Source organism: Haemaphysalis longicornis, unplaced genomic scaffold (genome assembly GCF_048455015.1).
Source record: "Haemaphysalis longicornis isolate Haplotype H1 unplaced genomic scaffold, Haemaphysalis longicornis Haplotype H1 scaffold_1, whole genome shotgun sequence".
NCBI lineage: Eukaryota > Metazoa > Arthropoda > Arachnida > Ixodida > Ixodidae > Haemaphysalis > Haemaphysalis longicornis.
Window position 1 is genome coordinate 238702349 of NW_027526203.1, and position 72089 is coordinate 238774437.

The window sequence follows — 72089 nt, forward strand, 5'->3', positions numbered from 1 at the left end:
GAAGTCTCGGATGAGAAACTCATGCGAAGCCATTTCTGGGTTCCCATGAGTAAAATGTGAAACCTTTCGCAATGTGACACAGTAACACGCTCTTATGCTTTCGGTTTCCCCATCAAGAGCAACAAATTTTGTTCACTCAGAAACCTAGCTTACGTAGGTAACAGCGGAGCAAACTCAGTCGGAAGAACCCCGGAAGACCTGCTGTGCAGCTCGTGTCGCATTGCTAAACTTTGAAGGACTGACCTTTCGCTTGTTGCGGATGATGTTGGTGTCGCGCACGGTCTCGGCGTTTCCGGGTGTGCGCGAGTTGCGCAGCGCGCCGCCGATGCGCCCGTAGGTGTAGCAGATGACGCACAGGGGCAGAAAGTACTGCAGCCCGACCAGCACGTGATTGTACACCTTCCAGGCGAATGGCGGCAGCACCTCGTTGATGCAGAAGGGCCGCGACACCTCGCCCGACACCGAGTCGTAGACGAGGATGACGCGCAGGGCGAGCGCGTAGGGTAACGCGGCGGCCGTCGAAACAGCCCACACTATGCCGATGAGCACCTTGGCGTTGAACTTGGAGCAGCACCGTGCGCGCAGAGGTGCTGTCACGGCGCGGTAGCGGTCCAGCGCGATGGCCGTCAGCGTGAAGATGGACACGTTGACCGAGAGCACCTGGACGAAGGGACAGAAGGCGCACATGAACTCTGGCAGAACCCAGCGCTGCAGAAGTGCCGCCTGGAACTGGAAGGGGATGGAGAAGAGGCCGATGATGATGTCGGCCACGGCCAGGTTGGCGATGAAAAAGTTCGTCACCGTCTGCATGCGCCGAGACGTGGCCACGATCCAGAGCACCATGGAGTTGCCGACCACGGTGACTAGCGAGATGAGTCCGTAGCAGAAGGACAGCAGCACAATGATCTCGACCGGCACCTGGTACAGCTCGTCGTCGTCAGCCGTGCCGTTCAGCGGGGGCGCCCGCAGGCTGCCGTTGCCGGCCGTCCGGTTGGCGGGCTCCTGGTCCATGCCGTCCGCGGTCACAGTCGGAGAGCGTGCGCGCGCGCCCGTACGTGGCGAAGGCACAGCCGCGTGTGGCTCCGAGGTCGATTGCGGAGCCCGCGGCGCGCGCCCCGCACGGTGCGCCGCCGCTCGTGACGTCGTCACCAACTCTGCTCCTCCCCCGTCCTTCTCCCCTCCCCTCCAGTGAGTACGCTGGTACGCTGTACGCGCACAGATACAACTCATGTCATCTTTTTAGCTCAAGGAGGTTTCGTTCACTCGAGGAATCTGTGGTATGGGCGGAGCATTCGTGTTAATGCCTCCGTTCAAAGCCGGCTGGAATAAATGTGTGTAATTACTTCTGAAAACTAGGTTTTTTCGTCGAGGTGTGGTGATTATTGCTTGTTGAAACTAAAATAAATTAGAAACTGCGAGGTGTACCACTGCAGTAACCATGCTGGTATTTTATTACACCTAATCTCAATAACATATCAACAGGTGGGGCACACCCAAACTTCAACGTTCAAATTAATTTAAATTAATCTAACTGTGCAAGTGCTATAGAGACTAACAAAATGTAGCTTTCTGGTCACTTATGAAGCGCGTGGTCACTTAATAATTCGCTAAGCATGTCATTTAAGCGGTTAATGCTAGTCTGCTCTTCTCCGGTGACTTGGGTAGCATTCTAGCCAACCGTGCAAATTCAACTTTACCTTGTTTTACTAAATGGACCAGAAACAATAATTTAAAGGTTAATGTTGCCAAGACAAAAGCAATTTATAATAACTTTTAAGATAATAATTTTATAATAAAGCAATAAGGTGTTTGACCCACCATCTATTTTACCTGACAACACAAAAATAGAAATTCTTCCACCCCAAAAAGCACTTGGTGCTTACTTTTCCCGACTCATGAGTTGGGAAGATCATATTAGTTGCCTTGCCTCCAAACTATCACCCGTAAGTGGACTTGTGCGTCTTCACCGTACAGTTTTACGCAATTTTGTTTATTTCTTAATCTACAATTCATTATTCTCTTCATTAATGAATTATAGCGCCCTTCTTTGGGCCCCAACCACTCAAGAAAATATCTGAAAACTTTTGGTACTGAATAAAGAGCATTACGCATAGCATGCAATCTTCCGTAACTTTCTCACACCAGAGAACTATTTATGAACGACAGTGTTATAAGGATCGATAATTTATATCGGTATACGCTTCCCCGTTCTTTTAAAGTAGACCCGCCGCGGTGGCTCAGTGGCGAAGGCGTTGTTTTGCTGAGCACGAGGACGCGGGTTCGGTTCCCGGCCGCGGCGGCCGCTTTTCTGGTAGAGGCGAAAGGCAAAAACGCCTCTGTGTACGAGATTTCGGCGCATGTTAAAGATCCCCAGGTGGTCAAAATTAACCTGGAGCTCTCCACTACGGCGCGCCTCTTCGCCTGCGTTGCGTCCGCGCGCTAAACCGTCAATCAATCAATCAATCAATCAATCAATCAATCAATCAATCAATCAATCAATCAATCAATCAATCAATCAATCAATCAATCAATCAATCAATCAATCAATCAATCAATCAATCAATCAATCAATTAATCTTTTAAAGTAGAGCTAAACAGAAAGGATGAGCCCATAAAAAAGCTAGCGAATTTAACAAAAACCACCCACTCTTATGATAGCCGCCACCCTGAATTATGAAAGGTCTCCAGGTGTCGTACAAACTATGGAAAACAAATGCTTAAGTACTGTCTCCGTTCAATGATAAATGATTAGTGTAATGCTAACAGTGACCTAACCAAGATTTCGTTCAGAAATGTGCGCGGAATTTTTGTGGAGATCAAAATGTCGCCATTTTGTTGTATCTTTCATATCGTTTCCCATTTTCCATTTCTGGTGTTTACTGTCAACATGCCTGCTACCCTGTCTGCCAAAACTAGCCAAGGGTAATCAGGGCCCGTCAAGCTGTTTCCAGCTTTTTTCCTGATTACCTTGTGTAATGTTTATTACGCAAAATAAAGTAAAACTGAAGAGCATGGCACATAAGTTTGTTTTGAGTGAAGCACACCTTGGGGAACCAGGAGAGGTTATTTGTAGTCGCTATTTTAAGGCCCATACTTGAGGCGAGCCCATACTTTCAGGGAACAACTGTGGAGAACTCTGCGTTTGATGAATGTGTATCTATAGGCCTACCAAGCTCTGCTGCTGATATCGGCGGACAAGTTGGTGCAAATAGGCGTTTTTAAATGGCGAAGAAAGCTTTGCTCCAAATTTGAAGCAAGCGACGAACTTTTGTTTTCAACTGTTTTTTGACACAGCGCTGCGAAAGTTTTATTTATTTAGTTGTGGTACCTTACATACCATGAAGGGTTTGGGATAAGGCAGTAAGCGCAAATGACGAAAAACAGGAGAGGGGAGCTACTAGTGTTAGCCAAATACCAGAACAGTGGTAGGTAAAGGGACACCTGAGAAGACGCAGAACGGAATACAAATTTGAAAAAAAAAAAATTACTCCCACCTCCCCTCGCGGAAACCCCTGTGTAGATGCGACGCATAGGGGGTTCCGTTGTTGTTTCCGTTAGGTTGATTCTCCCATCGCGTGAAACGTGCCGTGAACCCCCTGCCGCGGCTATGACGCAACGTGGCGCGGCTATGACGCAACACAATCACAATCCACTTTAATCCAATCCAATCCAAATCCAATCCAATCCAAATCCAATTCAATCCAATCCAATCGAATCCAATCGAATCCAATCGAATCCAATCGAATCCAAATCCAATCAAATCCAATCCAATCCAATCCAAGCCAAGCCAAGCCAAGCCAAGCCAAACCAATCCAATCGAATCCAATCCAATGCCCCTCGCGAGAGAGTGTTCGCTATCGGAGAGGAGAGGGGGTGAGCGGCGGAGAGCGCAGCTCGCGCGGCGAGGAGAATGGGGGAGGGGTGTGGACGGACAACGACAACGCCGTATGGAGGGACAAGGCGAGTGAATGAGATGACGTCGCATCTAAAAGAAAAACAAAAGGACAAGGTGAATAAGACACACATGAAAACGTAGAATAACGGTGCTAGGTTCAACGCCAAGGGACGTCTGCTGCTGTGCACGTAGTCTGTAGGAGTACATGGTGAGGTATGGATCCAGTAGTGTGGGGAAGATCACGACTTAGTTCAATTGGTCGCAGCAGAGCTGATCAGTGTAATGCTTGTGTCCGACGAAGAATCTGTGAAAGCGCGAGGGATTGCGTAATCGGGTAGACACGTGCGCTAGTACGTAGAATAGCAATAAGGGATGTTTTGTGCCATGAATATAATTTCAAAGCAGAAAGAGGAGTGCGTTCAGGCAAGCGGTTTAAACGGATGAGGGATATTTTCATGCTTGTGTTAAGTTACACTGAAATGTGGGGTATAAAATGGGCCGTTCTCTTCTTCACGGCTTCAAGCCTAGTGATCAGGTACTTGCAGTAAAAGACCATAGAGGACAGGCGAAATGGTCTATAAAGGCATGTATGTTCGACGAGGTAGCCTTGGGACGTCGTATGGAGGGCCATGGAAATGGCGACGGAGATGTTTTGACTGTGAGGACGCTACTGCGATTACTGGACTATGAAAACCTGTACGCTAGATGAATATCAAGATATTCGGCTGAGGTATGAAGCACTGAGGTGGTATTTGGGCTGCGGAAACAGCTTCCGTCGACTATCTTTGTGTGGCTAGAAATGATGGGAAAGTTGCAAAATTCAGACTTTTCACATCACACGTAAATAATGTTAGGCTGTGTTGGAAAGGTGAAACTACAACCAAAACATTATTTTTTTGGTAAATGGCGCAGCCATACGAAAAAATAAAACATTGCAGGGAGGTTCTTTAAAGGCGTTCGTGATGTTTAAAATTATCCACCAAAAATTAGAGGAAACTGCCCTCCAGAACACCGGAGCGGGCGTGAGAGCGTGATGAAAAGTTATAAGAGAGTGTGCATTGCTGGCGGTGAGAGATGAAGTTAAGGATCAACACCAACTTAAATTAGTGCAGCAGCGCAACGTATGCAGTTTCGACAGGAGGCTGCAACGAGTGCCACCGTCAAATTCCTCAGAAATATTCAAAAAGATACTGTCAGTGTACCAGACGCAATTTCCAATCAAATAATTCCTAGTCTAACAAAAAAAAATACCGCTGCATTTAGATCATCCAATTCCTTACAAAAGTTCGAAAAGATAACGTAAGTTTAAAAGAATCAATTTACAATAAAATCATTCCCTGTCTAACAAAAAAATACCGCTGCATTTAGATTGAGTCAAATGTGTTTAAAAGAGGTTCTTAGCTTGAGAGCTATTTATTTCAGAATGCTTGCGGAGCAGGAAGAACGTAGTTTCACAACGTCACATACTTGGGCGCGCCGCGATAGTCGTCAGCTTGTCGCACTGCCGCTACTCGGAAACAAATTACATCACGGCTTACCGCCAGATAAATTGCGTAACAACGCAAAATTTCATGATGTTCAGTGCATACGTTAGACACACGTTTAGCCGCTGTTCACTCGGTCGCTCCCTTTTGCTTTGAACACCAAGTATTCCTGGACTGCAGCATTCTCTCAACGGTGCATGGGAGGCTTGAAGGAGCGAAGTACTGCTGGTCATAGATACACAGACTCACTTCACATGATGGAGCATTTTTGGCGGCGCCTCACTTTAAGCACTTGTTACTCAATTGAACGACCATACATTTTGCATCTCGTGCGCAATTGTCGCGAAGACCACTAGCATATATTTTTTTGTAGCCCCGGTCATCCTACAAAGAAAAAAACAACAACACCTAATTGCGTGTTAAACAACCAAAAATAAACTGAATTTATATCAAATATTGTAAAATCAAAAACCCTCACGTACAATTTGCTTGTGCGAGTACAGTGGATAACTGAGGCCAAGTTTATGATCCGCGCAGCCAGGTCCAAAACATGGTACGTGACCCGGCTTTGTAGCATAACAGAAAAACGCGCGAAAGGAAGCCCCGCACTTGTGTGCAATTTTGCCTTCGCAGCAGCTGGCGTGGGACGGAAGAGGGAGGGAAGTGGCTCGCAACTGTTCAGTCATGCTCGCAAAAAGCCGTTTCCCCCTGGAAGAATTGATTCATCAATGTTGTACGAAGCGTCCGTGCCTCACGAGAGAAGACAGCTTTAGGGACGCGGGGAAGTCCGCATGTCCGAAAATTGGCCGGACGACCGACCTTCGTTTTTCTCCTCAGGGCTGTTTAAGAGCCACAGCCCTCACCTGCTAGGCCCTTGCATCGTTCATCTTTTATCCATGCAGAAAGTACGGAAACGGGTATTTTTTGAATATGTAGCAATTTTTCGACCGAGCTCGTGGCTGTTCGCGCAAAGAATAGTGGCAAACAAGGCGAAGCAAGGACGTGTAGAAACGGGTAGAATCAATAGCATTGCTGCATGATTCACCAGCGAATAATGTTCACTGCCCCATAACCTTGTTAACTTTAAAAAGAAACGGGATTTTAAGGGACATACGTTCTAAGTTAAAGTTGTTGTCGTTGGTGCTTTGTTTCTGCTGCTGTTGCTGTTGCTATGGCGGCTGCTTGACTTCTACGTTGGTCACCGCCTTACCGGGAATGACGAAATTTGCTTGGAATTCCCCTAATGTAGATAAAATAAGGGCAGCAGATAAACTATAAACTGCCCCAAATAAAAGCAATTGAAAGTAAAACCGAACAAAAGCAAATACAAACTTATATGCGGAAAGCAAAAAGGACGTAAACTGCTTGTGAGAGAAACGCCATGGGCCCGCAGGATATAGGAAGGTGCACCGGGAACCGCAGGAGGTTGCAGGTCATGATCAACCGGCTTTTCAGGTTCTGCTTGTTATGTTCTTCGAATTTTTTGTCATCGTGAGACATTTTTCTTTTCAATGGAGCCCTCACAGTGGGGATGGCGCCACTGGATTACAGGAAATCAGTTAAGACACACACTCCTTTACTGTTATCTCATCTTTGTGCGTTTATTCACCCTTGGCATGAACCAACTGGCCCGCGTTATTTTCCTGTGCTGGCATGATTGTCGGCTTGACGCTTGGAAATAAAGTGATGTGCATTTTTGATTAAGAACCCGTTAAATCATCTACCACCCCATTAATGTATAATCCGCCCAACTGTCACAGTTCGTGTCCCGTTCCAGTAAGAGCAGTTACTTCCTACGCACGTCAGTGGGGCTAGGAATGTTTAGGAAGCCTCCGGCGATATCTGGAATTGCAGCTGGGGGATCCATTACGAGGTTTAACACGCCGACGCTACACAGGTGACTAGGCGCGCCGTAGTGCAGGGTTCCGGATTAATTCAGTCCAGCTGGGGGTCCTTAACACGCGGGCGTTTTGGCTTTTCGCCTCCATCAGAAAAGCGGCCGCCGCGGCCGGATATCGAACCCGCGTCCTTGGACTCAGCAGCACAGCGCCTTAGCCACTGAGCCACCGCGACGGGTGTGAACTAAGCTACAATACTGACAAAACAATGACGAAAACAAATCTACTAAGTTTATTCTGCAAAGGATTGTAGTAATTCATCTCATGAATTCTCGAACTTCCTACAAGATTTTACTTATAACCGGTTAATAGGATAGCTGATAAAAATTCTGCACTTTTTAATGAGAGGACAACACTTTTTGAACGTAAAAAAGAGAAAATGAATTATTACAGGATTTCTTGTCTTTTGCAAGTCTCAAACGTTTAGGCTAGCGAAAGGTTTATCTTGGTTGTGAAATTTACGATGTTCAGCGGTACCTGTAAAAGAGAGTTCACACATACTTTTGGCGCAAGCCACTCGGCCAAACTCTGGGCCTGACGCCTCGTCCTCTTCAGTGGCGACGGCGGTCATTTTATCGTGAGGTTTTCCAGAACCCTCAGTAGGGTTTTGTCCAAGCAGACATGGTTCCCGTGAAGCTCGTCGTTCGGGCGAACGACGCAAGGCAGCTTCGGGCCCCAGTGGCTTTCCCCTATTTCCTGAAAGTACTAGGTTGGAGGGCCCTAAAGGGCTCAGTGCGTTCTGAGGAATATTCTAAATCTGCCTATCAACTCTAGGCTTAGTCACACGTTTTTATTTAGTAGAGCAAAGCTGTATACCTCTACCCCTACGGTTTCATATCTGAGGGCAAAAAAGCCAGTAAGGCCAAAGTCGCCGACCGCACGCGTCAAGCTGATCAGGCATACAGCATAAAGCTCAGAATTCGTTTAATTAAAGAAACCACTACTCAAGCATCGAAACCGCCTTATGGATGATAAGGAACCTCTGAACAATAGGACCCCTCCCCCCCAATATGTGTTTCTGGTAAAGGTTGTGTTTGCGATTACCTTTGAAGGCTCGGCAGGACTAGTGTCACTAGATAGAGCTGTCCTTGCCAAGGACACCGAGCGCATACATCTGGCTAGGCAGGACCCAGCGTTTGCTTTGGACACAGTTCTGCTGCTGAAATGCTGTTACGCGCGTTATCTTTGCTTCGCATTCGGAACGACGCCAGTCGCGCGCAGCCGCAAAGCAGGGAGGACAAGCTGAGCCTACCACAGTGGACCGACTATAACGCATAAACAACGAAATGCCGGCGGCCACGAACCGTCGCAGTGTAAACAAATGTCACGCAATGCGAACTCACCAATGATCATGGCGGCGGCACGGCAAAATCGGCGAAAAGAGTGCCGATACGTTGTACTCCTGCATCACCAGTTGTAGTGGTTTACAACAGCTTTCCTGGACATGCACTTTCGCAGGGCGGGATGGTGACCGATTTTATGGAGCACCACTAATGTTTTATTTATTTATTTATTTATTTATTTATTTATTTATTTATTTATTTATTTATTTATTTATTTATTTATTTATTTATTTATTTATTTATTTATTTATTTATTTATTTATTTATTTATTTATTTATTTATTTATTTATTTATTTATTTATTTATTTATTTATTTATTTATTTATTTTACACTCATGCCATACAGTATTATAGAGGGGAGTGGGTTTGAGGAGACCAGTAATAAATAACTAAGATTAAAACGAACTAATTAAAATCTCGTATACCACACTGTGTACAGACAACCGCTTGCCGGGCCAGCACCATGCAGGGCATGACCGCAATGCTGTGCTATGGCCTCCAGTGCCTGTATTGTGGTAAACTGACCGCGGAAGCGGTTCAAATGCGGCGTGAATGCGACGGGAATTATAATTCATCTTTATCACCGCTGCTCATGTGACGCTGCTCGAGGAGGCAGGCAGCTAGGCCGGAGCCTACAGCAAATGTCCTTCGAGAGCCTTCGGTTTCGAGGACTGTCGCTTGAGCGTCCTGCTGTAGTCGTTTCATGTCGTGCTCACGAGCAGCAAGCATTATCAGCGGCCGCTTGTGAGCATCATTTGTATCGTGTGCGCCTATTCTTGCGCAGGTGCGTGCACATTTAAGACCTTTTTTGCAAGAACTTCACATTCGCCCACCTTTGGCGGCTTCCCACCTTATATTTGCTAGAAACCCGATATTTCTAGCCCGTAAAAATTTTATTACTAGCACATGTGATTTCGCCCTGTGAAGAAAACCCCCCAGAAACTCTTACAAATCACCCCATTCTATTAGAAATTGCGAACGAGGACCACTGGGAGGCCGCGCTGCTCAGCACAGACTCTATGACCCAGGCCTCACTAACAAAGGTGGCTGAAGACGCCGCAGAGATCTATATAAATCCTGCTGTCGCCGAAAGGACACTTAAGTAGACCTGAAAACGGTCCCACCCATGGCAACAATAAAGTTTTATCTTATCTCATCACGGTAGTCGGCGTAATTACGTCTACATTCAGGACTTGGCCTGAGTTGCCAAGGTAGGGATGCAAATGGGCGCATTCTGAGTCTGTCGTCCACTCCATTTACTCCCTGCACTCGGCTGAGTATAGGATACCGCAATGCTTTTACATGCGGAAACTGCTTTCAAGGATCTCCTTGGCTGGAGGCTCGAGTGGAGGAGGGGTTCAGAACACCGGGGAAAGTGTACCAGTTTCTTTACAGCTGCAGGCAGAACTTATTTTTATTTTTATTTGAAGGCTTTCTTTAAGTTACGGAGCACCGTCTTTTTATGATCCAGCATTATGTGCAGTCCTATTTTAAATATTTTATTGATGATGAAAGCTCTAACACCTTATGCTGCGTGCGTTGAAACAAAAACAGCGCGTTCTGAATAACAACACTTTGCTTTTTCCGAATGAATTCATGAGCGCTGGTAGGAACAATTCGCTATTCGGCACATGGACGAAGTTCCATTCAAGTCCGTCCTCGAACTTCGTTGTGAAAGGCGTTCATTTTTAAAGTATTTGGATGCCGATCATCTTGTGCAATGAGCTAAACAGGGGAATTGATGGTGCGATCTACAAAAGCCGTTTGGATTCCCCGAAACTTCGCCAGCATAAATAGCCCTCAAAACGTAATAAATCTCACATACAAGTAACATGGTAGGAGTATTCTTGAATACGCGTCCTCGATGTACGTGGGCCCCGAAGCTTATCCAAGGAAAGCATGCGAATGGAGTCCGAATAGTTCATTTATTTTATATTACACCCGCACTCTGAAAGCCACGGCGTCTTATTTTCCTCACAGCACGCTCAAATGACCAATCGTACCGTCCGAAGAAAAAACAGTAATGATAACAAGGTCCGACAAGCGATCTGACTCAATAATGGGATGTAGGTTAAGACGGGAAGAGAGGAGAAACGCCATGCTCGGATTACATTGTGTCTCAGCGCAAGGAACAGAATTGTAAGGTGGAGCTGTCTATTGTGCTACTATGCTCCTTTGATCATAATGACTGTTCGTCCACTTCACAAGAAAATACAAGTGCAAAAGTTGTTAAACTATGATAGTACGAACAAAAGTGTGAATTCCGGGATGTCGCTGACAAGAATGACATAGAACCGTTGCTATCCTGCGTCTTGTCTTAGTGTCCTCGGGGAAAAGTTTTGTCTGTGGATACAAAGTCGGACCACTCACGCCTATTTTAAAGTAATCAGATATACTCTCCCACCCTGCGACCCATTCCGAGCTCGCATTAGTACCATGACCTTGTAAAGATCTCACCGTACACATCGAGTCTCGTGGCAGTTGACGCACGCCTCCTCTGTGTGTAAGTTGGCGCTCTTGTGTAGATTGAATCTTACATAGAAGTTGTTACGGCTTACAGAACGAGCGGGCGCAGTTTCAAGTTGATCCGCATTGCTCTTACGACAAAAATGAGACAAGGTGTCGGTTCAAAAGAGCGATCAATAAAGTAAAAGATCTCGATGTCATGTACCTGACGTGTACATCAGTTGAATTGTTTGTCACGTGCTTGTTCATTCAAATTCAGTAAGTTGCGGCAGCTTCAGGGCTGCTTTTAAGACTGTTTATAATGTCTGCGGGTTATTCCTGGAACAAGAGATTTCCTATTTTTAAAGTTTTTGTTCGCCACCGCAGTGCAAGGTCTATTATATTTCATGACATTGTCGATAGCTCCCTTGGTCGCTTGGTCTCGTGCCTCACATAACCTGTAGGGCTTACAAAGCTCGCCACACACGCCGTGGTGGCTCAGTGGCTGAGACTGCAGAGCTCAACAGCGAGCGTTCGATCCCGGAGCCGGTGGCCGTTTTCCTGACGGAGGTGAAAAACGAAAACCCTCGTGTGTGGGGATTTCGGCTCACGTTAAAGATCCCAGGTCCTTGAAGTTAATCCGTACACCTCCACTACGGCGCGCCTCCTAACCCAGCTGTGCAACTTCAGAGCGTTAAAATCCCCCCACCTGTTCCCTCAAAAGTTCGCTTCTTTTGAAAGATCGGCCCACGGCTCACCCCTTTCTAGCGTTCCGCCACTGCTACCTTTCACTATTTTGCTACTTTCTTTTAACAGAAGAGCTGTTTAAGATTTTATTAACACCGTATAGCGTTACCAGAAGAAACACAAAGAAAAAAGACCAAGCACACGTGAGAATGCGCCTCGTGCATGGTCTTGCACCACGTGAGGAGCTCGAAAAAAGAAATACCGAGAAAAATATCGAGCGCACATGAGCGTGCGCCTCGTGAGGAGCGCCTGACGTCGGCCAGCTCGACCTTCGAGAACAATCTGCGCAGTGTTGGTTGGTGGCGTGATCTCGCGCGGGCTTTTCTACTCGCCAATTCACGTGAGTTCGCGCCTGAAGTGGGGAGCACAGACGCCGAGTTACCGCTACAGGCGCCGAGTTCGCGAAGCTGGTTGCCGTGGGTTCTACAGCGTGCTAACGCGGTTCACTTTTGGAGATATGGCAAAGGCTGCGGACAAAACGATCAGGGCATCCAGTCATGGAGAACTTTCAGCGGCAAGTTCGGAAATCTGTCTGATGTGCAACAGCCGTGTCTCTGACGAAGGGAGAGGGGCCGCCATTTCTGCGGTTTCTCCAGCCTTGCGCCACTAGTGTGAGCTGCGTCAATATTTTATTGCATTAGGGCAAAGAATCAGTGCACGCATCCGAGGCCTCTGCATACTGTGGGCATGCTCTGAAGCAAGAGCTAGTGAACGCGGGAGAACGAACGGTGGCACAAAGCATGCGCCGAGCAGGGGAGAAAAGACGATAGCACAACTGGCGTTGAGTGCGACCACGGGCAACGCTGTATGCGAAGCGCGTCTCCGTGACGTCGGCTTAGGGATTCTCGCATTTTTTATGGGCTTCACTCGGGCTCGCTGTTCCTGCTATTCCTTTGCGTTCGGTTCATGTTTGATCCTGTCCGCACAAGATTTTGCGCGTGCGTAACTTTTCATCGTAATAAAAGACTTAAGATCACCTACAGCAGCTCAAGGTGTAAGTTAAAGTACTGTTTTTGGTACCACTCAGGAAGAAACATCGGTGGTGTCGCAGCATTTCTTGCACAGCCGGTCCTGTGCGGGGCGCCAAGAGCCGCGGTTATGCATGAGCTTCTGCATCCAGTAATCTCTCGAGCGAAAAGAACAGCCAGATGCTAATAACCAACAACTGCGAAAATTCCCGACGATCAATTCCAGGTCTTTGGGGTTGTCGGCTGTGGCAGAACACATTGCGATTCTCGGTAATCTTATGCAAGGAGATTGTAAAACAGCTTTTGTTGCCTTGCAGAACGCTCAAAAGTATTGTATTACATCCCTTTACGTTGTCATGGCATAAGAGTATGCCAACATGCATTATGTGGCGCAAGAAATGTAGGTTGAGTTTCATATAACCTACTGTTTGTATAGACCCCTGCTGGTTTTATACCAGGCTCCTAACCAGTATGAAGGTTTATTGAGCAAAACGATAGCAATTGAGCCCGATACCAACAACGTGGTCGGTTCAAGCTCGGAGGCTGCACTCGTATACAGAGCAAAGCGCCATAACCGCTCCATCCACAAGCAGTCATGGGTTCATCCTCATCTGATATTTGTATGTGTAAACAAAATCATAAAGACTTAAGAATGAGACAGCCATTGTTCATTACTGCTTTTCTGCCCTTACAAAAAGTCAGTACGGAAAGGAGTTTGTGTTATTCGGTTTCCACCATTTCTGGATGTGCGCCGCCTTAACATGTTTCCTAAGCGTGCTCGTATTCATTTAATTTAAAAGCGAATTTATTCGACACACACACACACACACACACACACACACACACACCCACACACACACCCACACACACACACACACACACAGACACACACGCGCACACACACACAGAGAGAGAGAGAGAGAGAGAGAGAGAGAGAGAGAGAGAGAGAGAGACAGACAGACAGACACACGCCCGCGCGCACGTACGCTCGCACGCACACGCGCACGCCCGCCCGCACGCCCGCACGCACGCAAACACACACACACGCACACGCACGCACGCACGCCCGCCCGCACGCACGCACACGAACACGCACGCCCGCACGCCCGCACACTAAGACACACACATACACACGCACGGAGACTAATCTCACATACGGTAAAAATAGAGAAGCACTATATTTGTTCATACCGGTACGGATATTGACGGTACATTTCCCAGAGCCATGTCGGCCTCATATTCAAATATGGGCTATAGTACGATTTGTAGCATGTCAGATATGCGCTAAACCAAGATTTGTAGCATGTCATAACCGTTCGAGTTGAGAGTCAGGCTTTTACAATAAGGCTGGCTAAGATAGAAATGCGGGGCACAAAAGCCGCCTTCGGGTACTCTGAACAACGTTGTCTGCGTCGTGTTGTGCTGGCGTAGCACAAAACTTCTTATCGTATTTGAATGTGAATAAACAACGCACGCGGAGGATATCATTCCTTGCACGCAGCCAGAACGAATGCCCATTCATGAAGAAGGGAATGTATGCCATACAGCCTGATGGAAATATCCACACAAACATTATGGGCTTCTCTAAAATCACCAAACCTCGTAATAAGACGTTTGTGATGGTGAAGAAAAATTAAAGCGTTCGGCAAAGAAAAAAAAACATTCATCTGATACAAGTGAACAACAATTAAAGAAATAGAATATAGCAGTTTTGTTTTCTCTTCTGTGATGCATGTGTTGGCGCCCGCTGCTTGGTGCGCAGCATTAGAGGCTTTTGAGTCTTCATTAGAGCATTTCAACAATACTTTAGTGAAACCTACGCATTTTTAACACTTATCGAGGAGCTCTGGGTACTGAACTTCGCAAATAAGCTAGAAAGAACGAGTTGCACACTATCTCATGATCAATGCTTCTAACGAAGTTGTTCTGTCTCTACTCATGCTTTGGAAACTAGTGCGGGGTACAGCTTGAAATATTGAAAGTTGTTAGAACATGACAAATTAACTGACTTAGTACAAGGTTTTTAATGCACTTAACACAAAAACAGGAGAGTCCTAGCACATGCACTGCTGCCACTCACAATTAAGCGGAATGCCGCAGGCGATAGTGGCGGGAGTCCCAAAGTTGACGTCAGGAGCCAGGGGGCGCCACTTTTACATCTCACCGCCAATGGAGATGAAAAAGGATGAGTGATATTAGCACGCGCCGCGCCTGCGCAGTGGGGGACTGCGGCGAAGGTCGTTGGCTCGGCTCCCGGGTGTTTTTTGTGTATGTATGTGCACGGCCTCCGAGGTAGGAAACGGCGCGAGAATAGGAAGAGGCGCCGTGCTAATGGGGATAAAGTGAGATGGGCGCTGAAAAGAAACAGTGATGATGCAGACACGTTAATCGGAACAAGCAAGACCTAGTTTGTTTCGTTTAGTGGCACCAAACAACCAAATCAGGTATGAGGAACCAAATCTGGGACCACCCCAGTGTTCAACCCTGCAGCCCTATTTAAACTAGAACTGCTGGAGTCGATCCAACGAATGAACTCAACTCTATACCAACGCTTTGAATTTGAAGTACACCAATCTAATGCAAACCGAGTCGAGTTCTGTCTCGGGCAGTCAGACCATATTTTAATGTGTGAGTACCACGCGTTAGTTCGTTGCGGCGTCCCCTAGTGCGCGAAACCAAGAAGCGCGGTGAGAACCTGTCAGCAAAAAAACCGTGGTCGGACTATGTCTGCATAATTACGCCTGGCCGGCAATTCAAAGAACAGTACTTGGGGCTTCATAGTTTTATATGACTGCCTACATTGCTCCCGGAAAATGTCCTTCGAGAAATGCATATCTGTAGGTAGTCAGCCCACTTTAAAGAGGCTCGGTGTAAATGTTTTTTTTTTTTTTTTTGTAAATCTGGCTTTCCACATTTCAAATTGCCGTGAAACGGACTAATCAAAGAAAATTGATATCTTCAGTGTTTTCGCTACATCATACATAATCTCCACTAAACTCAGCGAACAGTGATGTTCACGCATACTCACATCCGAATAAACAGCTTAGGGGCCCCGTAGCTGGTTAGGGGGGTAATTTGCCAGCCGTTTAAATAAAATAAGTTCGCTAGTTCACCAATGACGACCAGTGGAGATACTGAAAGGCATTTTATTATTACTAAAAGAAGCGCAGCCTTATTGTGAGGACTAACAGAAAGTACACATAAGCATGTGCTCGGTCATCTGATTTTTTGTAGAGGAGCGACGTGTGTACTGATATATTCAGTAAAGAAATGGAAAAAATAACCCACCCAGGAAATGTCAAGAGTGCTATGGTACGGATTACTTGTTCCGATATATTTACGTTTTGTACAACTAATGAGTTAATTTCTACAAAAATGAAGTTAATGAACTTATTCTACAAAAGGGACACAGATGACATGCTGACTCATCATACTCAACATCATCATCACCAGCAGATTATTTAGCTTTAGTGCAGGGCATGAGCCTCTCCTGTGCAATTCCAACTGATCCTATACTGCGCTACCCAACCTATTTATTGTAAGCAATTTTTCTCAACTTGTCGTTCCATCGAGTCATCTGTCTTCGTATACTTCTCGTTCTATCTCTCCATAGCTCATGCTTACTCGTAGGTTTGCTTATCTGAGATCATCGGCGGCTGAAGTTATTTTCCGAGTCAGTTGATTTAAGTGCCGGCTGATCAGTAGGAACCCTTCGAGAAAAGCTTCGCAATCACAGGCCAAACAGGCAATGCCTCAACGGCCGCTGGCAACATTTTGAGCATGGTAGTTCTGCTGGCGTATATAGCATGTCACCATGTCTCCCTATTGTCGAACCAAATTATCACGTCTAATCAACTTAAAAATTAAGCATCCCGCTTCCAACACAATACCACAATCAGCCTTTACGATGGCTCCTCGTAAACTGTTCACATTTTCGTTAGTAAGTCTGCCCTTTGCTTCAGTTTCACGCATTACGATCACGCCCAAAATTTAAACCATAACTCCCGGAGGTGTTTCATTGTAATGGACCTTTTATGTGAAGAACGATAGCACTTATTTTCGCGAAATGTGGAACTTTTCAATGAAATACTATTCAGCTGAAGAGTATCCATAGCCCGCCCACGCCGTTAAAAGTAGCGCGAAGCAATCCGTTTTCTCTCTTTTACATTCATGAAATAAGACTGTATTTCGAAACGTTCAAACTATGCGCCTAGCTCACAAAAGTTACGAAGTCGTTCAAGTGGGGACCCGCTGTTTTTCTCTTTTCTCTCTCAGGGTTTAACAGGTAATAACTTGGACTTTTTTATCTGCTCCTCTCGACTGGCCTCGGATTCCTAAGAAGTATTTTTTGCCATTTTTTTTTCTCCGTCAGCACCCTTGCACGTGGGAGACAGCGCACGCCGGCCAATAATCCGTTTCAATAAAGCATTCCTGCCCTTTCTCAGATGAGGAAAAGAATTAAACTTTGAGGCGGCTCCGTCATGAGACGTTGCAAGCAGAAGAAATCTCTCGGCAGTCAGGCTTTATTAAACATAATACTCTTATCACATGCAGATTTTTTTCTCTTCCGTTTTCTCAATTTGACGGCCGCCTGGGGCTCACTAATCCGCGTTCCTTTTTTTGCTTATAGCGTGTTTACATTTAGATCATGAACTGAAAAAATCACTTTTTTAGCCCAATTAGAAAATTTTGTGAGTGCACTTTATTGCCTTCCCAAACGCAATAAGAATTAAACTGTATAAAATAAAAGTGCCGTTATCTTTGCTGCATGATGGGTTTTTTTTTACGGCAGACACTTCATATTAACACTTCAAAATAAATATAGTGACCGCCGAGCAGAGATCACCCATTTTAGATCCAGTAGACATTGAGTGGTCCTCCCACTACGTTTGGCCTTTCTGGCTGGCGTGCGTACACGAAAAACAAGAAGCATTTGGATCACTCCCGTCTTGACTGCCGGCACTAGCGATTACTTTGAGCGGGCTGAGCAACGCACCTTTTTCTTCGCGTCAAGCACATTCGTTAGCGCTCGTTGAGCACGCCCAATTGAAAACAGGTTGGAAAAGAGCGCGAAACATTAGTAATTTTATGCCAGATTTATGGTAGAGGTTTTAGTTCATTATGGACGGCTTCGGGCTGCGGGTACTTTTCAGTAAACGAGATGCTTGATGCTGGCAGCCACTGTGAAGCAACATGTAATTCAGATTGCACCTAGCTGAAGTAAAACTAAAGCACCGAACTTTAAAAGCGGCGGTCTTCAATTTCATGGGCGCTTATTTCTAAAGCTCGCTAATGCAGGCTCGAAGGCAACCCCACAGCGCCCATTCTGAACGCAACACTTCCTCAATGCCATGCAGATAAATAAAGGCAGATCTAATTGTGTTCGTTAAGAAGGCGTTACCTCCCCGAATTTCAAGGCGATTCCAGGGTTACCTCAAGGGTCGACGCTCGGCCCTCCACTCTAACATTTTGTTAATGGCATCCATCTCGCTAATAGGCCCTCTTCATTCTCTCAGTACGCCGATAATATGAAGCTATACCGCACGGCTTCTTCACCGGACGGTCGCGCCCTGCTGCAAAATGACTTCAACGCAATTTCAGCGTGGAGCGACAGCAACTAATTAAAGCTGAATCTCTCCAAAACTATCGTGATGTCAGGCACTCGTAAGACCTCCCCGCGTACTTTTCGTACTCCCTGTATGGTGAACCCGTAAGAGGAGCTACCGTAATGCGTGATTTGGGTATAATGCAGAATGTAAAACTACGTTTCAACTCCCATGGGAACTCTCTGACCAACTTCTGTCTCCGTACGCCTAGCGTGATTTCCCGGGAACCAGCGAATTCAATGAGCGATCATGCATCGTCTCCGCGTCCTAGTTTTACCTAAGCTTGAATTATCAGTGCAATTTGGAATTGTTTAGGCCCTTCGTCGTCCCTTTGAGTGGAAAGGATTCAGAAGAGCTTCACAAGAATCTTATTTTGTGGTTTCTCACCACTGAACCATTGTGAACCCGGCGGGCCTCCCAAGATGGGCTATCTACCAAGTTCTCCAGAACTGACCTGGTTTTTCTTTTTAACCATATTCATTCAAAATTTGGCTCCCCTTGTCATGTGACCTCTGTTCATCTGCGAGTGCCAAGCTGACCAACGCGCCCACATGGCTTCTTTCATGTAGAAAGATTGATTATGAGGTTTAACGCACCGACGCTGGGCGTGGCACCAGCTATACGATGCCACCTTGCGTTTTAAAAGCCTCTTTTTACATACTATTGACACCATTTTACGATGACATTATTTTATTTAAGCGCTCTTTTAAAACATACGATATTTTGAATACGCATGCTGTGGAGCGGACGCAGCTCACTTTTCCCTCCTCTTTTTGTGTCTTACACCGAAAGCGGCACCTTTCTTACGCTTGTATGTTAAATAATGCATACATTACACGCAACCTCCGAGCTCGTATTGTTCACAAAACTTTTGGGCCTTCTTTGATGACACCCCACATTTGCATATATGTACATTTGTTTTTTCTCATTTTTCATTTACTAACCTTCCTTGTATGGTCTCTGTAATATGTCTTACAGTATACACAGTGCACCACCCGAGCAGGCTCAGCACTGTGGCTCAGAACGTACACTAAATAAATAAAATGGACAGCGTCTCGGTGTTCCGAAGCGCTTTGTGGGGTCTAAAGCACCACGCGCCCAACCCGTGCTGTTCTGGTCTCTCTGTTTGCGCTCCTATTCAAGCTCGTGCAACGACTCCTTCTTCGAGAAGGCGAATGGAACGAAGGTACCGCTGCAAACTCTTGGGGTGCATCGTCAACAATAAATGTTATCATCTCGGTCTCCATGCTTAGATGCCTATTTTGCATGAAATTTCCTTATGTGGAGAGTAGATTATATTCCCATCAATATGCCTTCGCGAGGACCCACCTCCAAGTCGCTAAGTAAACGCCAAGGGATCACGATTCGAGGCGTAGATTTAAATGGTAGCAAGGGTAAAGGAAGCATAGCGTCATGTTCGGCAATAAGAAAATTTGAAAGAGATCTCCAGATGTTTGCTAAGAGTATACGAATCATATATTAGCTCAACGGTGCGAAGTGGAGTAACCGTTAATTGTGACTTCGTTCGTCTCGAATCCAGTGGCTCTATATGTAATCGCCTGCACTGGAATATTTTCCCCGCACTAGGATTGTACCTGTGACCTGTACAGACATGGGCGTCGGCAGGGAGGTGAAAAAATGAAAAAGGGCCACTAGCCCCCCCCCCTTCCCCCCCCTCCCCCGAAGCCACCCCAGAACAATTGCCTGGTCCCCCTCAATACAATTTTGCACACCTGTCGATAATTGCTATCATCATAACCACCATCAATTTCTTCTTGGCAAAAAGGCACATCGATATTCAGTGCGTAGCAATGGTTCGGGTGCTCACTTTCATACTGCGTTGGACCTTGCCACCGGGCGGCCGTGGTATTCCACGTCCCTCTGAAGATCCAGGTGTGAGCTGCCTAGAGCAGCCTGCCCCTGCTCTTGTTTCTGCTGTGGTTTTGTACTTCATGACATTCGTTCGTTTCCATGTAATGTGGTGCAATGTGGATACATTGAACTGTATGCATGCAGGATTAGAGAGGAGTTTGAACTAGTCGCCAGGATGTTGCTAGTGTGCAGTTTTTGGTAGGGCGCGAGTATTGGTGTCTTTAGCGCTAAGTGCCTCGAGTCTTTCGGTGCGTTGATAAGAAACGGGAGACACAAATACGTTGCTGTCCCTTTGGCTCATCGATTTACAAGCGACGTGATCCGTGGTCTTGTTCCCCTTTAGCCCTGGGTGTCTTATAAGGGTCCATGTTATTTTGTCTTGGGTTGTTTTGTTATCGACGCTTGCGAGGAGGTTTTTCGCTTTCCTTGGTATCCTTCCATCAGTGCATCTTTGGGATTCAAGTTTAGAGCGCGTAAATGTGCAGCTCTTTGTTTTTCGCTTTTACACGAGACAGGGCGATATAAATGTTGTTTCTACTGCCGTGGAGGTTGAGGTTTTTAATTGTGATGCGGTTAATGAGTCTGTGGTTGCAGTCGATTGTGGCAGCCACTACGCCTTACCCACTCATATATCGAAGCGTCCACACCGGTGGCGTTATTGTCATTTAGGACGCACTTTTTTTATTTGTGCAACTATAACTTTTGCTCTATTTGCATTAATTGTCTTATCGATGTGTTTAATAATCTGGGATATTGCGAGTTTCATTTGGATTTTTCTGTCGCAATCCACGCAAGTCATCTCTTCCAGCCCGCCGACCCACCGCGGTGGCTCAGTGGCACGAAGACTCGGGTTTGATTCCCGGCCGTGGCGGCCGCTTTTCTGATTTAGCCGAAAAGCGAAAACGTCCGTGTGTTCGAAATTTCAGCGCACGTTAAAGATCCCCTGGTGGTCAAAATTAATCCGGAGCCCTCCACTATTTCGCGCCTTATCGCCTGTGTTGCGTCGGCGCATTAAACCCTACAATCAATCAATCAATCAATCAATCAATCAATCAATCAATCAATCAATCAATCAATCAATCAATCAATCAATCTTCCAGCCCACCGGCGTCCACATACTCTCGCACACGAAGCCAGCACACGTGATTCTCTGCAGGCGATGCTTTTTCGCTCCGAGGATTGCTTTCATAATCTCTCCGAAAGTGTTCTTTACTCTTAGTTTTTTATTCCGTCTGTGAAGACGTTTTTCGAGAATTCAAGCCCCGTCTGATACTCGGCTCATATTATCACCTTGACTTGGCTTGTGCCTTTTTTTGAGCTGATGATATGGTAGTCCCCAAAGTGATCCTACAGATCCCCATTTCCTGCACTACACGAATGAGTGTCCTCTTCCATCCTGCTTGCCCCTGTGTTGTGATTTGGTAGATCATTATTGGAATTCTGGATTTCTGCGGCGTGGTTTTGTTTGTCACGACGATCGTCACACATCTCTTATATCTCCCATGCCTATCGCTGGCTTTCTATTCGATCCGAAGTCTTTGACGTAAGTGAAAATCCTATCGCCACATTACATGCCTTCGGGGTTTTGTAGAATGGCTCCCCATGACACCTTATCAAAGGCACATTGGCGCATGGCCATATTAGGTGCCCTGTTGAGACTTTAGTGAGGACTTCCTACCTTTGAAATAAGAAAGCGTCCGGTGTAAAGAAGCCTCCCCTGAACTCAATCATAATCCGCTGAAAAAGGTCGTTGTCCTCGATATACTTGTTTAGCCTGCCGAGGAAGACCATTTCCGAGCTGTTACCAAGGCAAGATGTTAGCGAGGTGGGCTTGAGCGAATCTATGCCGGTTTTTTTGCCGGGTTAGAGATAGCTATGACCTCTGAGTGCTTGCAACGTTCCGGGACCGTCTCCTTGATCCAGACAGATTTTTTCGTTGATGTATGTAGTGAGTGATTTGATGTGTTTGCTTCGGAGGTTCTGAATCTTCGCGTTATTTCTGTGGTCGTCCCCGGCTACCGTGTTATTTCGCATTGCTTGAACCGCCACATACACACAACTCCGGTTCTGGGTTTTCTGTGTCTAGTGGCACGCTGCCGCAAAATTGGTATTTTAATTCTCTGCTTGGAATTTTTGCGTTGCTTGGAATTTTGTTTGCAGTGCGCATACAAGATCTGCATCGCTTCCAGGGTATTGATATGGAAGTTTTTTTAGCAACAGAATGCACCTGCTCTCTCTTCTTGCTTCTTCTTCAATTATGCTAGGATAGATGGCCCATGTTTTTAATGTAGCAGTACTGCATTCAGTTCTTCTGACCTAGGTGGTTCGCATATTTATTTGCTTCATTGGTAACATTCTCGATCCTCTTGTTTGGTTTCTTGTTATGCTTTTGTCAGTCGCCCACAAGCGGAGTAGGTGCTTTTGGACTTCGCACATTGCGTTTAAATGTTTGATATTTTTTTTCACGTCTTTAGGGGTCTTTCTGAGTTCTTGGGTTTATTCTATCTGTTTTGGGTCTTCCTGGCGCCAGAGTCTTCCGTTATAGTCTTCTAGACCTTAAGTCGCGCTTCTTCGAGGGGTTTTTCGACTGTCGTAATTGGTTTTGGGGTTCTAAGATTGCCTTCTGTTTCTTCTAGATTAGTCGAGTGCTTCACACACATTCCTTCGTAATTGTAGGGTCTGGGCATGTGTCGTTGTTGACTTCAGTAACGCTTCGTGTAGGGTGTCTAACGTCGTCATTAAAACTAAAACTATGTTGTCATTTTCGATTACCCACTTTCTGTTTTATCCGTTTCGAGAATCGAAGTTTATGCCCATTCTCTGTGAGGGAAAATTAAGTTCCCTACTGCAAAACGCTGGGTATTGTTTGCTAATCCGACACCTTTATTGATGATACCAGTAAAAACACCGCCACTTTTGCGTGTCGAGTCGTGTGTTTAGCATAAAGCCAATTCTTCCTCCTCTTGTTTGGAAAAATTTTCACCCGTAATGCTTGTTCCACCAAAACTGTTGGAAATGCGTGCTCTCTAGCAGTTATGTCTTTACTGCCAGGGTTGCCACCCTTCATTTCTTCGTTTACAATGACCTGGTATTATGTAGCATCGTCATCGGATCAGTGTCCTGGAGAAAAAAAGGTGCTTGTTTGAAGGTCTGATTCGTCTTGAGCGTTTTTATGCTGGCTCACTTTGTGTATGAGCTTCTACAGGCCCACGTACTGACACTCTTTGAAGTGTTCTTGGGTTACCTGTTTTTTTATTCTTTTTGGTAATGGCGAGTCATAAATTCGTCATTGCCGTTAGGTCCATCGCTCGCAGTTTTTCTTGCGGGAGATTTTTTCTGGTTGCTACGTTCGCTTGATTGGAACTTTTCTGGATTTTATTTCGTCCCTCTGCCGCTGAGTTGCATCGGGGCTCTTAATTGCCATTTTGATTACTTGCCTAAAGTGTACCCTTATTACGATCGAGGTCATAACCATCCTTCTGGCCCGGTTGGTTATGGCATTGGTGACGACTTGGGTAAAAGAGCAGTGCGTCTTCTGGTATTCTAGGCTTGGGTTTCTGGGTTAAGCTCCTGACAATCGTATTGGCGCTGCCGTCTCTCTTGAGCTTTTGTTGCGGTGCTTTTTTGGGCAATTTGCTTGTACAGTTGTTTTATTGTGTGCTCTTGTTAGGAGCACTTTTGACGTTGGTATTTATGTCAATAGGGGGCACAGCTAGTTGAGGCCAGCGCTGCTGATTTCCTGTCGTCGTTTGTACTGCTGTCCGTCCCTATCCTTCTGTATGAATTTCTTTCATCTCTCATTTATTTTTAGGGGCCAGTTCTTTGTTTTTTGTAGTTGCATTAGAATGGGATCAACAATTATTTTCCAGAAATATACGTTTTTCATTGAGCAGCAAATTTTTGCTCCCTAAAAGGCACGAAAAAACTCTCTAAAACTGACTAGGAGGGCAGCTCAATGCATAAGCATTTGGGGTACTGAGCTCGAGGTCGAGGGTTTGATTATGTCCGCAGCACCTGTTGTTTTCGATGGAAGCGGAAAATTGAGTGATGACCACCAGGAAGTCCTACAGCGTCAGCAAGTGATGCACTGCTTTGCAATTGGGAAGATTATTCAACCACAATATTTTGTACGGTACGTCTTAAAATTTTCTTTCAAGGAATAACAACCCAAGCATGGGCATGCTCCCTGTGCTCAAATGTAAGCATCCGGCCTTGGGCTGATGCATAAGTCTGGGTATATGCACTACTAACGGGTTATACATACTGGTAAAGCTCCATCTTTGGTGAGTCCCCGGTGTGAATAGGTCATTTGTCCGTTGTGCATGGGCACAGCACAGCAGCAAAAGATATGTATTTAAGGGGTTACGCTTTCCAGTTGTGGCAAAGTGTTCGAGCCCAGATCAATTTTTCTCCCGCCTCTTGCCTTTAAACAAACATCAAACTTAAATATAAAACCTCTAATTGTAAGTTGTCATCAGCGAAGGCTTGTCTGTAGTGCCTTCGAAATTGCTGCTGCATGAGTGTAATTTTTGTGGTGTCTGTTAACTGTTGGTTATGTGGAGGCCCTGGATCTATTGATTAAGTTTTTACATACTGTCAAAATGCCGTGCATTTACTGACATTCAGTAGAAAACTCTAAAGAAGGCGTGCGTCAGAAGCCCATTTTCGATAAGGGGCTGGGTGATGTGGGGCCGAATTGTTGTGCCTGCCGACGGTTTTTTCTGCTCGCCATGCAAAGCCTATGGAGGTTCAGTTTAACAGGCCGTCATGCTAAGATTGACGCGTGTCCAACTGTGGCGTTTTGGCGGTAACTGCTCACAGTGCGCATAATGGGCGATGTCTGAGCCTTCATGCCTTAGTGGCAATTATATTACAATACTTACCATGCCGGATTGTTACGTAGTAGTGTTTATTTCCGGGCGCAGCAGTACTTACATGGGAATTTTATGCGTCAGAGGGCAATCCACGGATTCTCGGGCGACACTTTGCGTAGCATCTTACTTGAAATATTAGCTTCTTATCAGTATAAATGCATTGAACCTACAAACTTTAGAAGTGCACCATCATATAGAGCTTCATTGACTTCCTGACTGCAGTGGTGTAACTGCGAACGCCAAGGCGGACGCTGCGGCATAGATCACGCATGACGTGCACGTGGCACGTCATTCATTCCTTCCCATTCATTAGGGAAGATGCTTCAGGGCTTACAATAAGGGTTGCTTGGAGTATTCAGCAGTCTACCTTCGCTCCAGTGCCACATCAGCACGCGCCTCGTCAATAATGAGGCCTGCACTACATCTTGAAGACGCCAGCTAACTTTCGAAGCATGGCGAAGCTGCTCTACACCATGCGCTGCTGAATGTCGCCTACACCACGAACTTCCGATTCAATCTGCAACGGTCCACTTCCCGGCTCTACTCACTTTGCGTCGCACGTACGTGAGGAATCAAACCACATCATACGTCAATGTGCGCGGGTTTCAGCGCCAAGAACGTTCCTCAAACTGTCCTTGGCCTGTTACTCTCGGTAAGATAACTACCGAGGGACGTGTGAAATGGAGACTCGAGGCTGAGTAACTTTTTGTTTCATCCGAAATAACACGCGCTTTGTAGCCTACTCGGCAATTATTCGACTGCCGACAATGCCTTATTTGCTGAGAAATAAATAATTAGAGCTGGCATTCCTCCCTGCCGTTTTCATTCCATGTATAGCAGCAGAGATGTTTAAGCCGAGCGGTACCCCTCCATCACACCAAAAAACCTCGCGGAGCAATGACTTCACCTCGCGTCGCCTTCAAACCCCTGGCGCAGGTGTGCATAGTTTCACGTTGGCTTCGCTAGCCTAGCCATGACTCCGCCGAGCCTCACCGGCGCCCGTCAAGCCGTGACGTCACTGTGCAACACATGGTACAAATACTCGTGTACAGCGGCGTCGTCCGGGCTTGCGCGTTGGCTTGCGCTACGTCAGAGTCTCGCAGAAAAATACCAATAAAAAGTTGCAGGGACATCTACGTTTATATCCTACGATATATGGCGCGATAGCGATACTTCGACTTCGACAGAGCGGCGGGCTGAATAATTCTTGGGCGGGCTGAATAATTTTAATTTTTTCAAAGATACATAGAGAGAGAGAGAAAGAGAGAGAGAGATCTTTGTTCAGGAAGAAAAAGTTGTGGTTCAGGAAAATGTGGTACGGCACCGGATCCAGCAACTCCTCCCCTTGCCCTCTCAATCAGCTCACGCTGATCTTGAGGTAACGAGCTGGTCAAAGCTGCATCTAATGTCTGGAAGAAATGGAATATGTTATTTTAGTGTTGTTCTCCCTCGCCATACCCTTGGACGTGGCTAGGTTGCGTGCAAGAGGGTGGATGTTTGCCCTATTTTAACAGAGTTTTAAGGTAATGTCTCATGTTCCCACCGAAAACCTCAACGCACATGGAGTTTCATAAACTTGTGTTGGTTTTTCGCTCACAGAGTTTGGGATTATTTAGCATTGAGAACTCGTTGTAGATTGTGTTTCTAGGCACAGTACGAGGATTTGTTCTTAACGTTTTTTGAGGACGGCAATGTGGTAGTCGTGGTCACAAGAGGCATGGTATGTGAGTTGGTGTGCCTCTTGCATAGTCAGTCGTTCTCTTTCAGACCATTAGATCCGGGTGTCCAAGTGACGTAAGCTTTCCGCATTATGGATGGGAATATCTTACCGAAGCAATTAAGCATTCTTCCCCCAGAAAACTGTGTCCTTTGAGTCTTTGATGATGTTAGGCTTCTATTTGACACCTCCGCTATTTGAATTTCCAAGAGGATGGCTCCAATTTCCACTTTGTTCCTGTATATTGGTGGGTCATGCAGTCACAAATATATCCAAAGTAGTCAACTACGACAACTTGTGTCTCGTGCTTTCATACATCCCGGATAGTTGCTGTCTACTGTGGTCTCATGATATTGGAACTTTCTCCGATCGGTCGGAAAGAGAGGAAGGAGAGCACCTTCTTGATCAATGTATACAGCAATCCCAAGCATCACCAGCAGAAGTTCCGAGCCTTAATACACAAGACGAGTCAGCTGGCCGAAGACAGCGCGGCGTTGCTCTGCGGGGACTTTAATGCTTTCCACAGGGACTGGGGCTACCCCACAACCAACGTCAAAGGACGCAGCCTGCTCGAAGACACCACGGACGTCGGCTATCACCTACTCAACGATCCTGCGGCGCACACCCGCCTCGGCTCGTCTACGCAGCGAGACACCAACCCCGACCTCACCTTCTCTAGGCCGGCTCGCGGCGGCGCCGCGGCTCTCTGGCGTACCACGGGGGAAACGCTCGGCAGCGACCACTGCATCATTCAAGTCACCGTGCCGCTGCGGTCCGCGGCACCAGCGCCTACCCCCAGAGCGCAGCGCGTGACCAACTGGGTCGCATACCGCAAGGCATTGGAAAGCATCCCGGAGCAGGTGGTTGACATCGGGCAGTGGACGCAATCCCTCAATGAAGCGGTCCGCGCGGCCACCACCGACGTCGACCTTGATGACTCTATTCCCCAGATCTACAGCCGCCTGGCACACCTGCTTGAGGCGAAGAAATCCCTACAGAACAGGTGGAAGCGACAACGCCACAACCGCCAGCTCCGTAAGAGAATCGCGGTACTCAACCGCGAAATCGAAAAACACTGCGCCGTCCTCTGCCGCCAACAGTGGCACGCGCTGCGTCAGGAAGCCGACGGCCAGATGCATAAGAGCCGCACCTGGCATCTCTTACGTCACCTGTTGGACGAAACCAAGTCTAAAGGAACGCAACGCCATGGACTTGCCCGCACCTTACACCGGGCCCAGCGAGAACTCAGCGTTTCCGAAGTGTGTCGACGCCTGAATGCCCGCTACCTGCTTTCCACCCCCCCCCCCTGAACCCCTCCCGGACTATACGGGAGCGGACAATGTTCTTCTCGACCGGGACATTGAGGAACGGGAGATCAGGGCAGTGCTGCAAACGATCAACTGCAGGTCGGCAATCGGACCGGACAAGACACCGAGCAAGGCGCTTCGCAACCTGAGCGACGCGGCTGTCACCGCCCTCACGCGCTTCTACAACGAGTGCTGGCAAAACGGCCGTCTACCTCAGCGATGGAAGGAGGCGGAAACGGTCCTCATACCCAAACCCGGAAAGCCCCCCCCCCCACATAGACAACCTGCGCCCCATCTCGCTCACGTCTTGCGTGGGCAAGGTCCTCGAGCACGTGTTGCTCCACCGGTGGCAACTGTACCTCGAGAAAGAAGAACTATATCCGAACACACTCCTCGGCTTCCGCACAAAGCTAGGAACCCAAGATGCAATGCTACTGCTCAAGCACGAAGTCATCGACGACCCGGCTCGCTCCCTCGACAACAGAGCGGTGCTGGGCCTAGATCTCCAGAGTGCCTTCGATAAGGTCCGCCACTCCGCCATCCTGAAGCAAGTATCCCGCCTCAACATAGGACAGCGCACCTTCTCGTACATCAAGGACATCCTGTCCAACCGAACCACGACCATCCACGCCGGAGACATGCAGCTCCCCCTAAAGTCGCTGGGAAGCATTGTAACGCCGCAGGGATCGGTGATCTCCCCCATGTTATTCAACCTGGTGATGATCGACGTGGCCTACCACCTCGCCCGCCTTCCCGACGTCCGGCACACCATCTATGCCGACGACATCACTCTGTGGGTGACGGGGGGCAGCGACGGCCACATCGAAGCTGCCCTACAGCAAGCGACCGACTTCAGTACACGGGTCTGGTCTGCTCCCCAACCAAGTCCGATCTTCTAATACTACCACCCCACGAACGCCGCACCGGTGCCTCAGCAGCCGAAGACATCACCCTCCGCACGGGAGACGGAACTGCAATTCCGCACGTGAAGACCCTGCGTGTCTTGGGCCTTCATCTCGACGCGCACAGGCGCAACGGTTTCACCACCAACAAGCTGGAGACCAACGTTACGGCAGCCACCCGGCTCATCCGGAGGGTATCCACACGCCACGCGGGCATGAAGGAGGCTAGTCTCCTCCGGCTGGTGCAGTCGTTCGCCATCAGCCACATCGCCTACGTAGCCGCCTTCCACAATTGGAAAGTCGCCGAGCGCCAGAAGCTGAACGCCATCATTCGCAAGGCCTACAAGGCGGCCCTCGGCCTCTATCTCCACGCCAGCACTGACAAGCTCTTGGAGTTGGGCGTCCACAACACCCTGGAGGAGATCGCCGAAGCCCTGCGTACGGCTCAACTCACGCGATTGTCGCAAACTCGCACCGGGCGCTACATCCTGCAGCGTCTCGGCCTCAGAAGACGAGAGGAGCGGTGCGGCGAAGTCTCGCCGTCTCTGCCGCAGAGTATACTATGCAACCTCCACGTGCCCCCGGTTCCTCGACACATGCATCCGGACCACAACCACGAGCGTCGACTCGCCAGGGCAAAGGCGCTCAACGTCGCACACGCCTCGGATGCCGGCGCCTTCTACGTCGACGTCGCTCAGTACCCAAGCCGACCGAACGCTTACGCTGCAGTAGTCATAGCAGCTGTCTCTGGCGATCTGTACACCGCGGGTAGTTTCACGGCTCGCGACGCCCACCACGTCGAAGAGATGACCATTGCCCTGGCACTCACGAACCCAAGATGTACCACCGTGCTCAGCGACTCGCGACCGGCGATCCTTAGCTACGCCATGAACAGAGTGTCCCCCAGTGCTGTGAGGGTGTGCGGTGCCCTACCTCCTCGAACGACACCGGTAACTCTACGCTGGTTCCCGGCGCACGCGGGCCCCCTGGGCCTCCGCGAGGGGCACGACAACAGGAACGAGGAGGCCGACCGGGCCGCGCACGCGCTCACCTGTCGCGACGCGCCCGATGGTATGGCCTCCTCGCCTGTGCCGCCCCTACTCGCGGAGCCGGAACCCCTCACCACGTACCGGGACGTCCTCGAGTGGTACCGCCTCGGTCGTCGAACCTCTCCGCCGCCTCATCCGAGGCTGTCAAGGGAAGAATCAGTGATATACAGACAGTTACAGACAAATTCGCTGCTAACCCCGGTGCTTGCCAAGCATATGTGTTCCGAAATGTACTCCAGTGATGTGTGCAGACTATGTGCGAAGGAGAGGGCCACGGCGGCTCACATCCTGCGGAACTGCGAACTCCACCCACGAGAAGCCTGCAAAGCCACGACGATCCCGCCGCAGCTCCAGGCTGCTGCAAGAAGCGGTGACCAGGCCACCCAACTCTTGGCCGTCCAGCTGGGGACGCCTGCCCTCGACCGTCAGCGGTTCGAAAGTGCTCCCTCCACCGGAGGCGGTGCGAATAGGACGCGACAGGGGGCAGGCCGTTACGACGTTTAGGCCGCGTCCTTGCTGCAGGCATCAATAAAGTTGTTTCTCTCTCTCTCTCTCCGAATAAACTTGATCCTCCTATATCTCCTCTTCTTGTGTAGGATTGGATCCATATTTTTGGTACAGGAGAGTTTTTTACGGGGTCACTTTATCGGCGCCATGTCCATCATGGCCTGCAGTAATTTATTTAGAAAGGCGGGGTGGGTGGGGGAGGGGGGGCAGGCTGTCTTTTTTTTGTGTTCGGGGGTTCCTGCTTGGGGGTGCCTCTTTCCTTTCGGAGGGGGTACATCGGCCCCTCTTGATTTTGTTTTTACACGGCTTTCTTTGGCTAGGATAGTTGTTTCTCCGATTTCTTGCAATCTCTTAGGAAGACACAAGTTGAGGACGTATTCATCATCATTATCACCAACATTCTATTTAGGACGACTGTAGCGTAAAGGCCTCTCCCTTTTACCTTTACCTTTACCCGCTGCGGTCCTGTGCTTCCCGAATCCATTCTTTGCTCCGAATATTGTTATTTCATACCTCCATCGAGTTAATGGCCGTTTCCGTCTTCTAAACCCATCTATCGATGTGCATTGTGTTACCCAGGTCGTCCACCCTTGTTGGTTCGTCTCGCGGTCAAAATTGCTATGTTATGAACTGCCTTTTATGCTGTCCTAGTGATGGTGTTTCTTTCACTTTTTTGGTACAGGTGTATTTGTGGTACGGCCGGTTCTGCAATATTTTGGTCATGATATGCGGTTAGAGAAGCCTTACCGTTTTGTTTCTCTTTTTCTTGCTGTTCTCTTTGTTGGACTTTTTGTTTATGGGCAATTGGCTAAAGATTTTCTGTTTTTGGCGATTGTGAGTTTGGAACTACCGCGTGTTTCTAGAGCCCCGCCGAGCATTCTTTCGAGACTGTTCTCTTGGAGCATAATCGTACCTATCTTTAGGGTTCTTTTCACCTTGGCCTATTGGCGCCATCTGTCGTTTACCAAACCGAGCTTGCAGCGGAGACAGAACCATGGGACCATTTAAATTATTTTGAAAACGTGTGTGATTACACGCTATATAGTGGGCTTTATTTTAGTTATTTGCTTCTTATAATCTATGCCTTTTATTTCTGAGAGAGCCGTGTTCATCCTTTGTCCCCTATTTTAGTTAGGTCACCCACTGTTGGTGGCAGCATACGTCCGGCTGGAAAACACGCCGTGGTGACTTAGTTGGTAAGGCGTTGAGCTACTGATCCCTAGGACGCTGGTTCATTTCCCGGCTGCGGCGGCCGTTTTGCTGATGGAAGCAGAAAACAAAAACGCCACTATTTCGAGGTTTCGGCGCACGTTAAAGGTCCTAAAGTTATCTAAAGTCTTCCGGAGACATCTGCTACGGCGTGCCTCGTAGCCGACGTGTAGCTTCGGGGCATGAATTACCGGAAATTTGTATTTCTTATCGTCTGGTGTAAACATCTTTCGCTGTGATGACATACGTTTGACGGGCGCATCGCTTTTCTCGATGTTGAAGTACAACGCAAGAATAGAGGCTTCGTGACGACGGTCTGCCGGAAGCCCACGCATACCGGTTAGTACCTGGATTTCGCTTCGGCGCACCCGGTCGGACACAAGCGCTCTGTGGCCTCGGTACTCTTCTCCCGCGCCCAACGCCTGTGCTCTTCTACCAAGGCGCGGAAGTCAGAAGAAAAGAAGATAAGAGAGGACCTCGCAAGCAACGGCTATCCCAGACAAATCCTAAGCGCTCAACAACGCAGATCGGCAAACCCACCGACTTCACCGAGAAAGCAGCGTAAACGCGCTGCTATTCCTTACTCTATCGGTGTAAGCGAAACGCTATCACGAATCTTCAGTGACTACGACCTCCAAGTTTGCCACGTGCCTACAACTAAGCTGGGGCAGCAACCTGTACACGCCAAAGACGCGCTAGAACGTGAAAGATACCCCGGGGTGGTCTATAAGATCCCTTGCCAGACTTGCGACGCAGCCTATATTGGTGAAACCGGAAACTTCAAGAGGCGCCTAAAGGAGCACAAAAACGACGTTGCTAACGGCCGCACACAGCTAAACGCCTTGGCACAACACCATAACGCAACCGGTCATGTCATCGCTTGGGACTCGGCCAGAATCATTGCCACCGAGAAAATATTATCAACGCACCTATTCAGAGAATCATTCCATATCCAATCAACCCCGCACGCTCTTAATCGGACACGTGGGCCCATGCCTACGACATACGCATGCGCTTTGCAACGTTCCACCCATGTATAATTACGGCCGAGCCGCTTTTCGTTTCATTGTGAACAAGGGACCCGTACGGGCCCCGAAACGTCATTCTTTGTACCTATTGTTTTTACTTTTTGGCGAGTGTCAGTTCGTTCCCGGAAATGTTATTTCCTCGCCAGACGAGTTTTCGTCCAACTTTGGACTACATGACATAAGTTGCGGACACGGCTGGCTACCGTATATGCCGACAAACGACTGGGATTAGAACAAACTTCACCCCGCAGGCGCGGCACCTGCTAAAAACACGTGTCCTTTCCTTCGTATCTGACGTTGTATCATTGCCCTCCTTTCCAAACTTGAATGAGCCTAATAACGTTATCGCGTTATTAGGCTCATCCCCTGTGCCCAGCGTTCGTGGCGACGATAGACCACGAAATGCGGCCTTCGTGTTAAGTTTGAGCGCGAGCGGAGCAGCGGTTCGCTCAGGAAAAAAAAATTAAAATCTTCCATTTATCGATGTAACACACTGTATATGTCGTCTGGAATTTTCAAGAAGGTCTCCTATGCTCCCTGGTTCTTTAATGATTCAAGCACTGCTGCCCTTTCTATTGAACCAAACGATTTTTATTCTCTAAAATGCCACGTACAGGTATAGCTTACTCTGAGATTCTTCTGTTGATTAAAGGCATGGATGTGATCTATTCAAGAGTATGCTTTTCTAAACCCAGCTTGTTCCCTGAGTTGTTGGAGATTTAGGCTCTCGCTTTTGGGGTTAACTGGTACTTTGGTAAACAGCTTGTATACAACCGGGAGTACGCTGATAGGTATGTCATTTTCAAGATTTTTGGTATCGCCCTTCTCGTGCCAGAGTTATGTCAGCGTTTTTCCCGGCTATGGGTACCTTTAAAGTCATTAAGCATTCTGAAAATAGTTCAGAAAGCTTTCCCGGGACACAATTTTCTAACTCTTTATAAGAGATCCATGGTTATGCCATCGTCACCTGCAGCTTTTCCTCTTTTCCTGCTCTTGAGTGCCTTTTATACTTCTTTTTTGAGTATTACCGCAGTTTACCCTAATCTAATGTCGCTGGTGTATACACCCTGGTGTAGAATCGTTACGTTAATTTCATTTCCTCGTCCATATATTGTGCGCAATATTGGCATATTCGTCTGTCAGTGCACGCTTTCTGTCTTTGCCTGTAGCTAGCTTCTTCATTGATGATTTCGAACTTAAAAGCTTCCCTGTCTCTATCTTGGGTTTATTTGATCACGCCATGCTGTACGCGTGAATGTCGTTATTTTTACTTCTAGCCTCCTATATTACTGTAATATTGCTTTTTTATATATGCACTGTTGTATATTCCACTTTAGATACAGTGCTCGCTTCGTTCTTTACCACGCTCTGTTTCTCTTGTGTGGCTGCCTGGAAACAGTCTCCTGGGCCTGTCAAGCTGTTCATTTTCATCCTTGACCCCTGGCGACCATCTAGGCAATATTTTCTGAAAAATAAAAGAGGAAATAGATGGGACTGAAACGTTTTAAATGCAAATCCGCGCAAGGCCTAATTAATAGAACGCGTGGTCTCGAACGAACAACGGGTCTTTTTGGACTGGTTGAGCGCATATCCACTTGCACTTTCACGGGGCATTTACCTGTCACCGTTCTGCGTGTCATTTTTAAAGCGAAAGCATTCTTAGTGGTACTGATAGCTTCCTGTCAAAAAATAAATGCATTTCACCATAGACCGGTTGGTCGACCAAAAAGCTGTGATAAGATCTCCGCACGCCCGGTGCGTGCGTGAAACCGGGCTTTCCTTGCGTCAAAAAAGTTACTTGAAAATGGCGAAGAAAGAACGGTTCTAGACAAGCCAATACATGCCTGGATCATGTAGAAGGAGTACCATAGTATACCTTTATCTCATAAACCACGTATCCGTATGCATTTAGGTCGTGGGTAGATGCGTTTACTTAGTGCACGAAAAATCGTCGCATGGGTTCGTTCTTCGATTGCCATTTGTGTCATTGAAGGTTGGACAATCGATTGGAGGAACTTTCAGCGAAGCCTGGACGCACATTTAGCAAAGGTTTTCACACACGTTTGACGCAGTTTTGATGTGAGGAAGCTCCCGCGCTTCTCCCAACTTTCTTTCGGAAGGGATGGGAAAGTTTTTTATTTTATTTTTTTAAGTTTTAAGCAACAGGTGTCCGTTGCGCGTGCATGGCGTACCTAATATTCGCTGGCATCCAGCGCATACCTGAGACAGGCCTATCATGTGAATTACTCCAAACCTCTAGGCAGAACACCAAGTTAAAAGCTTGGAGGCTATGCTTCGAAGAGTAGTGGTTCCAACCGCACACGTAGAATTCGGATTTATTGGAATGATTTAGGTGCGCGGTTTTTTGTGTTGGTGAGGCATGCCCTCCAAATGAGACGAGGACCTCATTTTGTAACAATAAACTTCTGTTTAATTCCTTGAAAGAGGCTGTTGTAGTTCCTTTGTTTTGAGAACAGTCTTCGCCATGGGACCCACCGCGGCGGCTCAGTGGCTAAGGCGTTGTGCTGCTGAGCAGGAGGACGTGGGTTCGATTCCTATTCGCCGCGGCCGCTTTTATGATGGAGGTGAAAGGAAAAAACGCCCGTGTGTAGGAGATTTCGGCGCATGTTAAAGATCCCCAGGTGGTCAAAATTAATCCGGAGCCCTCCAGTCCGGCGCCCCTTGCGCCTGCGTTGCGAAGGCGCGTTAAACGCTACAATCAATCAAATCTTCGCCATGGGAATGCCGAACGTTTTGAACCCTGGCTTACCTTTTCATTGGACTTCCACATTCACGTTATCAATGAAAATTTTCAGTCCCCGATTTTTGAAACGCATTTGTATTTTACATCGTTATCTGTATTTCTCAGAGCATGAGACTCTAATCAAACAAGCTTGATTAACAATAAAGCCGATTTCCAGGCACATCGTAATACGCAGCCTGTTCATAATGATGACGAATGTTTTTTTGTTTGTTTTTGGCAGGGATTGCGAGAGGCGAAACAGGTTGCGCAAACCCCCATCATCTGCCAACGTATCCACCAGCTTCACAGCAAAATGCCATCCAAGGTGATTGTGTCATGGGTTCCTGGTCACACCAGTATTGTAGGAAATGAACGGGCTGACTTTCTGTCACACAACTGCCCAGCCCCATCATTCCCCGCCCAGCTCCCAAGTGACCCACGGGCCCCAAGAATGGCTGCAAAGGAGGATCTTCGATGCAGCACGCGTTCTGTCATCCTCCGTGTTTGGTTCTCCTCCCCTCAACATTACCAGGATGGAGGAGGTTGTAGTACGAAGGATCCGGCTGGACGGGGCTTGTATTCCTGCCCGCACTAGTGGATGGAAGGGGGATTACCGAGTGCATGTGAAATGTCCAACCTGCTCTGAGGAAACAGTTCCGGCAGACCTTCACCACCTAATATGGACATGCCCTGGAGCTGAAGACATTCGAAGGAAATGTTTGATGGCAGCCGGCCTAAATTTGCGGCAAGACACGCATTACCATCGGTGGCTGCATGGTCCTGCCTACAGTTCCTTGCTGGAATATATCTGGGAGGCCAACTAGTTTCCTGGATATATATCGGACCCGCTTAGTGTCTACAAAGCCTTGAGACTATTAAATAAACGAAACAACAACAAGTCATTGCGGCTGGAAGAAGGGGGTGATTGGCCAAAAAATTTAAAGAAATATTCTTGTTCCTAAACATTACTTGTCATTGTTTGGAAGCGCAAAAATATAAACATATATACCTCAGTGTTCTTTTTATTTAGCCATCTTATACAACTCGGAAAAAGGAACGTAAAACCTTCTAATGATCGAATCCTTTGCACAATACAGCTGGGAGTACTTCGAAACAGACGGAATTTTTGGTTGACAATGATTTAAGCGCTTACATTTCGAGAAAAAAATGTATGCTAGCTCGACGTTTGGCACCGAAACACTTTACGAAGCGCGTGACTGCAACAATTCATATGAGGAAATGAGGAGTTCCAGAGGACTGACGTTTAATCGCGCGTTGCACTCATCTTTCTGTCGCCTTGATTTGAACTTCCATTATTTGTCCACACTACGTATCATACAATGACGCACAAAAACGCAAGGGCATGGCTATAGGGTTTTGAAGCGGATAGTGCCGGTTATGGATCGGCTCTAGGTACTGTGAAAACAGGAAACACTCCATTCTTTCATTCTTAAAATCGAGCCCGGAAAATAAATACATTAAAGCGTTTTCAAAACGTGGCTTCGAAACGAGGTTTGGGCGTCGCAAAAAAGTCTGCACCCGAGCGTCGAGAGGACCTACCACGAGCGGACTGCGGCAAACTGCGACGTCCGGGTACGGGGATATCTCCCTGCAGGCATTCCGGCTCCAAATATGTGTAAAGAACTTCGGACTAAAAGCTCGTTCTGGTGAATCTTGTTTCCGCATTATTTCTTCCGCCCTGCGTCGTTCGTGGTACGCTTGATATATTTGCTCTTCCTCGTTCTAGCTGAGAAGTAGATGACCGCCACTCATACAGGCCTCACTGGCCCTAAGGAAGCGCACTTTCCTGAACCGCGGCGCCTGACTGCGGCTTGCCACTGGGGATTTGCCAGAAGGAGAAGCATTGTGTGCGCGAAGATATAGCCGGATGTGGATTCATGCCAGAGGAAGGCTTATTTTCGATCGCTTCTTTTCAATCACTCGTTTTGGACAGCGTCTGGGAAAGAGTGAGGAGCCGCTCAGGACGCTTTGCCTCCGCGGGCGTTGAGGAGCGCGGCTTCAGTCGCTGACTCCTTCGCTCGTTCCCTCCGCGCCGCTCCCTATTTTGCTTCGATCCTGGCTTCACGGTTTCTGGCTTAGTTACTTACTTGTGTCTTCCCTTCTGACTTCGTCCTTCCCTTCTACGTAGCAAAAATTACAAACTACGCGTCCGCCAAACTGGAAGATTTCCGGGTTAGTAGGAACCTTCTTCGAGCTATCTTCAATTTATAAGCACAGATGGCACTTTGTAAACGATCCATTCTTTGCTTTCTTGCATACCTCATTCCCTCTCCTTCATTTCTTCTTCTCATTTTGGTTTATCTCCATATATCCTTCTTGAATGCCTTCACGCTTCTGATTCTCCCTCGTATTCTTTATTTCTTTCTTTCTTTCTTTCTTTCTTTCTTTCTTTCTTTCTTTCTTTCTTCCTCTCTTTCTTTCTTTCTTCCGCTCTCTTTCTCGCTTTTTCCTTTTTGCCCTTGGTTCCTTCTTTACTCCTCCTTGCTTTCAATTCGTCTTTTTCTTTTTCCATTCTCCTTTCTTTCTTGCCTTCTTTCTACTTTCTTCCTTTCTTCCTTTCTTTCTTTCCTCCTTTCTTTCTTGCTTTCTTTGTTTCTTTCTTTCCTTCGTTACGGTTTTTACGTGTTTGTTGCGCTGCTAACCTTTCAGCCTTTTCTTTGTTTCTTTGCTTATACGCACATTGTATTACATTTACTTTCTGTTCGCTAAAATAACTTATTTGGAAGTGGTTGCCTAATGCATAAGGAGTCTACTGAATATACAGTACTTCACCGCAGGTGGGATCATGCACTGACGTAGTTTTGACAGAAATGCTGTACAATTAACTCCCACAACAAATCAAACTGCTTCACTCCCCAGCCTTCGTTTGAAGAGCTTTCTTCTGGACTTTTCAGGTTAAGTAAAACTCAATGGAGTAGAGAAGTATTTTGCGGACCTATATGCGTACGTGCACATCAAATGAAGAGTTCAACGGGAGACCATCTCATAGCAAACCTACTTTACAACAATAAAAACCATACACCAAGCACAACATTTTATAAGCACAAAGACGGTTCGCACGCCACACGGGAGCCTTGTTCGCAGTACAGTTAAACTTGAATGTAACGAAGTAGACAAAAGTTCGCAGTTTTTCGTTACATGCAGGCTTTCATTACATGCAGGTCTCGAGTTAAGGCTCCCGGGAAGGACGCAGAAACAAAGACAAAATGCTAGACATCAAAGAAGGTGAACTCACCGTTCAAAGATTTTTGTCGAGAGTGAGAAACTGCGTGAGCTGCGCTTGCTGCTTTCGCGCGAACTGAGGCACTGCACTTCGCGCCAAAGAAGCAAGGTCATTTGCACCCGAATTTACAAATTTAACTTAAGGATCACTTTGTATTTTACACTTTTCAGTGCCTCAAACATTTCAAGAGCCAGGTATGCTGGAAGGGGGCTTTTTCGCGAACTTGATGCTGTTTTCGGCACTCAAAATCGTTGAGAGGGGGCTAGCTGGGATTTTGTATACTAGGCGGCGGCAATCTTCTTTTTCGCCGGCGGAACCGGCATTTCAATTGTGAGCTTGTATTACAAAGACCAAACTTTTCGTTTTCTGGAAGCAGAACTTATCACCGACGATCCGATGCCAAAGAGGTCAGTGGAGACGCGTGACTACTCGTCAAGACGCTGCCCACCACAAAACTTAAGTACTCACTCCTTGAAACACACGGTAGTTTGCGGTGAGGGCAAAAAAAGTGAGATGTGGTTACTCTTGCTTACTGGTGTGGTATCACGCTACACAAGCAAAACCAGAAGTGGCTGCTACGTTATTCACGGAATGGCGCTAGCTGCTCCATTCATCATCATCTCCGTGATGAATTTTTTTTTAGGCGGTCCTAGACGTTTTGGCAGCTGTTGGCTCCTTACAGTAGTGGGAGTATTCGCAAACTTAGTGCATTTCTCCAACGGACTATTTAGTACAAGTGCAAAAAACAATAACTTATCACCTTAGCGACTTCGTTACATCAAGGTCAACCTCCGCAACACCTTCGTTGTGTAGAGGTCGCAAACACAATGGCTTCAATTGGCCTGGCAATGGGGAATGGAAAAAACTCCGTTCATTCCAGGAATTTCTTACATACAGGTTTGTTGCATGAAAGTTTAACTGAAAAATAAATCGAACGTGATGATGTAGGTGTGGGTGTCACAAAGTAGGGCTCGCGGGGATCCAAGCTCTATTATGATAGAACACTTGAGAAGGGCTTAATAAAGAACTCTAATACCTCTGACGAAGAGAGAAACGAAAAACTTTTGGGAGCACTTAAGCTTGCTTCAGTGCCTTGAACCCTGGGGTGCAACTGTGACGGGTACCTTTAAAATAGTCTTCCAGGCGTCTACACATTAGTGACGCAATTTTGCCGTCTTAAACCACAAAAATTCACCCAAATTCACCTTAATCACCTCAATTCACCGTAATCCACCTTAATTCATCTCAGTCTATCTTACGCCCACCTAAGAAATCTTAATTCACTTAATTTATATTTATTTATATAAGTAACATTTAATTCAATCTAATCCATGTTAATCTCCCCGCGTTAATTATTGCAATTAATCGCTTATCAATAATTAGTCCGTCTAATTTATCTCGGTCAACCTTGATTCATCTTAACCTACCTTTATGCAGCTTACTAATCCTTACTGTAAGTCACTAATCAATCATTAATTAACTTTAGTATAGTATTATCTTTCACACACAGCTGGCATGCTTTGGCTCGCTTCTGGCCTTCCTTTGGTTTTTGTACCATTCCTATCGAAGGCAGCGTCATTCCAGGTCACCTTCAATGAGATATGTAAGGAGTTCGCATTCAAAACGAACTACGAATGAACCACCCGCTGTTGTAAGAAGTCTAGGTAATTCTTGTGAGTGAAGTAAGCGGAAGCATGCACCAACGAGGGGTAAAATTCAGAGCGTGAAAATATGGTGACAGTGAGAGACATGGAAGCGACATATAATTGTCACGAAACCTGAGAGGACACAAGGTTCGAGTACAAACCCGCAAACCTGTGGTCGAAACTTAACTAAGGAACACACGTCAAAGAGTCTGACAAACGGAGCTACGCATGCAGTGCAGAATCCGCGAATTGGATGACACGGCCTTTGTTGGCCGTCATTCGTAACTCTACACGATCCCATCGAGACGCATACAATTATGCACATCGGAACCGTTGCCGGTCCACAGCGAAAAGGTTTCAAGGGGCATATATTTTTAGGTATTGAGATGTGAGGCGCGATATCATTACTTGGTCGTCGAGACTCATGCAATTATGCACGTCGGGACCCTTGGAGATCCACAGAGAATAGGTTTCAAGGGGCCTGTATTTTTAGGTATTGAGATGTGAGACGCGATATCATTACTTGGTGTGTGAGGCAGCGTTTTGGAATGGCGCTGCTACAATCAAAATCGCTGCTCGAGAAACGGTGATTTCAACTGAGGAAGCGAGACTGGCGGCAATGGTTTTATAAACACTTCGGGGTGTACAGAGGCCACTGTAAGCGCATTTTTCTAATGAAATATATCCGTAGTGCATGCTAAAGCTTTGGTAAAAGAGTGGACTTTGCTTTATCAATTATGACGGAGTACCTGACATGCCTTGGCAACTTTTGACGTAGTCCCCTCAAAGGTGCACGTTACACCACTTTGATATATAAAACGGCGCTGCAGCTGAAGCGGCAAACATCAGAACAACATGCCTAATGTAGTATTCACACGGGGGGCTCCGGGGCACCCCTACGAGGCGGAATAAGCCTGGAGAGACTGGCTTATTCCGCCTCGAGCCCGGAGACACCGGCCGGAGAGAGAGCGGCAGTCGCTTCCCTCTGCGTCGTGTACACACGGCGACGATGTGTAGCCGAGGTACGAGAGGTGCGAGAGGTGTGTCACCGAAATCTAGTCCCCGCCTCACCGCGCCGCTTATCCCGTGCCTGTACGTCAAGCCTCCGTGTGGACAGCCGTACTAAGCCGGAGGCATGCCGTTTCCGCCCGTCCCGAGCGCCACCGCAGGGATCGGGGACCGATTGTCCAAGCCGCACAAGCTATCCAGGCCTCAGCCGAGAATTCTTCGCCCCGGCGATATGTTTCTCTCCTAAAATGAGGTTCGGAAAGTTAGCCTGGTTGGTTACATGGTACTGAAGACATATCGTTAGCGCCCAAAGACGGGAAACAGGATGGGAATTCGCGGGACGAACGCTCGACATCAACGGATTTTTACTAGACATGCAATAACGCGAAGGTGGCTCTTTGGGTGCGCTATAGACGAATTTTATTACGTTTAATAAGCGTCTTATGAAGTCAAATCACTTTGGAGCGTCCGAAAACATGGCACAGGCAAATGTGTTATGCTTTAAAGCATTGTTGAAGAGATCACAAAGTTCTTCGAGAGCTTTTTGTGGTCCGCGATCTCGGACAAATCCGAATTGCTTGGGTCAGATCACATCATGCACATCAAGAAAACTCTGCATCAGCGCGGCTTTTTCTAAAATAAGGGCCATGGTTGGAAGAATGGAAATTCTCCGATAGTTTGTAACGTAATTTTTTGAGTCTTTTTTACAATGGGGTGACAAGAGCATTTTTTAAACCCACAGGAACAATTTGTGTATCAACAATATTCTTGATTATAGCAAGTAATAGACGCTTACAAGACGCTGAAAATGCGTGCAGATACCTGCAACAGAAATACCGTCAATTCTTGCTGCTTTATTTTTGTGTTTATAACTGAATAAGATACAACGCAGGTCATCTTCGGTACAAAAGGGTAAAAAAAACCGATTCAGGTATCGCCTGCAGCCTGTTAGCGGGTCGGCAATTCGCATGCATTGCTAAGCCAGCGGAGGAAAAAACGGCATTAAATTCGACAGCGAGCGTGATTGCCGCAGCACCGAAGTTTAGAGCGATGGTACCGCATGCATCTCTGGATATTCTGCCGCGCACTTTATTAATGGAAGCCCAGGTTTTAATCACGTTTTTGCTAGAAAGCTTAAACTTTGTGTTGAAATGCTTACGGTTTTCTGTGCGTATCAAGGTGGCTACTCTATGGCGGGCGGTTCTGTACAGCGATCTTAAATAAGCATTCTTTGGTGCATGCCTACATCGAGCCCAACCCAATTTACGATCGGTAATAGCAGATAGCACAACAGCAACAATCGAAAGGTACCCAAGGTGTCTTTGTGTAACATAAATTGAGTGTTTAGACGAATCCTGAATGAACTCAAGTGACTCTAAAAGCTAGTTGTACAGCTTATCAACTGCTGGTGTAGTCGGGACCGAATTCAGAAGGGAATAATGTATTGCGAAAGCTCATTATTGAGCTTGAAGCTCTTGGTTTCAGAGTAATTATTGTGATTTCAGACAACAATGCTATAAACAGGGTAGCAAGGCAGCTCTTTGCTTACCCACCCAAACTAAGCAATGTGTACGAGTACCCTGTCGATTCATCACGGCCACCGTGTTTTTATTCTGTACCCTGTTCATATCTTGAAACCAACAAGGAACGATTGGCTCACCCAAAATAAAACAGCGGACTATGCATGCATTTTCCGGATCCCACCATCAATGGCAAGAAGCCTTCTATCCTTACAACTCCATTTAAAATATTGCGGTACCTCCACGAGGCTGTGCAGAACGAGCTTCTAAACCTTCCACCCACGTTGTCTATGAAAGCGCTCAATCCGACAACATTGGAGCGACAAGATGTAAAGTTGGCACTCCGCGGGTTTTCAATCTCTCAACAATGGCAACACTGGATGCCTCTAGTATTCAGCATGCGGAAGGAACTGACAAATTCATCAGCATTTAAATTGGTGGCCCGCTGTAAATGTGAAGATTCCAAGAAAGGGCGACCGCCGGCGGGACGAGTTACAGACCCGCATAACCGCAGCTACGTTGCCTCAGCTTGAGATTTTAAAGACAGTGACAGAAAGGCTAGATTACTGGGCTAGCCTTAAACATGACAACGGCCGTCTCACTTCAGAAACATATTTGGCACTGACTCACACAAGCTGTGCTCTGCACGAGCTGTCTGTGTACTGCCTGGAAGAGCTAGGATTTCGGTATGTCATTCTTGGCAGATTCCAGACCGATTGCCTTGAGAGTCGATTAGGAAAATACCGCCAGTTATCTGGGCCCAACTACAATATACCAGACACATATATGAATCTGAGAACAATCGGAGCCTCCAGAAGGTGCTTGACAATCCCGATAGTGATATTGCACGGCCCATCCCTAAAGTAAGCTCGGTCACACTACTGAGTAGTGTAAGATTTCAGTGAGCAGCGAGGACATTGACTGTAAATCATCAAGGCTGCGTGCCATTACGTATGATGCCAGATATTGTGCCGAAGCAACATTTAAAAAGCTCACGTGTGCATCATGCAAGCAAAACCTTGTCCTCTACAATGTTGATCTTTAACTTCCAGAGAATGCACTTGTGACTACCATGACCAGAGGTGGGCTAAAATTTCCATAGCCATTGGTTGCGAATGTTGTGCTTCACACAGACACAGTTTAAGACAAGCTCAAATGCAAAGAACTATCTTTCAAGTTCCTCGCCCTGCCAAATCAGAAAGAAACAGCTGTTTCTCTCGTGTTGGCAGTCATGGATGGTGATGGGGACCTTAAAATTTGTGACTTCGGCCATTCACCGCGGCAGGTAATGAGCCATATCGTGACTGACGCAGCCAACACACTGCTGAACCCCTTTTTGCAAAACTGAGAATAAAAAATGTGTGTACAGAAGCAACAGAAGGCAAAACGCAATCTTCAAACTATAACAAAGTCAAATGCCTTACCCAGGATGCTTGTTTTGATGCTGTGTTGCAATGCGCCACATTGTTCCTAAATGTTAGTACTTTGTAATATAAAATATTGACTAAATCATCGGCCTTTGCTGCCTGCCAAAGTTTCTTGTAGTTGAACAATAAAATCTAATGGCATGCAGAATGATGAAGTGCATAGAAAGGGCTGCATTGGCATCTGTAGCTTTAGAAGTTTTTTTCGTGACATCGCAGATAGAATGAAGGATACTGCAACCACTAGTATACTGTGCATCCAGAAATAACGTTATCAATTTACTCTTGGCTTCCAGACGCAAATATGTTTCTAAAAATATAAGCACCGCGCAGCAAATGGCCATTGCACTCGCTCTGCTCGATCATCAACATAAGGTAATTTATTGCGACTCTAGGGCTGCCACTCGAGCAGTCGCCAGGGAAGTGGTTGATGCCAAAGTCTTGGCATCTACCTTCCAAAGTATTGGAAGGTAGATACATTACTACGCATTCCATAGTCTGGTTTCCAGCTCACATGGGTGACTCGGGGGAGGACAGAGGAACTTTAATGAATCCGCACTCGAGGCGGCGCGAGGACTCATCAGCCGCGTTCCCTCCCAACTACCCCGCTTTTATGGATAAACTTGAGACCCGCAATGAGCTCACCAAGCGCTTCTACTTAAATCGACGGGAATTGGCGCTCCCAAAATAAGGACTTAACAAGGCGCAGTCAGTCACTCTCCGCATGCTACAAACGGACTCACACGCCAATCTTTGGAGGATGAGCCACATCGACCCAGACTACGACGAAACTGCTACATGTTCAAAGTGTGATAGGCGTGTGAACTTGAGTCACATGTTGTGTGGTTGTGCTACGCAAGCCTTCTATCTGGAGGATAAGGTCAAGTGGGACAGTGCTCTTAGGAGGAGCGAACTTCAAGATCGATCCTCAACATAAGGTAATTTATAGCGACTCAGCAAGAGTTATTCAGCTAGATTTATTTACAATTCATACGGGTGGCCCACGTCCCCATCAAATCTTTAAAAGCTGCAGAACTAGAGAACATGTAAACAAGGCGTTACCATGACCAAATAACATTTTTCTACCTACTCAACAATGGTCAAACAGGAATAGATAAAACTTTATACGTTCTAACGGCTAGCCACCGCTGCACGCGCTCCCATCCCGATAAAAACGTTAAAAAATTTTCATGCAGGACTAACGCGTTTAAAAATTCTTTATTCCCACTCACGGTTTCCAAATGGAACGCATAACCCGCCCCCATTGTTGACTGCCAGACTGTTTCATCATTTCTTTCTGAAGTTTCGAATAAATCATAGCTTTCATCTCCCGTCTTTCCCCGTAAAATCATGGCACAGAAAAATTTTTTGTGCTCATTATTGTGCAGTGTCTCCTTCGTTGTCTGCTTTCTTGTTTAATTTTTGTTTGCTTCCGAAGTGGCGAGGTGAAACATTTCTTTCCGCGGAATATTGGGCATTTTTTTGTTTTTTGTCTTCTATTTTGTTGATCTGTGCTTGTACCGAATGCCCACTCCTGCCTTAGGCCTCGTAACAAGGCTGGCAGCACTTTTAAAATAAATAAATAAAATCTGGGCTGTCCAGAAGGTCCGCGTAGCGGCAGAGAGTCTCGGGCTCACCGCCCTACGTGGGAGATGCCCTCTACACCTTGAAACCTGTCAGGTGCCCTCAGGACCCTTTTTTGGAATTAAAGTTTCATCACCACCACCACGACGGCAACGATCACAAACATGTGGCAGGCAATAATTTTGGTGTGACATCATGGGCCTCAAGCAAACCCCAATAAATCAGCGCAATCGGAAAAAAGGAAAGAAAAATGTTGGTCTGCAATTCGACCTTTTTTGTCCACGGATCAAGCCATTTACATCAATTAATCTCTCAAACCGATATTGCCATTAAAGGCAAGCGAACAACGCCACCGTATGCGTCCTAGTATTTTACCACCGTTCAACGACAACCGCCTACGTGCGCGCCAGGTGAAGTAGTGCACTTCCAGTGTAATCTCACTTCAGTGACGTCACGGCTGTGGCCGGGGGCCTTCAAAAGTATCGAGGTGGCGCTGGCTTGAGTCGTCGTATCTGAGATGCATGGTGGACCTCTTGTATCTCTTCCCAGGTGTTGTGGAGCACTAGTTGCAAAAGTATTGTGTAGGCGTGGCGTATGGTTGCTTCGAGTTTCCATATTTCTTGTAGTCTGAGGGCCAAGTATGGCGTGCCAAACGCTGTATCCTGCTGATGAGAACGGCTTGGACGATGCGTAGTCTCGTGAAGTCTGAAGCGATGATTAGAGACGCGGCGGATGATGTGCACGAGTTGCTTGAGTGTGCGCTGTAAGTGGGGTAGGGCTTGTAAAACAGATCCGTCTTTAGGTACTATGAGGCACAATATACGGAGGTGGGGGACATTCGATACAGGGTTATTAGATGCGAAGCAGCTTGTGGTGGAGCTGTTCCCTCCGCCGTTGTGTGGGCGCCGTTGTGCGGCGTCCACACCCCCACTGCGCATTCCTGGCCAGCCACCGCTGATGATGATTGTGGCAGGATGCCCCTAGGGATTGGCCAACCAAATAATCCACCACGAGATAGCTTCGCGTTCAATCACCATCGTCATCTTCACGTAGGGGAACCCTGAGTGCCACACCCCCAATGCGCATGCCTGGCCAGGCACCGCTGATGATGATTGTGGCAGGATGCCCCTAGCGATTGGGCAACCAAAGAATCCATCACGAGATAGCTTCGCGTTCAACCACCGTCGTCATCTTCCGGTAGGGAAACCTTGAGTAGTATGCGAGGCATTCCTCCTTTCCTATCCGACGCTCCTCTCCTCTCCGGCATTCCTCCTCTCCCCTCCGAAGCTCCTCTCCTCTCCGGGATTGCGAAACAAACGGCAACACCTGCGGCTCCACGCGCGATAATGCGAAGCAGCTTAGGGTTACAGACGCGACGGTAGCCGCTGCATACTCCGCTGAGAGCGCCACTGTAGCTCCGCGGTATAAATGACGCGCGCGGCGCTCCGCTCCCCTGATTCTCCTCCCGCAACGGCGCAATCGAACTGAAAACTAATGGGAACTTGAGTCGACACCATGACTGCTTCGCATACTACTCAGGGTTCACCTGCGGGGAGGTGTTGAATTTTTTTATTTATGAATAGTTGTGGTTCTGGTATTCCGGGCGTGGTTTTGCGGGTAGTTCTCTTGCTGAACGTCAGTAAACAGGATGTTTTTGGGCGCACTCCAGTCCTCTGGGTTGGAGAGATCTTTGGACGGTGTTAATTGACATTTGAAGTCCGCCTTGCTGATCTCCGATTTAGCTAGTGGGTGGCCATAAAGTGAGGTCATCCGCGTAGAAAGCGTGTCGAAGATGCGGGATACCTTGGAGCAGTGGTGGGAGGTCCTTCATGGCGAGTTTAAATAGCGAGGGTGAAATAACCGAGCCTTGCGGCGTTCCTTTTGGCATTGCTAAAAAAGTGTCAGATCGGAGATGGCCGATGCGCACAGTGATGTTTTGGTTGGTAAGTGTCGCAACGAAATTGCAAATTCTGTACCTGCAGTTAGTAGTAGCGAGCCTTTGTAGGATGGCTTGGTGTGGGACAGTTAAAGAGTTTGTTTGAGAGTTTCATTAGTATGTCTGTTTAAACTGTAACAGGATGTCTTGGGTACAAAGATGGGGACGAAATGCGTACATTGTGGTTGGAAAGCAGTAGTCGTCCCCTATGTAACGGGCGAGACGGTCGTGAATCATATGTTCGAGAAGTTTGCCCAGGCACGACGTGAGAGATATGGGACGGATGTTTTTTAGTGTTAGGGGATTGCTGGGCTTGGGGATTAGTTTGATATCCGCATATCTCTGCTGTGGCGGGAGAATTCCGTTCATCCAGTGTTCATTCAAGTATGCGAGAAAGCTTGCGATCACATATTTCACAGCTATGTCTTGCTACCTTGCTATTATTTTTTGGAGAATTTATAAGCCCAGTGTTCCAATTCCGGTTGCCACAAGAAGCTGCAACAACAATTGGAACAGTGTTTCTTATAAGTTCTCCGGAAAACAACAAGTAAGGTAGCAAGACATACCTGTGAAATATGCGTCCACAAGCTTTGCTTCAACGTAGGTTTTTTTTCAAAGGACGGCACCTCTAGATTAGTAAGCCTCATCAAACTTGAGTAATCTCTATATAAAGAGGTATACATTGTTTCAGTGTTGATTTTAGTCAGTTGCTTTTTCTTGGTGAACAAAGGCAGGGCAAGGATTCGTTGATCATCGGCGCTCACTGCTGGTGTACATATATTCAACTACGAGTGGTAAACATGGGCCGTATTAGAGGACAACGCGAGTCGACGAAACTGGCTGTCGTCTTCATGGTTCGTACTTTCTACGCCTTCGTGTGGATTTCAACAGTTCATGGCTTGATCGGCATGTTGGCGAAACTTCTTTCTCACAGTTTTAGACGCACTGTTTTAAGTCGCGAAAAAATGAAAATCCCCCGGTCGGGAACAACACCAGCTTTATTTCTTTTATAAGCGGAGGTAGCAGCGCCTGCCCCTGAAGAAAGGTTTAGACGGAAGGGATTAGGGTCCGGTAGGCGCGTCGCTGAGGGCCGCGACAACTTCCGAGCTGCTCGAGTCACGAGCTCCTTCGGGAGCTGAGTGTCCCAGCAGTTAGAGAGGAGAGTTGGGCGAGTTGGTTACTGACTAGTGAATTTATACTTCTAGCGAACTTTAACGCAGGGCGAAGAAGGAAAAGACGAAACACATGCTAGAATTCAACTTGATTTATGCAAAAGGCAACAAGAAAACACATATATGTACACCATTAAAAAAAAGCACAGGATTCCATGGTCAAACCAGCAGGTGCCTCAATGATAGGTTGAGGGAGCACCGCGCAGCTGTGAGTGTGCAGATGGGGTCTGGCCACCTTGCTGACCATTGCCGTAGGTGCGGGTACACGCCCAAATTCATGAAGACGAGCGTCCTAGTTATATGTCATTCTCAAACTGATAGGGAAGTCTACGAGGCTTTTGCGATTAACAGGAAGGGCGAGAACTGCGTCAGTGCACCCTCTTTGGCCCTTTCAACCAAATAAATTCACTTTTTGGTGAGAGAAGGGGTGTCTCTTGATCATGCGCAATCGGTGAGTGGTGTGCACACATGTCGGTAAAGAGCATGTCCTTTAATCTGACCAGGCGTTGTTTGTGCTTCAATGTAAATATAAGATCGAGTGCAAAGATTGCGGCGTTTGATTTCCATCGAATCATGTGTTTGTTTGGTTTTTCGAATCATATACAGGTCCGCGCAGAAGTAAACGGAGCATGGGAGTGGTGGCCGAACTGCATCGCTGCGCCGCGTATGGGCGCCGACGGGAACCATAAAGCGCCGGTCAAAGAGTGTGTTCGCACTGCCCCCGCCGCCCTATCTGATATGTTTAATCGCCGCTCTGCTGGCGTGTCATGCTCGGCGTGACGGTTTTCAAAAGGCAGCGCTAGGCCATAGAGGGGCGCTGGTTGCATTGCCACTCGCAGGCATCAGCGGCGATCAAATCCGCTGCTCATGAGCTGGACGAAGCTGCACGCGCCCGCAAACGTGCCTTGTTGCGCGCTGTAAAGGGCGGTATAAAATTGTAGGCCGCTGCCGTTTGGCATAGCATGTCATTGCGATATAATTAATTGTAAGCCGGCAACAAAATTGCCGCGTACAATATAGAAAGCACATTCACAGGCATTTCCGTTGTTCGAAAAAAAATCTCGGTTATGAGATTTCTTTTTTAATGTTGGGTTTGTCCCAAGTTATTGCTGCCGGTCAGTCCAGGTCTGTTCTGAAGATAGGGAAATAAAAAAATGTCTATTCGGTGGAAATTCTGTATTAGAGAACACCGTAAAGAATAGGTACAATCGTTGCCTGCTATTACAGCGTGCCTCATAGGGCGCATATTTTGTTGTCGCATTAACCCTTTCGCTCCCGTTGACGAGGATAGCCGTCATAAGAATTTGTACCAAATTAACCGATTAGGAGTATGGTCGCCATCGGTCATGACGACTGTACGCGTCATCGGTCATTTTGAGGCCTTGACGGCGCTTTTTTGCAGAACACTGAGGTCATGCAGTGAAGGCATCCTTCAATTCAAAGCGTATGCAGCGAAGCGGAGGCATGCGCCGAGGTGACACCGGGGGTGGAAGCAACAATAGGCAACAGCTACTCCCACGTGCTGCGAAATAGGACAGCAAAACCAGTCGAAACCCGGGTACCAGTAAAGAGCGGCACGTGGCAGATGATAACGTGGTAATCATTGCGGGTGACTCTAACATGAAGAGGAGCAGCGCTGCCATAGTGGAAAGGGTAAAGGGGGATAAGCGTGTGAAGGTGGGGTGTTTCCCAGGTCAAACGATGCAGACGGTGATGACTGCAGCGAAAGGGCAGCTGGCCTTGTCTAGTAAAGCTAGAAACCTTGTGGCGATTGCCGCGGGGCTTAACGATGTTCTAAAGTGAGGGGAGGGAAAACTTGGCCAGGAGATAGCGAAGGGGGTAAAGGACCTGCGGGCGACAGCCCCAAATGTGCGCATTGCAGTCTGCACCGTGCCGGAGTTGATGAAGCAGGGCGTGCACACCGAACGGGTAGTACTCGCTGTTAATAGCGAGATCGTGAGGTGCGGCAGGGAACTTGGGCTTGAAGTGATAGACGTGAACAGGGTAGGGGGCAGCATCGGACATAGGCAAGCTTTTCAATGGGACTGGATTCACTTCAGCCCCAGGCTAGGAAACAAGGTGGGGTGACGCTTAGGTGGGAGAGCGGTAGCTTTTTTAGGGGGCCCCGCGCAGCTAAGGAAGGCAAACTAGGAGACAAAGGGGAAGCAAGAGACACATGCACACTCAACGGTGGGAGGCAGCCAGCCCTAGAGCTAAACGGAGAACCTACGGACGTAACTGAGAGCGTTGACAGAAGCCATTTAAGTGGAAACAATGGAGCAAACAATTCTGTAAAAGACAAAAACAGACCCCGTAAGCGGAAAGGGAAAAACAAATGCAATAAATATTTAATCAGCTACATAAATATGCAGGGAGGCAGACAGCCAGATAAGAGGGTGGAAATTCAAAAGCAACTTGAACGGGAAGGAATAGACGTCTACGCTTTAGCCGAGACTCACCTCCGGGACCTAGAAGCCCCACCTATCATAGACAATTATGTCTGGGAAGGTTGCAACAGGACCACAGGAATGAAGAAAGGGGGAGGTGTTGGCATGCTCATTAAACAAGGGACCGACTGGCAGAGAGTGCATGAAAGTTGTAAAGAGCATCAATGGGTTAGAGGCACCATAGAGGGGAAAAATACATGGTTAGGAGTGGTGTATCTGTGGACCGGAAGTAGTGCTAGGGAGGAAAATGAGGAAATGGTAAACTGTTTGAGAAGAGATATAAACGAGTTCAAAGATTCGGGCGAAATAATCATAGTTGGAGATATGAATGCCCATATAGAAGGTTTGGATCGATACACGGACAACAACGGTTCTCTAGTGATAGATCTGTGCCAGGAAAACCGGCTTGTAATAGTAAACACGGAAAGCAAGTGTGACGGACAAATAACGTGGGAAAGCGGTAACAGACAGTCCACCATAGACTACAGTTTAGTATCCGAGACAGTATACGGAAGGTTGCGGGAAATGAGGATAGATGAAAATGGAACAGACAGCTTAGGAAGCGACCACAAGCGGTTTAGCTTGCACTTTGGAGGCGCAACCCGGACAAATGCAGAAATAGGTACAATAGGAGGAAATAACTTGAATAATGAGCAGTTAAAGATCATCGCTGATATATTGGATGATGAAATCAATAAATACCCAGGCAAAATTGGGATTACGACGAAATGATTGCGTTCATAAAGGGTAAGATGAATGAAGCAAAGGAACGAAACCGATGGAAAGGGAAGAGAAAGCCGAGAAGCTGGTGGAATAAGGAAATAAAAGAGGCTATTGACCAGCGAAGAAAGGCGTCGAGAGAACATAAAGAAGCAAAAAGAACTGGTATGGAACCGGAGGTAGTGAAGGAAAAGTGGGATGTCTACTGTGGGAAAAAACTAGAAGTGCAGAAAATGGTGCAAGCAAAGGTCAAGCAGAAAAGCGAACAATGAATGGCAGAAATACGGAAGAAGGACAAAAGCGCATCCAAGAAGTTTTGGAACCATGTAAAATCACTAAGCTCAAAAAACGATAACCATCAAAAATTCCTGATTGATGAGGAGGGGGAACATTTAGAAGGAGAGCACGCGTTGGCGCGTATTCATCGAGTGATTAGTGAGACGTTTAGGACAATACTGGTAGGGAAACCTGCACCGATAACATCAGCGTCACAAAAGAGTGCGGAAAGGGAAATAAGTTTGAGCAACCCTGATTGGAAAAAAGCAGAGCAAAAGGTTTCCCCCCAGACAGCAGTGGGCCCGGACGGAATACCAATGCAACTGATAAACCTACTTGGACCGAAGTAAGGAATCGTTTTTGAGGGCAATAGATAAGGTGATAGAAACCAAACAAATACCAGAGGACTGGTTAGAAAGTAGGATGAATTTAATATATAAAGGCAGAGGAGACAAAGCCAGTATTGATTCATACAGACCACTCACAGTAACGTCAGTGGTGTATAGATTCGTAATGCAGGCGACAAAATCAGAAATTCAAGCATGGATGGAAGAAAATGAAACACTTGGGGAACTGCAGAATGGATTTAGACAAGACAGGCGACTGGATGACAATCTGTTCGTGATAACGCAACGCATTGAAATTGCGAAACCACAGAATAGACCACTATGGATTACGTTCTTGGACATTAAAGGGGCATATGACAACGTAAACAGAGAACGGCTGTGGAGAATGCTGAAACTCCAGGGATTAGATGACGAGTTAGTACAGTTCCTTATAGCAATCTATAAAGACAATAGAGTGCACCTTACTTGGGAAGGACAGAAATGCGCCCAGCAGGTCAACATCCATCGGGGCCTGAAACAGGGATGCCCTTTGAGCCCAATACTGTTCATGCTCTACATGGCAGGGTTAGAAAAGAAACTGGAAGAAAGTCAAGTAGGGTTTAGCCTAACCCATATGCTGCAAGGCGAAGTGGTACAACAGCATATTCCGGGAATGTTATACGCAGACGACATTGTTCTTTTAGCTGATAACCAAACCGATATGCAGCGGCTAATAAATATTTGCGGCCAGGAAGCCACTGACCTCGGGTTAAATTTCAGTGCAGAAAAATCAGGAATAATGGTTTTCAATGACGCTACCACCGACGTAGTGTCTATCCAGCAAGGTGAATTACCTAGAGTGAAGGAATATAAATATTTGGGAGTGTGGATAAACGAAGGGGATAACTACTTAAGTGCTCACGAGGAGCAACTTAAGGTTAAGGGAAAGCGAAACGCAGCTATAATGAAGCATAGAGCTCTGTGGGGGTATAACAAATATGAAGTAGTAAGAGGAATGTGGAAAGGTGTAATGGTTCCGGGTCTCACGTTTGCGAATGCTGTACTCTGCTTAAAATCAGACGTTTTATCAGGCCTTGAAGTAAACCAGAGAACGGTAGGACGTTTGGCCTTAGGCGCGCATGGAAAAACAACCAACGAAGCAGTTCAGGGAGATATGGGCTGGGCGTCGTTTGAAGTTAGAGAAGCTCAGAGTAAAATATGCTTTGAGATGAGGTTGAGGGCAATGGATCAACGAAGGTGGGTAGCTAAGGTTTTTAGGTACCTATACTTGAAAAGCGTGGACACGCAGTGGTTAAGAAAGACTAGAAGGCTAACGATGAAATACGGAAAGAACAGTGGGGAATCCAAGACAGCCAAGGTAACCAAAAAAAAGGCAAGGCAGATTGAAACGAATAAATGGAGGGAAAAAATGGAAGCTAAAACGTCGTTAGAGATGTACAGGGCTGAGAAGATGAACATCACAACGAAAAATTTCTACGATAATTCCCAGGGCAGTGCTTTACTTTTTGAGGCTAGAGCAGGTTGCCTGCGAACTAAGCGTTTTGTGGGGAAGTATTCCCAAAATGATGGGGTATGTGTGGTCTGCGGAAAAGAAACAGAAACTATGCGGCACATAGTGTTACAATGTGAGGGTATCCATCCAATTCTACATGAAGGGAATATTGGGCTTTCAGAAGCCCTAGGATTTAAGGGTATCAGAGAGGAAGTTAACTTCAAGGCTGTCGAGGGGACGAAAAGAAGATTAGAATGCTGGTGGACGAAAAGCAGAGAGGGGAATATTGCCTAGGACAGTTTTTTTTAATTCGGAAGTTTGCCCTGCGGCATAATAGATGTAGGCGCTTACAGAAACACGAACAAGTTAGTTTCGTGTATAAAGTTCAGAAGTTGTCGGTGACACGGTCCATGCACCCAGCGTTGCAGGTCAGGAGGGCGGCCAGGGTGGAGACCGGTTGCACGAAGGTGCCGCAGGCGAACTTTATGCAATCCCGGGCAGGCCCAGAGCAGGAGCTGCACATTCACGTTCCCAATGGCAGTGGTGCAGAATGGACAGGTGGATCCGTATGGGCCGCGGTATTCCGATGGCCAGGAGGCAGTCACGGACGGCGTAAGGGCCACCCCAACGCGTAATCTCCGCAGCGCAACCTCCTCTCGGCGAGTTCAGTCGCCAGGGAGGTTTGAACCACACGGTGGTATGAGTTCTCGTGTGGTGCGCCGAAGATTTTCCTTTTGTCGTTCCAGGTGCCCGCGAGCGTCTTCGGGAAAAGGTAGTAGTGGCCGCATGACTGTGCTCGGGCGGCTAGCTGAGTCTGCCTCCGTATTGCCAGGCACAGATGAGCGGGGCACCCATTCGATGCGTATCCGCAGCGCCGTGCTTCTTGCCAAGCGATGAATAGCATCGGAAAAGGATGTCGATTGTGCCACGCGACGAATGTCATGTATGGCTTGCGTAGAGTCAGTCCGGATGATCAGTCGTGAGTACGGCCCCGCCCTGACAAAAAATAGTAATGAGACCAGTCCATCATGTATTGCAGCTAATTCAGTAAGATACACGGGTGGCAGTGGATTGGCGGCATATGAACAGGTTTGGTCAACCTCCGGTAGCTGGGGACACACCAGTGCGGTGTGTACCATGCCATTTTTAGCGCTGGCATCTACATACGCAATGATTGCGTCGGTGTCTGTACAATGAAGACCAGAGACCTGTGCCGTGGCCTTGCGTGGGACTGGGCGACGGAGACGACCGATGGGTTTGTTTTCTGTCAGCTGTACTCGCTGCCATGGAGGGAGTTCCGACCCTTTCACAGTTGTATCTGCTACAACAAAGCCCATGTAATGGGCTAGTGCAGCAGCTGCACCGATGTTCGAGAGCTTACAGGTGCGGGCAGAACGGCGTTGATGTACCAGCTCATCGATAGTGTTGAGTTGGAACCGGGGTCATTCGGGGCAGACCAGTAACAGCCCGCATGGCATCTCGGTTGATTGCTTCGAGGCGATCCCAGTCCCTCATCGTGAGATGGTGGAACTGGGCCTGATACACGAGTCGGGGTTGCAAAATAGACTGCACAAGGAGGCGAGCAATTCTAGTTCGCGACCCGCCAGCCTTCGTTGCTATTCTGCGTATCAGGTGGATTGTGCGTGCAGCAGTCTCCTTTGCCCCCTTCACCCATGGAGCCGCAGATCCTGACGAGGCAACGTCGAGGCCAAGCACCCGTAGACTTAAAACTTCTTGTAGTGGTTGCTGATCAATAAACAACCGGACAGGTCGGTTCCCAAGTCGGCGGCGCCCGTTGTTATTAGCCACTGACATATATGCCGTTTTAAGTGCGAATGCACTTCTTAAGCGAGCCTGAATCGTCCGCCGCCGTCGTCCGCATAGCAACAGCTGCGGGTGCGCGCGCTCCTCGTCTTCCTCCTCGTCTTCCCTAGCAACTGGGGGAGATGGGCGCGCGCTACTCTCCTCCTCCTCTCTCCGCTCAGTGACTGCGGGTGTTGGGCGCCTCCTCTCCACTTCGGGCGGGAGAGCTCTCGCTCGCGTAGCGGGCGCTCCGCATTCCGACGCGTGAGGGCGCTCGTGTAGCCCTCGCCGTAACGGCGGGCGCTACTCTCCTCCTCCTCTCTCCGCTCAGTGACTGCGGGTGTTGGGCGCCTCCTCTCCACTCCAAGATCCCGATATCCACCGTAATCGCGCAATCAACAACCGTGCATTCGCACTTACACACTCTCCCCCTCGGGGAAGTGCGAGGGAATTTTTTTTCTTTTGAAAGTTCAAGCCCTACCTTGGCGCACCAGGAGCTGGTTGTGTCTAACACCATTTGTAGTGCTCTTTCTTGTACATCGATTACAGGGTGCACGGACCATACAGTAATGTCATCGGCGTACATTACGTACTTTGCGTCCGGAATTCCCGCCAACTGCCAGGCTAAGGGAAGCAAGGCGATATTAAATAATATTGGCGCCAGCACTGAGCCCTGTGGAACCCCTCGATACGAGGTGAAATGGCCTGTAGCTTTCCCGGCCAAGCGAACAGAGAAGGTGCGGTTCCGAAAAAAGGCGTTCACAAATGTGCATACACGACTTGGAAGTTTGAGCCACTCAAGGATCGCAACAATAGCTTCGCGGCTGACGTTGTCGTACGCTTTCTTGATATCCATCGCCAGGACCGTTCGAATCCGACGAGAGCGACCTCCTATAAGGACCATAGAGGAGAAATGCTCGAGTCCATCTTCAACATCCAATTGTGGCCTGAATCCAATTTTACCAGGGTGGTACCACTAATATCGCTCCAGCCACCACGAAAGGCGTGTCGCTAGCATGCGTTCCATCAGCTTGCATATCGTCGATGTAAGAGATATTGGCCGAAGGTTAGAAATTTGGTCTGGGGCCTTGCCTTGCTTCGGAATTGCAACAATTTCCGCGTGGCACCACGAATCCGGAATGATGGCTGTAGTCCAAGCTGTGCTTATAGACTCAAGTAATACATCGAGGGTGGTACCTTCAGTGTTCTTGAAGAGCTCGAAAGGAACGCCATCCGGTCCCGGTGCTGTTCTGGGCTTGGCATGGTCGATGGCGGCCAAGAGTTCCGCCATTGTGAAAGGAATTTCAATCCCTGCTATGTCTCCACTCGTAGGCAACGAACCGGCTCCATTCGGCAAGCTGTTTTGCACAGTAAAGGGAGCTGAGTGGACGTCAAAAGCGGGGAAGAAGCTACTTGCGGCTGTATAGGCGAAAGTGGACGGGTCTTGCCCAGATGCTAGTAGTGCACTATCCGCTGGATCTGGAGGGCGTTGACCACGTTCCATTGCTCGAAATGTTCGCCAGACTGAAGAATTCGACGACGAAGGGCCAAGCGAAGCACACCAGTCTAGCCAGCGGCCGCGCGTCAGTCGTCGTTCATGCCGACATGCTGCTGCTGTGAGGCATTGAAGCTTCAGCCGATCGTCGATTGACGTTGGGTTCCTCACTGAAGCAAGTTCAGCTTGGCGGCGGGCGGCCCACAGACGGCAGAGCTGCAGGTCTGGAGCCGGCCGGGATTCCTCCACCCAGGTAGTGTGGGTTGCTGCATCCAAAGCCGCACGGAGCCTGGGACACGGGTCAGGTAAGGGGCTGGAGACCATCGTAGCTGATGCCGATCGATAGACGCCCCAGTCCACCACCCGACACAGTCTTCGAAGGCGATCCCTACGACCGGGAGAAAGGCCGAGATGAATAGGATGGTGATCGCTGCCCCAGCAGTCTGGTTCACACATCCACGTCACTGCGCCGCTTCCTAACCACCAAGCTAAGTCAGGTGAGCGAGGAGTATCGCGTGGACGTTCACACCGACGTGTGGGCACTGAAACGTCATTTAGTAGCACAAACCGGGCGTCCACAAAAGTGTCATACACACATTTACCACGCGCACTGGAGGAGACATAGCCCCATGTAGTGTGTGGCGCGTTGAAATCCCCCGCGACCAAAATTGGGCAGCCGGGATGCCGTTGACGTAGATGTGATACCCAGCCAAGGCTCAGTCTGGCTGCACGACCACTGCAGGGGCGAGCATAGTACGACACTATGATTACGTCCGTGTGAGGGAGGCGAACGAGCACAGCGACGACCTGTTGCCATAGTGTGCACCATCGCGCCAGGTCGATCCGGGTCTGAGGATAGCTGGAGCGGGCGTAGACGGCTACCTTTCCTGGGGGAACATTAGGCCTAAGACTCCGGCGGTCCAAGATGGATGGAGACGAATACGCCACAAATCCAGAAAGGGAAGGGAGACCATTAGTTTCCTGGAGTAGTAGCGCCCATGCACGTAGCTTCCCGCACAGAAGGCGTTGGCGAAGTTCTCCGACCTTTCCAGTTATGCCCCTGCAGTTCCACTGCAGTATACTCTCAGATGAGCCCGAATTAACAGGTACCATCATTGGCGGAGGTTAGAAATTAAAACCGAGGTGAGAGTCTGGAGTTGTTGCACGACAAAACACAACAATTCACGTGGAGACATGGTGTTCGATGTACACCCTTGATTACCTGGAGGAACAGAGACGTTCGTAGTTTGGGTGTCCGTAAGGCGAGTACTCGCACGCCGGCGCTGAAGTATTGCACGACGTTCTTTGAGCCTCTGAATTTCCTTTTCCAGTGTATCCAGCCTGCTTTCAATTTCGGAGTCTTTATCTAAATCAGGAACTGGTAGCTGCTCTTGCACAGGTGGCGAACGTCGACGTCTGGCACGTGACATCTTGACTGCCGAACTGTACGTCATCATTGTTGACGGTTCAGGTTCTGATGCGGGGAAGTCCTCCTCCAACCGATACGCTGCTTTAACAAGCAGCGTATCGGTTGTAAATCGGCACCTTTTCGAGCACTGGGGCTTCGGCATGCCTTTCACTTCGTTTCAAGCGGCGCTCGCACACTTTCTTGTTGGCCTCCAGCTTAGTAGGGCACTTCCGGGAAGTGATGTCGTGGTCGTTCGATTTGCAGAGGCCGCATCGAAAAGTCTGCGACGTTGTGGCCTCCTCAGGGTTTTCTGTTGGTGGATAAGGGCAGGAGGATTTCATGTGCCCCTGCCTGTAGCACGAGTAGCAGTATACAACAGATGGCTTCAATGGCCGAGGGCGCAATATGCATCCATAGTACACTATACGGTCTGGAGGAGAAGGCGGACCTCGCAGGGTGACGAGACAGGTGCGACTTGTGCCCATATACCGGACGGCAACAACTTCGTGAGTGGAGCAGGAGAGCTCCTGACGAAGCTGTTCAGGTGTCTCACCATAGTCTACGCCTGATATCACGTAGCGCTTCAAGTCAGTTCTAGCGGCCAAGTATGCCTGGACCTGTACACTGTCTGTCTGCGAGACCTGTATGTTGTTCAAGTTCTGGAGCTTGGTGGCCAAATCCAAGGAGGGAACCCACACTGAAATCGTATTAGTGGGCTTGTGCACCGCAAACCCACGGAAACCTGGGACGTTCAGGCATGTGGCCACTGCAGCTTGAATAAACCGACTGGGCACTGTAGACATGTCGAAGTTAGCGCGGTACTTGATGACCACCTTATACGATGATGCCTCAGGTGGCATTGCAGCTGTTGTTGACAAAGGCGACGGGCGGGATCGTTTTGTCTGGTCCTGCTTTGCATTTTCCGCTGTGCTTGTAGACCCGGGCGGCCTTTTAACAGCGTTGGATGGCCGGACTGAAGCTGAACTTGCTTGCGGTTCTGATGTGTCCATTTTCACATCGTTGCCATGGCAGGTCTGGCTACGCGGCGGCACAGGGGCGCTCGACGCTACGATGGAGCTGCCTTGACTGCTCCGCTGGGTCCACGTGCGGGGCAGCAGCGTAGCGGCAGCGCGCTGCCGCCACCGTTCTTGCCGGCGTGCTAGGCCTACTTGCTTGACCGAAGAAGGCGAGCGGCCGTGAGAAGCGGCAGGAGGATGCAGGGTTACAGTTACCACCTGTAACAGGGAAAAGAAAGTATTTCGGGCCTAATAAGCTTTAGTGCCTGCCCTAAGCAGCGCTAGTATTAAACCAAGAGTGTATAACATGGTTATATTAGTCCTTTTTGGTAAGATGACATGTCATCACCCCGCTTCAAAGGGGAAACCAATAGGAATCATCATCATCATCATCGGAGTTTAATTTAAATCTGCAACCCTTTCTTAACTAATAAAAGGTGCTCGTTAAAAATAACAACGTCGGTTTTAATGCGACAACAAAATATGGGCCCTATGGGCCCGCTGTAAAAGCAGTTAACGATTGTACCTATTCTTTATGGTTTTCTCTAATACAGAATTTCCGCCGCATAGACATTTCTTTATTTCCCTTTCTTTAGAACATACCTGGACTAACCGGCAGCAATAACTTGGGACAAACCCAACATTAAAGAAGAAATCTCGTAAGCGAGATTTTTTTTCGAACAACGGAAATGTCTGTGAATGCGCTTTTTATATTGCACGTGGCAATTTTGTTGCCGGCTTACAAATAATTATATCGCAATGACATGCTATGGGAAACCGCAGCGGCCTACCATTTTATACCGCTCTTTACAGCGCGCAACAAGGCACGTTTGCGGGCGCGCGCAGCTTCGTCCAGCTCATGAGCAGCGGATTCGGTCGGTCGCCGCTGATGCCTGCGAGCGCCAATGCAACCAGTGCCACTCTATAGCCCAGCGCTGCCTTTTGAAGACCGTGTCGCCGAGCGAGACACGCCAGCAGAGCGGCGATTAAACATATCAGATAGGGCGGCGGGGGCAGTGCGAACACACTTTTTGACCAGCGCTCCATGGTTCCCGTAGGCGCCCATAGGCGACGCAGCGATGCAGTTCGGCCACCGCTCCCGTGCTCCATTTACTTCTGCGTGGACCTGTACATACATGCGCGGTTTCTTGTTCCCTTTTGCATAAACCAAGTTAAAGTCTACCGTCTGTGTTGTCTTTTCCTTCTTCATCCTGTGTTAAAGTTCACTAGAAGTAGGAGTTCACTTGTCTGAGCAGCCCCACGCCTCGGTCAGAGGTATCCACGGGAGGGAATGGGTCCCCTGCACATGCCGTCATTCGTGGATGTACCGTGGATTTTTTGCAGAAGCAGGGTCAGAGTGTGGATGGGTAGAGGGAGGGGTGGATATGATGCAGGACGGCTCTACAGGGTAGCGATTCCGTCTGGTGTTGATTTCATAGGTGTTCCTTCTACAAAGTGAGGGATGAGTGGGAGAAGGAAGATTGCGGTGGGAGAAGCCGTTATGCTGTGTGACCTCTCTGAAACACAGGAGACAATCCTTGGTCGATCTGGCTTCATGGTGGGAAGGGTCTACATCGTATGCCCGCGTATGCCCACTTATATTCCTCCAATTCCCCTGTGAGGCGGGAACCAATGGAATTCGGCAGTGTGGGATGGCGAATTTAGACAGAGAATTGCGTACACCGGGCCGAAATGCGCCCTTTGGCCAAGCTTCGTACCGCCGTTTTGGAATCCCAGAAAATGGTTGCCGTGGTGGGCCCCTGGGATAATGGCAGTGCGACTGCTGCCTCTTCAGAGACATGCGAGAGTCGGGTATACGACGGGTGAGGATGACGAGGGAAGGTGATGAGGAGTGAATAACTGCAATGGCGAATGCCTTTTTACGCCGATATTCTGCGACATCGACAAAGAAGGTCCCTCTGAAAGAGGGACAGGTTTTAGCTAGTTCCGTGGCTAAACGAGTCCGCCTTTGAAAATGAAACGTTGGACCAATATTTTTTCTGAAGCGACAGACGAGGGTATGATTTCAACTAATTTGATGCTGCACACTGGCTCAGGGCTGAGAGCTGGGCCGTTCCCGAGTCTCTCCAAAAGGAGTCTGGCCACGGAGCTGCGCTGTAAGCGGTTGACTTGGCCAGTGCGGTGCCCTTCGACTAGTTCGGCTGCCGTATTGTATGTCCCTGTGGCCTCTAGTCTTGCAGTGGATGCATTCGGCGGTGACTGCAAGGCGGCTGGGAATTCTTCGCGGAGGATACCATCTACGTTTCTCCTCTCATTGTCGTTGAGGGGAAGATAGGGAAGAGCGTGTATGATATGGCAGCGTGGTAGAAAGGCCTAGTTGGTATTCCGTGGTTTTGTACAGTTGAGCGCATAAAATAGAAAAGGACTCTGAAGGACACGACTCAAGTGCGCTACTAGAACTGAAGTTTATTACACAGACACTCCCCTTATTAACACGCAATGAAGAAATAAAACTGTGCAAAAAGAAAAAAAGAAGAAGAAAGAAAGAGCAGTCACATGAGACGAAGTTTTCTCGCTCAGCATCCCTTCCCCGTCATCAACCCGTGCGCCAGAAAACCCACGAAATTCAATTTCTCTGGCCGATAGGTGCAAAGATGGCACGCTGATGCAGCTGCCTTGCGAACCCTGGATATTTGCGGCTTCTTCTATCGCGCTAGTGACTTAAACAAGTTCCAGTGACTTTAACCAAGTTCGCAGGAGAGCCGCCCCACGTGCCCCTTCGACGGACGTTCATTTTCCAGACGAACACTGGCTCACCAGGCGAGACATCTTGCGCCTGGTCCGCCGTTTTTGAAGTATGCAGTCATCTATGATTCGTGGTGATCGGCCGCAAATAGTTGTATAAAGGTGCTGCTGCACGGAGCAATTGCCGGCCCACCCTTCAAGGCTTGGTCCACCACTTCTCTAAAAAGACTCCAACTCTCACTCACAAAGCCAATGGCGGCGCGCGTCTTCCAGCAACAAGGGCTTTGACAGGTATCTCCAGGTGGTCTTGCTCTAACCTGGCGAGCTCGTAGTATCTACAATGTTCTGAGGCGCGAGAAAACAGCGACGGATTCAAGTTTTATGAGGGGCACATTTTATTGTACGATAACTGGGGTAATACTTAATGCTTTCAAAAAATTTTGCGGGAAGACGTTCTTTGGATATTCCTCCAGCGATCTCGCGCGTAAAATCGCAACAGTGAAGAATCCGATTAAAGGCCCTCTGAAGTTGGCGGGATATCATCCTTTCTACTGTACGTGATGTACCTCGTTGCGCGACTGTGTTCCCGTGTTAGCCTCCAATCTCAAGCACAAACTGATGGAAGGGAGGAATTTACGGTAGGAATTTCCGAGTAAAAAGGCGCCCATTGATAAAACAAATTTTAATGTAGGAGATAAATCTTGAGTCTCGGCTATTGTATGTACGCCGTGGTGTAAAAAATAGTGAATGCGTGGTGGTGAAGTGAAGGTGTGAGAAAAGCGATATACTCAACATCAAGGATTATATTGTATCATAGCGGATAGACGTCCTGCAAGTGGTCTTCGTAAATTTCTGTGACAGCCGGTTTTTTCAACCATGTAAGGGCGGACGCGTCGTTGTGGTATTATTCTTTGAGAGAATTGCGATGGCTCATTATCTATGGCAGTAAATAAAATAAAGCTTCACTGGCCTACAAGGGCGTATTAAAACGCCCTTGTAGGCCTGTGAAGATTCATTTCATTCACTGCCATAGATAATGACCAATAATGATAGACATTGTGCAGCATGTTGTAAGACACGTGTAATGAATGCGTGTCACACCCAGTTTGAGCAACCGTATTTGTTTTGAAGAAACCTGTTTATGGCTGCGGAGGCGGTAGAGGAGCAAATGGTCAGGGAACTAATGACCGGGAAGAAAGATTCCAAAGCAAATGACCCTAAGCACAAAGCAGAAAAGAAATGGAGCCACGATTGACACCATCCAGAGCTTTTTCTGCTACACTATAGAATATCTTCATGTGTCTGCATCGCCAGATAGCAATCGCTCCGAAAAAAGGGGCAACGAAACCCACCATGCAGTTTGACTTAAAAAATGTGGCCTGAGGTAGGGCATCATTTGCATCATTTAATGCAAGAATGACGTTATACATTGCATGACGTCACAGCAGATATCTCGTTTTAAGTGAAATAGCATATACATCCTTGTTCGTAACATTGGCTACCTTGGACTCAGTGACTAGTCATTCAGCTCGGCCATGCAGAAGCAGACGCCCAGAAAGGCGTTCGGGTGGGACGGCGCTTCAGGCTTCACTGACCCCTCCGACGCAATAGGCGAGCTATTTTATTTCAAACACACCTGAAGGTTCAAAATGATGAAATATGGCTTCCAAATTTTTCTATTACGAAACCATTCCTATGTCGAACAGTAGAATGTTTCTCTGGCCAGTCCGGATCCTGACATTAAGTTCACCCTGGTGACGAGGGCGAGGACCGCCAGCAGAAGCCAAGGTTTACCGCAATTAGGACGCCTTCAACACGGCGAGGACCGTCCCTTGCTCGCTTGAATTAGGGTTCATTCAATCAAGAAAGCAGATTCGTGGACACGAACACTCTTCATCCCTGGCGCTTCCGCATCCTTACACTAACTTGCTGCTTTTCTATGGCGGTATTTTATCAAACAGGCTCCACAGGAAAGTGTTATTTTAAAGCGAAGCTTCCGTGTCCTCACTGATGCCGTTCTACGCCAATACGTCCTGCAGGAAAGCCAACTTTCTCTAACGATGACGATGAATGATCGTGGGTGAAGTGAAAGAAAAAAATGTCACCATCTTCCCGAAGGGGAACCCTGAGTAGTATGCAAAGCAGCCGTGGGGTCGAATCAAGGGCCCATTAGTTTTCAGTTCATCGTTTCCGTTAGGTTGAGGTACGTAGCTACCGTTATATTTAGTTTGGTTTCCATGGTAACTACCACACTTTTCACTTACCGGAACTACGAAATGGGAAATTGCGTTGAGCCCATGGCTGTTTCGCATACTACTCAGTGTTCCCCTATACGGGAAGAGGGTGTAATTTTATTAGATACGACGGCTCTATGTCCCTCCCTGGTCGTTGTTGCGCCGTCCACACCCCCACTGCGCATGCTCGGCTTGCTGAACGCCCGCTGGTGTCTTACCCTTTAATGGCTCCTGGAGTGACAGTGTTACCGGTGTCTTCCAGGGCCGGCCCGAGATGAGCCGAGCATGCGCAGGGGGTGTGTGGACGGCGCCACAGCAATAGAGGGATATAGACCCGACCATGAGATGCTGGAGCGACAGTGTGGCCGGTGTCTTCCTGGGCCGGCACGAAACGAGCACGCTCCCCCTTAAAGGGCTCCTGGAGCGGCAGTGTTGCCGGTGTCTTCCTGGGCCGGCGGATGGACGGACGGCAGACGATGGAGCCGTGAGCAAGAGATGCTTTGCATTTAAAAAATGGCTGGCGGTTACGATACATCCCTAACGCGATATTTGGCCGCAGGAGCAGGGCGATAAGGCAACACTCACTCATGAGTTCTCTCAACGGCAGCGATGATGAGCCTCTGCGTCGGCGGCGCGAAGTGCGTGTATGGAAGAGACCGCGACCCGCGTCTTATGCAGGGACCGCACACCATTGCCACGCGTACGCCCCCCTTACGTTGTCACCAAGCGCGCCACCGTCGAGCGCCCCGTGCGGGCACAGCATAGTTCATGATGTGCATCTTAAAAATCCACAGCCCAACGACCAAAAGCTGTGGGATTCCGCTGCCCTGGCGTCTTAACTTCGACTTGCTGCTCCCACACTTGAATATTACGCGTGGCGCTATCTTCGTAAGTCGTAGTCCCCCGCCCAAAAAATAACAAAGGGGCTCGCACGGTTGATCTGCGGATGTGACGCATACAATTTACCAATCGCGCAAGACGCGGTGGAATTGTTACTTTCATTTGATGGAACCAGATTTGTACGTAACGTGGTAGAAGTAATGGATTAATTGTAGTCGATTGCATTTGACGGTTATTTTGTTATAATTCAATTACTTCTTTTAAGAAGAAACGATCCTCGTAATTCAACTAATTCTTTATTCTGCAATCAATTACGCCCCATTACAATATTTCTCAACCCTCTTTTTTTTGCGAGGGCGTTAGACCTGCTTGAGTCAATCAACTCCGGGCAAAAAGAACCAATGCGTTTCTATTTTCCTTTTCGAAACCACAAAGTACGGACCCTCGACGTTTAGTTACACACGTCGACGTAGACAGACATTGCGTGCCAAAAACCAAGACACGGCTTTCGCCGCACCGTGGCAGTCTATGTCAGCGTCAGTCGTAGAAATTTTGAGAAAAGTTCTTCTCGACTTCTCACAGAAGAGGAGCTGAGCTGCGAAATTTGGCACAGAAGCGTGCACCACTAAAATTACCCTTGACGGAAATTCGAGGTACGTGCGTGCAGGTACCTATTTTTTCTAACTCGATTTAGTGGCGGCCTGGCTAAAAATTGGCGCAGCTTGCACTAGTGGTGCAACGCTAGAGAAACATCAGAGCTGGCGTCCCCTCTCCCTTTGTCGGAGACCCGGCTGTTGCACCTCACATAGATTTCCGAACTTGCCGCTGAAAATTTTCCATGACTGGGAGGCCCAGATTGGTGCAAAAAAATTCCCCCGCATTTCCCCGAAGGGGAGTATGAGGAAGTGCGAAGCACGGGGTGATGCTATGAGGGGGAGTTTGTTGAAGTTTGGTGGCAATTTGCACGCCGCAGCTCGCTTCGCCCGCTTGCGTTCGGCATCGCGAGCCTTCATTTCGGGATCGGCAGCCATCGAGACTGCAGAACTAGACGACCGCTCTCGACGAAGACGCGCGCGCGACTAACTGCAGAGCCGAGCCGAGCGAGGAGACTGTAGCGAGAGAGCACGCGCGCGCCGACCCACGAAGGTCTGGCCGTTTATTGCTGCATATATAGGGGAGTGTGCCGCGCCGAGCCAGGTGGCTGAGAGAGAGGAGGCGCGGGCGAGCGCGACGACCGAAGGGGAGAGGGCAGCGAACGCGCGCAACGGCGCAGCGGCAGCCGAGCGAGGGGAGAGGAGGCGCGAGCGCGTGACGTCACGGCGCGCGGAAGGGGAGGGAGGCGCGAGCGCGTGACGTCACGGCGAGAGCGCGCGCCATCACATGGTGTAGTGACGTCACTGCGCCGTTGCTATGGACGCCTTCCCTCCGCTACCGCGCCGTTGCTAAGGAGAGGAGGGCGCGATAACACCTGCGGGCGACGGACGGCGGTGGAAGGAGTAGGTCCGAGTAAGAAGTGCTTCGCACTTAAAAGTCCGCAGGCTTTCACATCTCTCCCAAAATGGACCGCGTTAGCACGTGCTAGAACCTGCAGCAACCGGCCTTGAAAACTCGGCGGCTGTGCTGCCCACTTCAGACGTGAGCGTTCGTGAACTGGCGAGGAGAAGAGCATGGGAGAGATCCCGCCACGAACGCTGGGTAGAGTGTTCTCGAAGGTCGAGCTTGGCTTCGCCGGGCACTCCTCACGAGACGCAGGGACGCAGGCTCACGTGCGCTCGGTATTTTCCCTTGGTATTGTTTTTGCGCTCTTACGTGGCGTAAGCGCACGCGCAAGCCTGGACGCCGCCGCTGTACACGATTATTTGTATAACGGGCAGCGCAGTAACGTCACTGCTTGACGAGCGCCGGTGAGGCTCGGCGGAGCCATGTCTAAGCTCGCTAGTTGTTGCTAGGCAACGCGAGGTGACCTCATCGCTCCGAGAGGTTTTTTGGTGGCAAGGACAGATAACGTTCGGTTTAAACAGCTGTGGTGTTAGTATGTCATGTTATATGAGTATAATTTTAAACCTGAATGTAACGAACCTCTATGTAACAAATTCCTGGATTTAACGAAGTTTTTCAATTTCCCATCACCAGCCCAATTGAAACCCATGTGTTAATTGCGACCTCTATGTAACCAAGGCGTTGCGACGGTTAACCTTGATGTATCGAATTCACTGCACTGATGAGCCGATATTTCTCGCACTTTTTCTAAACAAATAGGCTGAAAAAATGCAGTAATTTAAAGAATTTCGCCGGAACCGAAAACTACCATGCGTTTCCGCATGTCAGTGCGGTGTCGGTTCGGTGCTTGGCCTGTCGGCGTGTAGCCGCGCGTCTCCACTGATATCTGTGGTGTCAGTTCGTCGGTGATGAGTTCTGCTGCCAGAAAACGAAAAGTTTTGTCTTTCCAAGACAAGCTCGCAATTTTAAATGCGGTCTCCGCCGGCAAGAAAGAAGAACGTCGCCGCCCGATACAGCATCCCAGCTAGCAACCTTTCACCAATGTTAAGTGCGCGAAAGAGCATCAAGTTCGTGAAAAGGTTCCCTTTCATCATAAGTTCGGCTCTTGATACGCGTTAAGACACCGAAAAGTGTCAAACCCCAAAAGTGATTTTTAAGCTCCTTTTGTGAAAATGGGAGTAGGTGACCTCCCTTCTTTGGAGTGTCGTGCAGCGACTACGCTCGCGGGAAAGAAACAGTCGGAAATGGCGGTTTTTCACTGTGGAATGAACCCTCGAAGGGTGACTTCACCCTCACCGATGTCTAGAATTTTGGTTTCGTTTCTGCTTCCTTCTCGCTAGCCTTAGCTCGGAACCTGCATGTAACGAAAAATTGCGAATTTTTCTGGACTTCGGTGTATCCAGGTTTAACTGTGTACGTGCAGTCGCAATCAAAGAATTTTTATGTAAGGTGACGTGGGATATAACCAATTTTCGTTTACGTTTTCAGGCTGTAATGATTATTTTAATTTGTTACTTATTACGGTGAAGGAATTTAATTTCAGTTGGTTACCTTTTTCGGGAATTTGTACTGATCTGATGAAACAAGTGAGTTTTATCAAACCAGACTGACTTTATTTCATCCAGATTCAACATACGTCCAGGAATCTTTAGACCAAACAAATGAGGACGCATGGGCATGTTAATACAGTCACACCGGGTAACGACCATGTACCCATACCGCCCAATGGTGTAAACTGTCCAATAGCCCCAGCGGGTGGGACACGTGCTCCTGGCATCACCATCAGCGCGGCTCACACAGACAGAGGCCACCTACGATAGCTTCTCTCTCATTTGTTGCTCAGTAAAACGTCGACCAAGCGGGCGGAGTTGACCTAATTTGTGCGGTAAACTACCTAAACGTAGTTATTGGCGCTGCTTGAGCCAATGGTGCAAAGCTACGGTTTTTCTTTACTTTTTTATCTACTTTGTCGTGCTTTTGTTGCATCCATTTTTCAAGACGTTTTTAACATGGTGTTTTATTCCTCTCGCTAAAAAACAATGAAACGCGTACTTTATTTGAGTTTAAAAAAGGAACGCGCGTATTCTGCGTGATGTTACTGCATTTTGCTTAAAAACTATTGCGCCAAATATGCCCCACGGGTTTCCTTTGAGGTCCTGCCTATGCATACTTCGTGCTCAGGCTCTTTGTTAATGCAGAAATGCTTATTCCAAGGTTTTACGCCGTTATCCAGTATGTCAAAAAGGGCTTCGAACAAGCTACGCCCAAAGAAGCGAGGCTAAACGATTCACCCCAAAGTCGGGCCGGCGTCGTGAAGATATGCTTCGCACATAAACTATTGTAATTAACACGCATAAAATGGAATAAAGTTGTGTCAGAGCGGTGCTGTGAACCCTAGCAGTGCCCCACGGAAGTAAAACATCTCGACAAAACGGGATTACTCTTCCGGCCGGCTGAAACACCCCTGACTTTGAAAGCGCGATAAGTACCACGCCGCGTTTCGTTCTGCGGACGCGTCAACACGTTTTCAACGGCGGAGCGTGTGCAGTGGCGTTCAATAAACGCAAGACACAGCACGGCTTGGTTAGAGAGCAGTGGGCGCTTTTGAACCGCGCCTTCCTTCCGTGGGTCGTGTTGATGCCAGTACACCATCTGCACCCTGAGGCCCTTCGAAATGAGGCCCCGCTGGAACTGGCCCTTTTAGCATCCTTTTCATTGCACTATGGCGTGCCCGCGCCCCTACAATAGACTGGTTTGCGCTATACTCCTAAGCTGGATGTTTTAAACTTTACTTTCCTGCCAAAACTGTTCTGAAATAGAACACCCTGAACCGCGAATTTTTGTGGGACCCAATACCACTGACAGTTTGTAAAAAACTTCAAAAGATTCCTGATATAGTATAAGGAGGAGGAACAGGTGGTGGTAACACGCATTTATTTTATGTACAAGTGATACAAAGACGCCATGTTACGCCTTAGCGAATTTTTGTGTTTAGGGGAGAAGGATTAGGTAGTGGGAGTTGGGGAAAATTATGATACATCCAATGCGATATGAAATAAAGGAAATGGTTAAGGACAGAGTTCTCGACGAAGTTTAGGAGGAACAAACTTTCATTAGAGCAATCAACGTTGTTTAGCTGACCACCAGGGGGGAAACCCCCTTAGTCCAGGAAGCCCTGGGTCTGAGTGCCCTGTCTAGCCTGGTCTACCGGATGTTGTTCGTGACGCAAGCTTAAACTGGTCAACCCACCCTTCTACTGCTCAAATGATGGTTTTGGATTTGGGGCAAGGGATGGTGTGAGGCCACACGCTCAAACCACGCGGTAAAAAGTGCATGGCTCCAGGCAGAATTTACCATTTCGTGTATATAAAGTCGGGTGTATGTAGTGTAGTAATATACAATGTGGAAATGGGTTCGTCTGGAGCTGTCAGTAGATGGCCATGTCTTTGCCAGATATCTTGAGATGCGGAGGCGGAAAGGATTTTCGTCCTATAGGTAATCGGCCAAGATGTCAGTGTAGCTCCTTGGGCTGATGGAAGTAATGGTTGCAATTCCAGATGGAGACGCCCTGCGTGTGTAAGCTCGGGCTGCCGCAAGAGCCGCCTCCGCTCCCTTCCAGGGATCAATGAACCTGAACCGGTGTCCATATGTTGAGAATGTCCGGTAGATGAGGTTAGGCAGATATGATATTTGTAGCAGCGGATGAAATGCATCCAATTTAAAAGTTTGGAGACGCAGTCTGAGATTTTCGTATAATGGTGACATGTTTTTTGCCCGTGGTGGCCGCAAGGGCAATCGCTGCTTCTTTGGCATTGTTGATGTCCTTTGTAGGTATGGAGGCACAAGATAATGCCAGTCCCTCGTTGTTAGCTGCGCTAATGCGGTGGGCTGTGATCGACGGGAGTATACTGCTGCTTCTCCGTACCTAACGTCAGCGCTACGTCCGTGTGCAGTTCGAAGAAGTTTAGCAATGGCCTCGCATCGTGCCTCGTTGTGGGTCGGATGCATGTTCCTTGGGATTGGGGCGACAGTGATATGTTCTCTAACACGCAGAGGAATGCGTCGCTTCGCATTATTTTCGGTTGGGATTTCATAACCAAGTTTAATTAGGATGCGCGTTCTCTCTCGGTGAGTTTTAGCCGCTCTATGTGGCTAATGTTTCCCAAGTGTTGTTGTTGTGAAGGACCAATTGCAGTAATTTGTCTGTAGAAACAGTGAGGGGTAAACCAAGAGAAGGGTTGTAAGCTTCTCTGTATTAAGAGATTAGGTTTCCCGTTTCCTTGATTTCCAGTGCCAAATATGGCGTTCCATGGGTAATTGTACACGTTATTAAAGCTGCACAATTTTAATGGTGCCCGATTCTTTGAGGCCATAGCAGCGATTTGTGACGCGGCGGCTGAAATGTAGAACTTGATGAATGGTGCTTTGCAGGTTATGAAGCGTTTGCATGCCCTGTCTGTCTTTCTGCAGCGAAAGGCCTAGTAGACGGGGAGTTCTGCCCTTTGGGATTGAAGCATCAGTTACTTTTTGTACGGTCACGTCTACGTTTTTATGTGGATGAGTGTCGTTATTTGTGCTCTGGCCCATCTGAAACAGCTCCTAAGGGCTAACAACACCTAAAATAAAGAATATAAGGGGGACCATATCTCCTCTCATAAAGGCCAAGGTATACTGGA

General features: G+C 48.1%; 1 protein-coding gene across 1 annotated transcript in view; it reads right to left on the reverse strand.

Annotated features, from left to right (window-relative positions):
• Window positions 1-1056, reverse strand: part of LOC144142950 (tachykinin-like peptides receptor 99D) — a 405848-nt gene extending 404792 nt beyond the window's left edge. The window contains exon 1 of the mRNA XM_077674780.1: window positions 244-1056. Within this exon, the coding sequence (XP_077530906.1) occupies window positions 244-1011 (768 nt within the window). The 5' untranslated portion in view covers window positions 1012-1056. The remainder of the gene's footprint in view (window positions 1-243) is intronic.
• Window positions 1057-72089: the final 71033 nt, after the last annotated feature.